The sequence below is a fragment of the Panthera uncia genome, assembly GCF_023721935.1.
Source record: "Panthera uncia isolate 11264 chromosome B2 unlocalized genomic scaffold, Puncia_PCG_1.0 HiC_scaffold_24, whole genome shotgun sequence".
Taxonomy (NCBI): domain Eukaryota; kingdom Metazoa; phylum Chordata; class Mammalia; order Carnivora; family Felidae; genus Panthera; species Panthera uncia.
The window spans coordinates 11,652,315-11,722,942 of NW_026057580.1; the positions used below are offsets into that span (position 1 = coordinate 11,652,315).

General features: G+C 42.5%; 4 protein-coding genes and 1 long non-coding RNA gene across 8 annotated transcripts; 1 reads left to right on the forward strand and 4 right to left on the reverse strand.

Moving 5' to 3' along the window:
* Window positions 1-15,193: 15,193 nt before the first annotated feature.
* RPP21 (ribonuclease P/MRP subunit p21) lies at window positions 15,194-18,061 on the reverse strand. 2 transcript variants are annotated; one of them, XM_049653710.1, is made up of 5 exons: window positions 17,299-18,061; window positions 17,126-17,226; window positions 16,953-17,035; window positions 16,009-16,141; window positions 15,194-15,869 (listed from the first exon to the last, which is right to left on the reverse strand). In XM_049653710.1, exons 1-5 carry the CDS (start codon window positions 17,353-17,355, stop codon window positions 15,809-15,811), a joined length of 435 nt encoding a protein of 144 aa, XP_049509667.1. In that variant the 5' UTR covers window positions 17,356-18,061; the 3' UTR covers window positions 15,194-15,808. The 2 variants fall into 2 exon arrangements, with proteins under 2 accessions (XP_049509667.1, XP_049509666.1); XM_049653709.1 differs by having other exon boundaries at window positions 15,462-15,869; window positions 16,016-16,141.
* A 93-nt stretch (window positions 18,062-18,154) lies between these two features.
* TRIM39 (tripartite motif containing 39) lies at window positions 18,155-31,850 on the reverse strand. 3 transcript variants are annotated; one of them, XM_049653708.1, is made up of 8 exons: window positions 31,774-31,850; window positions 29,302-29,761; window positions 28,027-28,122; window positions 23,162-23,392; window positions 21,956-21,978; window positions 21,254-21,369; window positions 20,353-20,537; window positions 18,155-20,054 (listed from the first exon to the last, which is right to left on the reverse strand). In XM_049653708.1, the coding sequence occupies exons 2-8, from the start codon at window positions 29,752-29,754 to the stop codon at window positions 19,983-19,985; spliced, it is 1,176 nt and encodes a 391-aa protein (XP_049509665.1). In that variant the 5' UTR covers window positions 29,755-29,761; window positions 31,774-31,850; the 3' UTR covers window positions 18,155-19,982. The 3 variants fall into 3 exon arrangements, with proteins under 3 accessions (XP_049509665.1, XP_049509663.1, XP_049509664.1); XM_049653706.1 differs by having other exon boundaries at window positions 18,155-20,537; XM_049653707.1 differs by lacking the exon at window positions 31,774-31,850 and adding an exon at window positions 31,317-31,714 and having other exon boundaries at window positions 18,155-20,537.
* A 68-nt stretch (window positions 31,851-31,918) lies between these two features.
* LOC125938502 (uncharacterized) lies at window positions 31,919-35,405 on the forward strand. Its single transcript, XR_007462724.1, has 2 exons — window positions 31,919-31,993; window positions 32,708-35,405. It is a non-coding gene; the product is annotated as an uncharacterized LOC125938502 (long non-coding RNA).
* A 30,945-nt stretch (window positions 35,406-66,350) lies between these two features.
* On the reverse strand, window positions 66,351-66,934 carry LOC125938501 (DLA class I histocompatibility antigen, A9/A9 alpha chain-like). Its single transcript, XM_049653711.1, has one exon. It carries the CDS (start codon window positions 66,868-66,870, stop codon window positions 66,604-66,606), a length of 267 nt encoding a protein of 88 aa, XP_049509668.1. The 5' UTR covers window positions 66,871-66,934; the 3' UTR covers window positions 66,351-66,603.
* Window positions 66,935-67,183: 249 nt separating this feature from the next.
* Window positions 67,184-68,200, reverse strand: LOC125938201 (WASH complex subunit 1-like). Its single transcript, XM_049653210.1, has one exon. The coding sequence runs from the start codon at window positions 67,688-67,690 to the stop codon at window positions 67,184-67,186; it is 507 nt and encodes a 168-aa protein (XP_049509167.1). The 5' UTR covers window positions 67,691-68,200.
* Window positions 68,201-70,628: the final 2,428 nt, after the last annotated feature.

Sequence of the window (70,628 nt, forward strand, 5' to 3'; positions counted from 1 at the left end):
CAGCTTTAGCTGCATCCCAAGGGTTCAAACGATTGTGTTTTCATTTTCATTTGTTTTCATGTTCTTTTCTACTTCTTTTACTTCCTGGTTGACCCACTCATTGTTTAGTAACATGTTATTTACCCTCTATGTATTTGTGGTCTTTCTAGGGTTTATCTTATGGTTGACTTCCAGTTTCATAGCGTTGTGGTTTGAAAGAATGCATGGCATAACTTCAATCTTCTTGGGTTTGTTGAGGCTTGTTTGTGGCCTAATATGTGATTTATTCTGGAAAATGTCCCATGTGCACTTGAAAAGAATGTGTATTGTGCAGTTGTAGGATGGAATGGTTTAAGTATATCAGTAAATCCATCTGTTCCAGTATGTCATTCAAAGCTACTGTTTCTGTGTTGATTTTGTTTAGATGATCTGTTCATTGATGTAAGTGAGGTGTTCAAGTCCCCTACTATTATTGTATAATTATCAATGAGTTCCTTTATATTTGTTTTAACTGTTTAATGTACTTGGGTGCTTCTATGCTGGGTGTACAAATATTTACAATTGTTAAAACTTCTTGTTGTATCGTCCCCTTTATTATGATATAATGTCCTTCTTTGTCTCTTGTTACTGTCTTTGTTTAAAGTCTAATTTGTCCAAAAGAAGTATTGCTATTCTGGCTTTCTTTTGACATACATTTACATGACTGATGTTTCTCCATCCCCTCACTTTCAATCTGCAGGTGTCTTTCTTTTTTTTGTATTTTATTTATTTTTATATTTTAGTCAACATACAGTGCAATATTGGTTTCTGAAGTAGCATTCAATGATTCATCACTTACATACAATACCCAGTGCTCATCACAACAGGTGCCCTCCTTAATACCCATCACCCATCTAGCCCATCTCCCGCCCACCTCCCTCCATCAACCCTTAGTTTGTTCTCTGTCATTAAGAGTCTCTTGTGGTTTGTTTTCCTTTCTTCTCTTCCTCCTTATTTCCCATTTGTTCATCTGTTCCACATATGAGTGAAATCATATATTTGTTTTTCTCTGATTGACTTATTTCTCTGCAGTTGTCTTTGGGTCTAAAATGAATCTCTTTGTAAGCAGCATATGGGTAGGACTTTTTTTTTTATTCATGCTGTCACTCTATGTCTTTTGATTGGAGAGTTTAGTGCATTTATGTTCAAAGTAATTATTGATAGATATGTATTTCTTGTCATTTTATTATTTGCTTTGTAGTTGTTTCTGAAGATTTTGTCTGATCCTTTATTTTTCTCATGGTTTGCTGATTTTCTTAGTGATATATTTGGATTTGTTTCTTTTTATTCTTTGCATATTTATTAATGGCTTTTGATATGTGGTTACTGCTAGGTTTTATATAATCTCTTCTGCATATAACAGTCTGTATTAGGTTGATGGTCATTTAAATTTGAGCCCATTCTTTACTCCTTCCCATGTTTTAGATATATGTCATTATATTTTACATTCCTTTATTTTATGAGTTCCTTCACTGATTTTTTACAGAAATATTTATTTTCACTGACTTCGTGTTTACTTTCCTTTATACTCTCAGTTTTGGTCTCTTTTTCCCAAAGAGTCCTCTTTAATATTTCTTGCAGGGCTGGTTTAATGGTCATGAGCTCCTTTAGGTTTTGTTTGTCTGAGAAACAATTGCTCCTTCTATTCTGAATTATAGCCTTCCTTGCTGGACAGAGTATTATTGGCTGCAGATTTTTCCTAATCAGCATTTTGAATATATCATGCCACTCCCTTCTGGCCTGAAATGTTTCTGCTGAAAAATCTCCTGATACACTTAAGGGATTTCCATTGTAACTTCCTACCTTCTTTTGTCTTGCTGCTTTTAGAACTTTTTTTTTTGGTCACTATATTTTGACAGTTTTTTTGTTAAAAAATTTTTAAAATGTTGTATTTATTTTTGAGAGAGTGCAAGTGGGGTAGGGGCACAGAGAGAGGGAGACAGAGGATCTAAAGCAGGCTCTGTGCTGACAGCAGTGAGCCCAATACAGGGCTAACTCACAAACCATGAGATCACGACCTGAGCCAAAGTCGGACACTCAACTGACTGAACCACCCAGGTGCCCCTATATTTTGCCAATTTAGTTACAATATGTTTGGTGTAGCTCTGCTTTGTTGATTTTGATGAGGGTTCTCTGTGCCTCCTGGGTTTGGATGTCTGTTTTCTTTCCTAGATTAGGAAAGTTTTTAGCTATTATTTCTTCAAATAGTTTTTCTGCCCTCTTTTCCCTCTCTTCTTCTTTTGGGACTCCTATAATGTGAATGTTGTTATGTATGATTGAGTCACTCATTTCATTAAATCTATTCTCATTTTTCATAATCTTGTTTTCTTTTGTTCAGCTTGATTACTTTCCATTTCTAGGTCATGAATTAATTCCTCGGTTTCTTTCAGCCTGCTGTTCATTCCATCAAGTGTTCTTCTCATTTAATTTAATGAGTCTTATACCTCTACGTTATTCCTTATCTCTATGTTAAGGGTCTGATTCATGTCTTTCACTCTTAAGTCCAATGAGTATCCTCATGATCATGGCTTTAAATTCTCCATTATGCATGTTACTTATATCTCTTTTGCTTAGATCTCTGGCCATGGTCTTGTCCTGTTATTTCATTTGGGATACATTTCTCTGTCCTGTCATTTTGTCTAAGTTTCTGTGCCCGTTTCTCTGTTAGGAAAGTCAGCTGTGTCTCTTGTTCTTGGGGGTAATGGCCTTATGAAGAAGAGTTCTGTAGTGCTGTATAGTGTAGTGTCCCCTCTTCCCCAGAGCTTGGCACTTCCAGGAGTGTCTCCAATGTTGTTGTGTGTGCTCTGCTGTTTTGTCCTGGCTGCTTTATCCTCCAGGCCAGTCATCTGCAGAGCCTTTCTTTGCCTATTGTGGGCAGTTTTTTGCCCCTGGCCTGAATATGGCACATTTAACTAAGTATGATCTGGCCTCTTTGTGAAATGAGATCTGTCACCACTGCCACAGGAACCAAGGCTCCAGAAAATTCCCATGTGGGGAGATGTGGTCTGAGCAGGGCCAGTGTTCTGAGGCAGGGGGTGGGGGGGGTGGGGTGTCACTGCGCTGGGACTGATGCAAGTGTGACTGGGAAGGGTAGTTCCATTGGAGCTAGGGGACAAGGCTAGATGTAAGCAAGTTAGATAGCAAGTGTTGGTGCTGCACTGGTTCCCGCAGGTGGCCCTTGCTTATGCTAGGGTGTGTGAGGGGGGGGGGGGGGGGGGGGGGGGGGGGGGGGGGAGGATGGCATTGGCAGTTCCTTTGTTCCCAGAGGGATCTCCCTGTGAATGCTCTCTGGGATGTGCTCGATGAGCAAATACCTCCCCACTGTGTATTCCAGACACCTTTCAGATCACTGTTTCCACACTGTATGTCTGAGGGCTGTTTGCCCTGCCTTTTCTCCAAGGGCAGCACAATGTGTTCTGGGCTCTATCCCAGCAAGCCTGCTGACCTTTAAAACTCCAGGCTTTAAGCTCCTTTCATTGCAAAAACTCATGAAATTCAGCCTCTCTCAGTTTCCAAACCACCTGCTTGGGTATTTGTTTTCCCTGTGTGCTGGTCTGTTTCTCACCCTTCTCCATGACTGTGGCCACAGGCATTTCTCTCCAAAACTGCATCTCTGCACTTCCTACCTTCTTCAATGTAGCCTCTTCTCTACCTTTAGTTGTAGAGTTTGTGCTGCCAGTCTTGAGGTCAATTTCTGGGGTATTTAGGATGATTTGTTAGTTATCTAGTTGTATTCATGGGATGAGATGAGCCTAAGGTCCTCCTACTCTGCAGCCATCTTTAATAGCTATGTTTTAAATGAGAGATACACAGCTATTTATTTATGGTTGAATTTGGATTTGCATAACAAATACTGTGGTAGTGAGATGCCTCCTAAGGTCCCTGCCTCCTGAGATTCATGCCCTTTTGTAATCCTTTCCTCTAGAGTATGGGCCAGACTTATTCATGCAATTCTGGTGAACAGAATACGACAAAAGTGACGGCATATTGCAAAAGACTATGAACCCATGGTGAGCATCCTCTGTTGACCCTCCCTCTATCTCTAATGAAAGCCAATTGCCATGTTGTAAATTGTCATATGGGGAGGCCCACATGCCAAGGAACTAATGTGACCTGTCAATAGCCAGGAGGGACCTGAGGCTTCCTAACAGCCATGTGGATGATCTTGAAACCATATCCTCCCCTAGTGAAGCCCTTAGATGGCTGTAGCCCCAGCTGATATCTTGATTGCAGACTTCTGAGGGACTCTGAGCCAGAAGATCCAGCTGAGCTATGCCCAGATTCCTGTTCCTTAGAAATTGTTATAAAACTGACTTCAGAAGATGGCAGCATAGGAGGACGCTGGGTTCACTTCGTCCTGCTGATCACTTAGATTCCACCTACACCTGCCTAAATAACCCAGAAAACCACCAGAAGACTAGCAGAACAGATTCTCCGGAGCCAAGTGCAGATGAGAGGCCCACGGAAGAGGGTAGGAAGGGCAGAGAGGCGGTGCACGCTACAGGGACTGGTGGGAGGGAGCCGGGGCGGAGGGGCGGCCGGCGGGCCAAGCAGAGCCCCCAAGTCTGGCTTGCAAAAGCAGAGGGGCTGGACGGAGTGTGTTCGGACAGCCAGGGGGACTTAACATCTGGAAGGTTATAAGTTAGCAGCTCTGCTCGGAGAGCGGGAAGGCTGGAGGACAACGGGAGGGAGAGTTGCTAAGCCCCAGGACGACAGAGCTCAGTTAGCGGGGAACAAAGGTGCTCACCAGCGCCATCTCCCTTGCCCATCCCCCAGCCAAAATCCCAAAGGGAACCACTTCCTGCCAGGGAACTTACTTGCACCGCGCAAACACCCAATGCTGTGCTTCTGCGGAGCCACCCCTCAGGAGGCAGGTCTGACTCCCTCCTGCTGCTGCAGGGCCCCTCCCGAAGCGGTTCACCAAAGGAGAAGCAGGAGAAGCGAGCTGAGCCTGCCCCTCCCGCCCCCGTGCACCTTGCCTATCCACCCCAGCTAATAGGCCAGATCCCCAGCACCACAAGCCTGGCAGTGTGCAAGTAGCCCAGATGGGCCATGCCACCCCACAGTGAATCCCACCCGTAGGAGAGGGAAAGAGAAGGCACACACCAGTCTGACTGTGGCCCCAGTGGTGGGCTGGGGGCAGACATCAGGTCTGACTGCCGCCCCACCCACAAACGCAAGTTATTCAAAACAGCACAGGGGAAGTGCCCTGCAGTTCCGCACCACTTCAGGAACTATCCAAAATGACGAAACGGAAGAATTCCCCTCAAAAGAATCTCCAGGAAATAACAACAGCTAATGAACTGATCAAAAAGGATTTAAACAATATAACAGAAAGTGAATTTAGAATAATAGTCATAAAATTAATCGCTGGGCTTGAGAACAGTATAGAGGACAGCAGAGAATCTATTGCTACAGAGATCAAGGGACTAAGGAACAGTCAGGAGGAGCTAAAAAATGTGATAAACGAGCTGCAAAATAAAATGGAAACGACCACGGCTTGGATTGAAGAGGCAGAGGTGAGAATAGGTGAACTAGAAGATAAAATTATGGAAAAAGAAGCTGAGAAAAAGAGAAATAAAAAAATCCAGGAGTATGAGGGGAAAATTAGAGAACTAAGTGATGCACTAAAGAGAAATAATATATGCATAATTGGTATTCCAGAGGAGGAAGAGATAGGGAAAGGTGTTGAAGGTGTACTTGAAGAAATAATAGCTGAAAACTTCCCGGATCTGGGGAAGGAAAAAGGCATTGAAATCCAAGAGGCACAGAGAACTCCCTTCAGACGTAACTTGAATCGATCTTCTGCATGACATATCATAGTGAAACTGGCAAAATACAAGGATAAAAAAAAAATTCTGAAAGCAGTGAGGGATAAACGTGCTCTAACTTATAAAGGGAGACCTATAAGACTTGTGACCGATCTCTCTTCTGAAGCTTGGCAGGCCAGAAAGGAATGGCAGGAGATCTTCAATGTGATGAACAGGAAAAATATGCAGCCGAGAATCCTTTATCCAGCAAGTCTTTCATTTAGAATAGAAGGAGAGATAAAGGTCCTCCCAAACAAAGAAAAAACTGAAAGAATTCGTCACCACAAACCAGCCCTACAAGAGATCCTGAGGGGGATCCTGTGAGACAAAGTACCAGAGACATCGCTACAAGCATAAAACATACAGACATCACAATGACTCTAAACCCATATCTTTCTATAACACTGAATATAAATGGACTAAATGCTCCAACCAAAAGACATAGGGTATCAGAATGGATAAAAAACAAGACTCATCTATTTGCTGTCTACGAGACTCATTTTAGACTTGAGGACACCTTCAGATTGAGAGTGACGGGATGGAGAACTATTTATCATGCTACTGGAAGTCAAAAGAAAGCTGGAGTAGCAATACTTCTATCAGACAAACTAGACTTTAAATTAAACGTTGTAACAAGAGATGAAGAAGGGCATTATATAATAATTACAGGGTCTATCCATCAGGAAGAGCTAACAATTATAAATGTCTATGCACTGAATACGGGAGCCCCCAAATATATAAAACAATTACTCACAAACATAAGCAACCTTATTGATAAGAATGTGGTAATTGCAGGGGACTTTAACACCCCACTTACAGAAATGGATAGATCATCTAGACACACAGTCAATAAAGAAACAAGGGCCCTGAATGATACATTGGATCAGATGGACTTGACAGATATATTTAGAACTCTGCATCCCAAAGCAACAGAATATACTTTCTTCTCGAGTGCACATGGAACATTCTCCAAGATAGATCATGTACTGGGTCACAAAACAGCCCTTCATAAATATACAAGAATTGAGATCATACCATGCATGCTTTCAGACCACAATGCTATGAAGCTTGAAATCAAGCACAGGAAAAAGTCTGGAAAATCTCCAAAAGCATGGAGGTTAAAGAACACCCTACTAAAGAATGAGTGGGTCAACCAGGCAATTAGAGAAGAAATTAAAAAATATATGGAAACAAACGAAAATGAAAATACAAATATCCAAACGCTTTGGGATGCAACGAAGGCAGTCCTGAGAGGAAAATACATTGCAATCCAGGCCTATCTCAAGAAACAAGAAAAATCCCAAATACAAAATCTCACAGCACACCTAAAGGAAATAGAAGCAGAACAGCAAAGACAGCCTAAACCCAGCAGAAGAAGAGAAATAATAAAAATCAGAGCAGAAATAAACAATATAGAATCTAAAAAAACTGTAGACCAGATCAACGAAACCAAGAGTTGGTTTTTTGAAAAAATAAACAAAATTGATAAACCTCTAGCCAGGTTTCTCAAAAAGAAAAGGGAGATGACCCAAATAGATAAAATCATGAATGAAAATGGAATTATTACAACCAGTCCCTCAGAGATACAAGCAATTATCAGCGAATACTATGAAAAATTATATGCCAACAAACTGGACAACCTGGAAGAAATGGACAAATTCCTAAACACCCACACGCTTCCAAAACTCAATCAGGAGGAAATAGAAAGCTTGAACAGACCCATAACCAGTGAAGAAATTGAATCAGTTATCAAAAATCTCCCAACAAATAAGAGTCCAGGACCAAATGGTTTCTCAGGCCAGTTCTACCAGACGTTTAAAGCAGAAATAATACCTATCCTTCTCAAGCTATTCCAAAAAATAGAAAGGGAAGGAAAACTTCCAGACTCATTCTATGAAGCCAGTATTACTTCGATTCCTAAACCAGACAGAGACCCAGTAAAAAAAGAGAACTACAGGCCAATATCCCTGATGAATATGGATGCAAAAATTCTCAAGAAGATGCTAGCAAATCGAATTCAACAGCATATAAAAAGAATTATTCACCATGGTCAAGTGGGATTCATTCTTGGGATGCAGGGCTGGTTCAACATTCACAAATCGATCAACGTGATACCTCACATTAATAAAAGAAAAGATAAGAACCATATGATCCGGTCAATCGATGCAGAAAAGGCATTTGACAAAATTCAGCAACGTTTCTTAATAAAAACCCTCCAGAAAGTCGGGATAGAAGGAACATACTTAAAGATCATAAAAGCCATTTATGAAAAGCCCACAGCTAACATCATCCTCAATGAGGAAAAACTGAGAGCGTTTTCCCTGAGATCAGGAACACGACAGGGATGTCCACTCTCACCGCTGTTGTTTAACATAGTGTTGGAAGTTCCAGCATCAGCAATCAGACAACAAAAGGAAATCAAAGGCATCAAAATTGGCAAAGATGAAGTCATGCTTTCACTTTTTGCAGATGACATATTATACATGGAAAATCCGATAGACTCCACCAAAAGTCTGCTAGAACTCATACATGAATTCAGCAAAGTTTCAGGATACAAAATCAATGTACAGAAATCAGTTGCATTCTTATACACTAACAATGAAGCCACAGAAAGACAAATAAAGAAACTGATCCCATTCACAATTGCACCAAGAAGCATAAAATACCTGGGGATAAATCTAACCAAAGATGTAAAAGAGCTGTATGCTGAAAACTATGGAAAGCTTATGAAGGAAATTGAAGAAGATATAAAGAAATGGAAAAACATTCCGTGCTCATGGATTGGAAGAATAAATATTGTCAAAATGTCAATACTACCCAAAGCTATCTACACATTCAATGCGATCCCAATCAAAACTGCACCAGCATTCTTCTTGAAACTGGAACAAGCAATCCTAAAATTCATATGGAACCACAAAAGGCCCTGAATAGCCAGAGTAATTTTGAAGAAGAAAACCAAAGCAGGAGGCATCACAATCCCAGACTTTAGCCTCTACTACAAAGCTGTCATCATCAAGACAGCATGGTATTGGCACAACAACAGACACATAGACCAATGGAATAGAATAGAAACCCCAGAACTAGACCCACAAACGTATGGCCAACTCATCTTTGACAAAGCAGGAAAGAACATCCAGTGGAAAAAAGACAGTCTCTTTAACAAATGGTGCTGGGAGAACTGGACAGCAACATGCAGAAGATTGAAACTAGACCACTTTCTTACACCATTCACAAAAATAAACTCAAAATGGATAAAGGACCTGAATGTGAGACAGGAAACCATCTAGAGGAGAAACGCTAGAGGAGAAAGCAGGAAAAGACCTCTCTGACCTCAGTCATAGCAATTTCTTACTTGACACATCCCCAAAGGCAAGGGAATTAAAAGCAAAAATGAACTACTGGGACCTCATGAAGATAAAAAGCTTCTGCACAGCAAAGGAAACAACCAACAAAACTAAAAGGCAACCAACAGAATGGGAAAAGATATTTGCAAATGACATATCGGATAAAGGGCTAGTATCCAAAATCTATAAAGAGCTCACCAAACTCCACACCTGAAAATCAAATAACCCAGTGAAGAAATGGGCAGAAAGCATGAATAGACACTTCTCTAAAGAAGACATCCAGATGGCCAACAGGCACATGAAATGATGCTCAACGTTGCTCCTCATCAGGGAAATACAAATCAAACCCACACTCAGATATCACCTCACGCCAGTCAGAGTGCCGAAAATGAACAAATCAGGAGACTATAGATGCTGGCGAGGATGTGGAGAAATGGGAACCCTCTTGCACTGTTGGTGGGAATGCAAATTGATGCAGCCGCCCTGGAAAACAGTGTGGAGGTTCCTCAGAAAATTAAAAATAGACCTACCCTATGACCCAGCAATAGCACTGCTAGGAATTTACCCAAAGGATACAGGAGTACTGATGCATAGGGGCACTTGTACCCCAATGTTTATAGCAGCACTCTCAACAATAGCCAAATTATGGAAAGAGCCTAAATGTCCATCAACTGATGAATGGATAAAGAAATTGTGGTTTATATACACAATGGAGTACTACGTGGCAATGAGAAAGAATGAAATATGGCCCTTTGTAGCAACGTGGATGGAACTGGAGCGTGTGATGCTAAGTGAAATAAGCCATACAGAGAAAGACAGATACCATATGGTTTCACTCTTATGTGGATCCTGAGAAACTTAACAGAAACCCATGGGGGAGGGGGAGGAAAAAAAAAAAAGAGGTTAGAGTGGGAGAGAGCCAAAGCATAAGAGACTCTTAAAAACTGAGAACAAACTGAGGGTTGATGGGGGGTGGGAGGGAGGGGAGGGTAGGTGATGGGTAGTGAGGAGGGCACCTTTTGGGATGAGCACTGCATGTTGTATGGAAACCAATTTGACAATAAATTTCATATATTGAAAAAAAAAACTGACTTCAGTGGGCAAAACAGCACCCCCAAGCGGGGGCCAGAGCCACTTACACCAACACCTGCCTCTGGGTCCACCCCCGCCCCCCCACCCACACCCTGCAGGTGCATCTCCACTAGGGCAAGTCCACCTGAGAATCAGTGCAGCCCGCCCACCTCCCAGCAAACCAGCACAATACCTTTAACTACAACAGAGTGCTACAAAGCTTCAGCTCTAGGGTGAATAGGATCTAGCTTCCCCCACCCAACCCCACCACCCCCAGGATACAGAACAAGCAATTTATATTTTTATTTATTTTAAAAGAAGTTTATTTATTTATTTTTGGATCTAGCTTCTTTTGACAAACAGACAAAACCACAAAACACAGCCTCCCCCCACAACCCTTTTTTGAATTTACAACATGAGAAGATGGAGAAATTCACCCCAAAAGAAAAAACAGGAAGAAGGAATGGTCAGAGGTTTAATCAATACAGATATAAGTAAAATGTCTGAACTAGAATTTAAAACAATTATAGGGGGCCTGGGTGGCTCAGTCAGTTAAGTGTCCAATTCAATTTCGGCTCAGGTCATAATCTTAAGGTTTATGGGTTCAAGCCCAGTGTTGGGCTTTACACTGTCAGTGTGAAGCCTGCTTGGGATTCTCCTGCTCTCCTTCCCTCTCTGCCCCTCCTCCACTTGTGTTTATGCATGCTCTCTCTCAAAAATAAATAAATAAAATGAAAAAAAATAAAACAACAATTATAAGGATACTAGCTGGGTTTGAAAAAAGCATAAAAGTCACAAAAGAATCCCTTACTGCAGGGATAAAATAACTAAAGCTGAAATAAAATGCTGTAACTGTGAGCAAACCAAAACCAAAAAGAAATAAAAGGTCCAAATCGTCAAGAAAGAAGTCACACTTTCACTATTTGCAGACAACATGATACTCTACGTAGAAAACCTGAAAGACTCCGCCAAAAAATTGCTAGAACTAATACATGAATTCACCAAAGTTGCAGGATAAAAAATCAATGTACACAAATCGGTTGCATTTCTATACACCAATAAGGAAGCAGCAGAAAGAGAAATCAAGGAATTGATCCCTTTTACAACTGCACCAAAAACCAGAAGATACCTAGGAATAAACCTAATCAAAGAGGTAAAAGATCTGGACCCTAAAAAGTACAGAAAACATATGAAGGAAATTGAAGAGGACACAAAGAAATGGAAAACATTCCATGCTCACGGACTGGAAGAACAAACATTATTAAAATGTCTGTAATACCCAGGGGTACCTGGGTGGCTCAGTTGGTTGAGCGTCTGACTCTTGATTTTGGCTTGGGTCATGATCCTAGGGTCGTAGGATCCCATGAGCTCAGCATGGAGCCTGCTTGGGATTCTCTCTCTCTCTCTCTCTCTCTCTCTCTCTCTCTGTCTCTCTGTCTCTTCCCCCCAACCCTGTCTGTAAAAAAAAAAAAAAAAAAAAAAAAGTCTCTACTACCCAAAGCAATCTACACATTTTTTTAAATTAATTTTTTGGGAGTCTATTTATTTTTGAAAGAAAGAGAGAGAGAGAGAGAGAGAGAGAGAGAGAGAGAGACAGAGCAAGCGAGGGAGGGGTAGAGAGAGAGGGAGGCACAGGATACAAAGCAGGCTCCAAGCTCTGAGCTGTCAGCACAGAGCCTGACGCAGGGCTTGAACTCACGAACCGCGAGATCATGACCTGAGCTGAAGTCAATGCTCAATCGACTGAGCCACCCAGGTGCCCCACAATCTACACATTTAATGCAATCACTATCAAAATGACACCAGCATTCTTCACAGAGCTAGAACAATCCTAAAATTTGCATGGAAACACAAAAGACCCCAAATAGCCAAAGCAATCCTGAAAAAGAAAAGCAATGCTGAAAGCACCATAATTCCAGACTTCAAACTATATTACAAAGCTGTAGTCATCAAGGCAGTATGGGTCAAAAACAGACACATGGATCAATGGAACAGAATAGAAAATCCAGAAATAGACCCACAACTATATGGTCGACTCATATTCAACTAAGCAGAAAAGAATATCCAATGGCATAAAGACTGTCTCTTCAAAATGGTGGTGGAAAAACTGGATTGCAAAATGCAGATGAAACTGAACCACTTTCTTACACCATACACAAAAATAAATTCAAAATGGATGAAAGACCTAATCATGAGATGGAAACCATCAAAATCCTAGAGGAGAACACAGGCAGCAACTTCTTCAAACTTGGCCATTGCAACTTCTTACTTGACACATTGCCAGAGGCAAGGGACACAAAAGCAAACATGAACTATTGGGACTTCATCAAGATAAAAAGCTGCACAGCAAAGGAAACAATCAACAAAACTAAAAGGCAACTTACAGAATGGAAGATCTTTGCAAAAGACATATCTCATAAAGGGTTAGCATCCAAAATCTATAAAGAACTTACTAAACTGAACACCCAAAAAACAAACAATCCAGTTAAGAAAAGGGCAGAAGACATGAATAGACATTTTTCCAAAGTAGACATCCATATGGCCAGTAGACACATGAAAAGATGCTCAACATCACTCATCACTAGAGAAATACAAATCAAAACCACGATGAGATACCACATCACACCTGTCAGAATGGCTAAAAGTAACAACACAAGAAACAACAGGTGTTGGTGAGGATGTAGAGAAAGGGGAACCCTCTTGCACTTGGAATCCCTCTTGGTGGGAATGCAAACTGGTGCAGCCACTCTGGAGAACAGTATGTAGGTTTCCCAAAAAGTTAAAAATAGAACTACCCTACAATCCAGCAATTGCACTACTCAGTATTTACCAAAAGGATACAAAAATCCTGATTTGAAGGAGTACATGTATGTTGTTTATGTTGAAGGAGTCCTGATGTTTATAGCAGCATTATCAACAATAGCCAAAAAAGAGCCCAAATGTCCATTTGATGAATGGATAAAGATGTGAGATACACACACACACTGCTGTCAAAAGAAATGAAATCTTGACATTTGCAATGATGTGGATGGAGCTACAGTGTATTATGATAAGTGAAATAAGTCAGTCAGAGAAAGATATCATTTGATTTCATTCATGTGGAATTTAAGAAACAAAACAGACAAACATATGGGAAGGGAATAAAAAAGAGAGGGACACAAACCATTAGAAACTCTGTAAAAAAATTTTTTTTAACGTTTATTTTTGAGAGACTGAGCACAAGTGGGGGAAGGACAGAGAGAGAGGGAGACACAGAATCTGAAGCAGGCTCCAGGCTCTGAACTGTCAGCACACAGCCTGATGCAGGGCTTGAACTCACAAACTGTGAGATCATGACCTGGGTTGAGGTTGGACACTTAATTGATTGAGCCACCCAAGTCACCCATAGAGACTTTTAATGATAGAGAACTGATGGTTGATGGAGGGAGTTGGGTTGGGGATGGGTAAATGTGTGATGGGTATTAAAGAGGGCACTTGTTATGATGAACCCTGGGTGTTGTATGTAAGTAATGAATCATTGAATTCTACTCCTGAAACCAATATTACACTATGTGTTAAGCAACTAGAATTTAAATTAAAAAAAATTAGTAAACATGAAAAAGGACACAGTTTTGGAAGGATGAATATGACTTCTAGTTAGAGGAATCTATTCTGATGAAAACACAAAACAGATGAACAAACCACAAACACCTAAGTGAACCATATTCCACATGGTTTCATCTATTTCCCAACTGGAACATGATTTCCACAGTCTCCCCACAAGAGGGATATCACTTAATGAACTCAGCCATGAAATCAAAACTCAAAGTTCCCTCATTATCCCACTATGGGCATGTTCAGTCATGTGCAATCAACAAAACACTCCAAACAAACTTAGCCAAAAATCACACCCAGTGTACAAGAATGAGTAAGATCAGAAATGAGACTCATGGATGGAGCCAAGGAACAAGAACTGAAGATGAAAAGGGTCCAGGTCTACAGGAGGTGCACTTTCAGGCTACATGTTTATGTTGGTTGTTGCAGTTGACCCAGGTAGACACTATCTCCAGAAATAAACTGTTACAAAGTAACTGAGAAACAGTTACTTGCACACTATTTACTATCTTTCATGCAATATAGTTACTTGCACATTATGTACTACTTTTCATGTAATTTAGTTACTTGCACACTATTTACTATTTTTCATGCAAGTAACCTATTGACATACGGAGTCAATGGGAAAACTGAGTCAAGGATGAAGGCAAAATAAAGATGTGGTAGATTGCTACACTGGTGGTCCCCAGGGAACAAATGAACCTTCTGGTATGCATGCTCCTTCCCTGTTGAATCTGGGCTTGGTTACTTGCTTTGTCAAGGGGACATCAATCAGCAAGTGTGATGAGAACAGAGGCTTGATAAGTTCTTGCACCTTGGAGCTTGACCTCTTAACTGCTTTCGGTGGAAGCCAGAGGGCATGTAAGAGGTCCAACCTCCTTGAGAGACCTATGCTGTAAGAACATCAAAACCAGCTATGTAGTAGGCCACACAGAAAAGCAAGGAGGTGGCAGACATGCATATGAACCTTCTGGGCTCTTCTAGACCAGGTACCACAGACAGCAGCTAAATGCAGCTGAGTCACTCCAGCTGATGCCATATGGAATAGAAGAAACTAGCCAGTTAGGCTCTCAGAAAGCATAGTCCACAAAATCATTGTTTGAAGCCACATCATGCAGTGATTTTTATGCAGCAATAAATAAGTACAACACAGGATTTATAAGAGCAAGAGAAGAAAGAAAATTGTATTCTGGGAATCGTGAATTTTGTTTGTATATGTTTGAGGGAAATTGATTAGCTGGCACCCAGCAAGAGGTCAGTCTGAAATTCTGTCTTTGAGTAAGTTCCCTAGGGACATCAAATAAAACAATTTTTGTTGTTTACTCATTCTCAAGAAAATCCTGAGGGTTTATCTATGCGGCACAGTTGTGTACTGTCCACCAAATGTCCTTTCGTTATCACCTTTGACCTTGTTCAGGTTTGTACCACTTCTCATATTAGAATTTTATAGAAGAAAACCAAGAGATTGGGAAAGATCAGCTTGGAGTGAGCCTGGAGGATCTGAAGCCATTCTGACCCCCTAAACTTTTTTTCCTTGTCTAAAAACGACATCAGTGGCATCAGCAGTCTGTTTAGCCCTTTAGTCAACAGTGAGGGCTACCTAAATAAAAAATATTCTATGAAGGCTCAAGCTCTTGCCAACAACCCTGGATCCTGAGTTCCAAATGTGGCATTACACTAAGGAAGCAGGGATGAAGGAGCACTGGGGTCAGTATCCTGGAAATGGAAGCTGCTCAGTGGGCAAGTGGTTTATAGAAATCAGGATCTCCCCAAATTGTAGGAATATGAACATGGTAAAGACAGAGAGGTTAGCCAGTGACAGAGAAATACAAACTGAAACAGAGGAAAATAGAATGAAGAGCTGAAATACTCACAGAATCACACAAAGTGAGACACCAATATACTTTATTTATTTCGAAGATAAGGTGAATCCATCACTGGTGGCTGGAGCTCTCATGCTGCACTTTCTCCTCACAGAGGTGGGCTAGAATGGGGTGGGCTGTGTTTGGCAGGGGTTGTGGAGATTTGGGATCTGTGTAGATGAGAATTTGGGTTTTATAAGACTGTGGCACCTCTCACAGCAATGTAGAATCCACCTGTGTAACCTCATCAGACCTATGCCCCCCATCACTCCTATCTTCCTGGAGTATCCTCAGTTTTCCCCTACAAACCTCTCACCTGCCTGGCTCCCCAGCTGGGCCTCAGGCCGGTCTCCCCAGAGCAGATGATCAGGATCATTGAGGAAACGTTGGCTGCGCTGGCATGTCAGGCAGGTCTGTACTGTCCAGCGCTGTCCCCTGCATCCTGGGGTTTAAGCAGGGGTGGGGTGGGGAAAGAGTGCCCAGATTTAGGAGAAGAAAAGCTCTCCTTCATCCAATTTTGCCTCCACTGTTTTTCGGTACAAATTCCAACCCTCCCCAACTTTGAATACAAATTTGAGATGTCTTACCCCTGCTTAAAGTCCATCAATTTTTTTGTATCCTTTAAGATAAAGTCCAAAGTCCTTAGAAGTCTCTTTAAGATCTGCCCTGTTTCCTTCTCCAGCCTCATGCTTTAACCTTGCCTACCTCAAACTCCAGGCTCCTAAACTCTGGTCTCCTTGACAGCACCACAAGCTCTCTTGTCTCAGAGTCCTCACACATGCCTAGAATTTCCATCTCTTCACTCCTTTTGCTTATCATGAACCTCATCACTACTGGTATAAGTAATGTTACCTCCCCAATTAAAGCATTTTTCTACACTATTTTAATTGTTTCTTAGTCTATTCTATCAGACTATAATTTCAATGAGAATAATGTATCTCATACAATACTTGATACACCTTAGAAAAATCAATATTTGTTGAATGAATGAATGAACAGTGATGTGAATCCTGTCCTCCACAATGCAAAATAACACCTATTATTATGTATGGGTGGGTTACCTCTTATAGCAACATCATTTCCCTATTGTCCAGATCTTAGTTTGTCCAAGAGGAGTTAACAATTTAACCCAAAGCTGGAAAATGTCGGCTGCTGCAAATCCCACGCTAGACGCCCATCTAAAGCGAGGAAGGGGATCCCCTCCGCAACCCACTACTGCTCCTCAGTCACCCCACGTTAGTAGGAGCACTCACGTCTCTGACGCTGGGTGCAGGTGAGACCAGGGATAAGAAGGGAAGAGCAGCCACGACAGAGGGTCCTCTTCACTGAGGGGTCCCTGTGGGCGGATGGTGATCCAAGCGCCTGCGCTCATTCTCCCCATTCTTCCCCACGTCCCGCCCGCCACCAGGCTCCCGGAGCGTCTCACCGCCGCAAGACCAGCCGCTTTGCGATGGTCCTCTCCGTGTGGCAGTAAAACCTCGCCAGCGCCTGGTTCTTGGGGTCCTGCGCAAGGACACAGTGGGCGGCCTAGGGGAGGGAAACCATCACTCGGTGGCCGGCCAAACCCAGTCGCCTCCCCAAACGCCCCGACGGACTTGCCTGGTACAGGAAGTTTAGCCTCTGGAAGGCCTCTCGGTCCTTTACTGGGCCAGCCATCGACGCTGCACTAGCTCCTCACAAACGAGCGTCCGCAGGTCCTGCCCCTCCGATAGCTCCGTCTCGGGCGCCTGCACAAGGCCTCCTGGGAAGTGTAGTTCCTGGGCCTCTCTCAGGGAGATCCTTACTCTGGCGCCACCCTGTGGCCTCACAGACCCAGCTGTTTGTAAACCCATACTCATCCATGCAATCCAAGCCCAGGGCACCTTTCTGAATTTTGGCTTTCTTCTAGTCTTCCTCAAGCCCATGATCAACTGTACTAGGTAGGAAAGGCTAGTGGAACAGGAGATTATCTTAAACTAGGAAATATTTTCAGGACAGAAGACTGGTCTCTTTATGTAGATAGGCTGGGGAGATGGTTATATGCAATGTATTCCTGCTAGAACTTCTTCCCTACTCTCCACAAGCCAAAGGTAGATAGATGCCTGGAAGATCTACAGACTGAAGAAACAGAAGTTATACATTCAAAAAAAGCACTGGTACTGGTGGGAGTGAAATTGGAAAGGATCATGAGGGTGGTGGAGGGAGGGAAGTACAGCTTATTCCCATTCCTTTCCACTTACCCAAAAAACACTTCCTGTTATGCAGTGCTAGACACATAGTAGGTGATCCTAGCTAACTCCTAGTCTTAGGTACTGGAGCACAGAAATTTTGACAGCATCTCCTGTCTCTGAAACTCTCCCCTACCCCAGACCCCTACCCAAGGCATATATTTAACATCCCTTACTCTGACCTCAGTCTCCTGTTTGTTCTGTTTGACATCCTGTGTTTACCTTTGTCTCATAGATAATGACCAGCATTTCCTGAAGTCAAGAGTAGAGGAATGTGGGGTGGAAGGGCATAACATGAATGAACCCTGAGACAGGGAGAGGGCAGAATTAAGTAAGGAGAGAATGAGGCCTCTCTCTCTTCTCAAACCCTATCAGGCCAGGCAGGGAACCAGCCCTTCAGCTCAGAAGAAATGGCCCAAACTTCCTCTGGGACTAATTTCCCAAAGTTCCCTAAACTCAAATGAGGAGTATGTTTAAAATGTAGAGGCCCAGGCCTACCCCAGACTTTGATCAATCACTGAGGATAGCCCCAAGAACATGCACTTTTAACATCAGTGATTCTTACATATCAACACAAGGCCATTGTCAAATTACCACACAACACAGAGATCACTTCAGTGGATCCTTTGTTCCATGTTATGTTTTACCAACCAAAGCATCTTGCCACAAAGAACCACAGTCAAGGCACAAAGGTAAGAGGAGAGTCTGGACAAAGTCCTGTTGAGGTGGTAGGAGGAAGTGAAACACTCAATAAACTGCAGTTTCTTGTCCCAATCTTCTGTGAATCCCTGATCACCCAAGTAGCAGATATTCCAAATCATTTTAGTTTGGTTTGGCATGCATCGCTTTAACCTTTTTTGACAACATATGTACCCTACAAGTTGTTTATTTTGGCCTAATGTTAAAATGATTTACATTCTCTGATAGGGGAAATGGCAAAAGGTGAAGGATGGCAACAAATAAGCAAGAGACTGGCTCTTGTGAACACTAGTTCCAGGCCATATGAACATAGGCTAAAGGAAGTTGCCTATGTGACACTTTACTCTACATACCCTGTCTTCTACCCTGTCCTCAGGGTGAGGAAGACTCCATTTTCCTTCTCCCTTTTTGGCTTGGACACCTTAGCCAAGTAACAAGGCTGACAACTTGGGAGCAGATACTTAGTAACATTCTTTAAGGCCAGGGCTTTGGATAGAAATACCTTTCTCTTTCCTCTAATACTTGACTGTCCTTTCCAGGTCCCCTTGGGAAAGCAGTGAAAGGGTAGACATGTCTTGAAGGGTCTCTGGCACCTCACCTCTGCAGGAGAAAGGTGACTGACCAATTCTTGGAGACAATCAACTCTAAGGAGACAGGCAATAAGCCAGCTTTGCTGAAGGCTGAGGCAGGGACTTGGGTTCTCCTCTCATTTCTTCTCACCCTCTCCTCCCCACATTCCTACCTCTGGCCAATCCTACTCATAATGGCAACTTACTCTGGGAATAGAAGACCAAAGAAACCCTGTTAGGAATCTGTTCCTTTAGCCCCTTTCCCAACTTCCTTTCTAATCTTCTTGATGCCCAATCTCTGCTCTCAAAAACAAAAAACAAACAAACAAAAAAACTCCTTAACTTCTAGACCCACAAGAGCAACTATCATTCATCTTTATTTTAGTCTAGAGGTACACAGACCCCTCTGATCTTTCTCAACAAATAAGAACCCCTTAAAAGAACGTACAGGGGTTTCTGTTTCCTCTTCTGGTTTTGAGCAAGTCAGACCCTCTCACAGACTTTTTGTTTCTGGAAAAGCCTCTCCTTCCTTCCTAACCTATCCATGTGCAATAGAAAACCTGATGGACTTCAGGGGAGATAACCCCTGGGAACTAATTCCCCACCCTGACGGTTAGGAGAGAGACAGCTGTGTGCTCATCCCAGACCAGTCCTACATACTCCTCCATATAAACCATTCTAGAAACCAAGGTGCTTCTCCTAAACAGTGCAGGACTGGAACCAGGCAGACACGAAGACGTTCCAGCAGGTCACAGGAAGGAAGGCCCATAGCTCTTGACCCTGACTCACCCCAATTATTCCCACATCCCTACCTGTCACTCCCAATCTGTTGGGGGCCTGATTGTAAGTGGTGCAGCATTCTTCCGACCAGCACGGATGCCTGGATAGAAGAGGGGCCAAAGTTTCTCAGTAAAAGTATCAGTAAAGGTGTAGATATGAGAGCGGTCTGTGACATTGTAAAAAGACAGTGTGCCGGCCTCATAGTCTAGGAATATGCCTACCCGTTTGGGTTTCACCTTGATGTGCAAAGGGGTAAAAGGCGTGGTGGTGGCTGCATATTTGTCCCCATTCCACAGCCGCACCCGCCAGTAGCCAGTCTCAGGGAGTGGAGTCAGCTCGCCCTTTCGGCTTACGGAGTCCCGGCACACGCCCACTGCCCAGTGGGTCTTATCACCCACCTCCACCTCCCAGTAGTGTCGGCCTGAGGTGAAGCCCTCAGTAGCCAGGACACAAGGATAGAAGGTGAATCGCCGTGGTGTGTCAGGGAGATCCCGGAGTCTTGTCTCCACAAACTTGACGCTCTTACGATCTTCGGACAGGACTAGGTTAGGGTGAGCAGTCTCTGGGTCCAGGGTCACATCCGCTGGCGGGAGAAGCCAGAGTGGGGAGCTAGATGAGGATGGGAATAGCTAAATGCCCCTGCCTCACTCTCCCAGCCTGCCTTTACAAACTTGTTTCCTTAAAGGTCCCCAGAACACCATGGTTTGATTAACTTTCTCAATCCATGCTGTCACCTAAGGGAGAGGAGGGAACAACGGCTTCCCTTCTTACCCTGGCCCTAAAGTAAACAGATAATAATCTCAATTCTGCAAGGGCTGATGGTTTAGGCTCCTGCCTTATCCCTTCTTCATCCCCCTGTGACATCATCTCACTGAGTGATGAAGCACAAGTCACAGTCCAAGGGCCAGAAAGGACAGAAAATGTTAAGAAAGATACACAGCAAGACAGCAGTATGGTCCAGGGATAGGGTGACCATGTATCTGGTTTCCTGGAACAGTCCTGGTTTGTGACTATTTTCTCTGAGTAAATATTAATGGCATTCCCTCTCGTTCTCAAAAAGGGACAAGTTTAGGCCTATTATTTAACTTCTATGGGTCCCTATTTAGAAAAGTGTGGGCCTAAGAGTAGATGACACCTAAGCTCTGTCACTCACAGTGAGATTGAAAGCCAGATAAAAGGGTGGGTGTGGCCATGGGCACAAAATGACAGATGGTACGACTGAAGCCCAGATAAAGTGGGACTTAAAGACTTTCTTCTCTGCTGATTTCCTCTGCTAGTTTATTTTTGGGAACAACTCACCAATTAGCTGTTTAAGGATTTTCCTTAGGGCAAAGTACTGTCGGGGGAAATTGCTGAAGTTCTTTTCCAGCTCTATGGACACTGAAGTCACCTCCATGGTCTTCACCTTCTCACATCTAGGAGGGATAGGGAGATAGGGGAAGAAAGGGCAGGGTCAGGGGAAGCTCCAGCTGAGTGAGTATGCAGATATTGTCATATTTAGGGAGAAACTAAAATTCTCCATCCTCCCATTTTCTCCCTCCTCCCTGAAGACAAGTACTCACTTACTGCTTTCTTTTGCCAATCTATGGAGAGCCATAGGGTCCCCTGGACAGAGTCTTATTTTAAGAATGAGTCTCAGAACTTTCTGGGGGTATTGCTATATTTCATGCAAATGGGTAATCACCCTCCCCACTTTCCCAACCCCTTCCTTTGTCTGTCTTGTTTGGACACATTTCCACCAATGGACAAAGGTAGCATCTGGTTCTACATTACCTTGGTTTCTTCCTTACCAAGTTAGTCCTGATGCTCAACGGGGAAATGGTAATGTACTCTTACTCCCAATGATTTGCTCTCTAACAGACTTCATGGACACAATGAACCTTCTCCCACATCCTATCCAGACACTGTGTGACTTTCCCATCATTCTCCCCTACTCCTTACTGTACCCTTGGCTTCTAAGCCAAGACCTAACTCACTCAAAGAGATGCAAGAATCACTTACTTTTCCAGGGTACTTTTGACATCCTAGAGGGAAGGAGAAAAGAAAGCAATATTGGTCCTGGTAGTCAAGGGTCCTGAAGGCAAAAGGTTCCCCCTCCTCCCCAAAATTCTAGATCTATAAAATAGGAATAGGGCAATCTGAGGGTCAAAATGCAAAGGGAAGAGCTCCAGAGGGATCAGAGTACATCTTTCCCAATCTGATCTCTGTTTTCAACTTTTGGATAACATCAAGCTTGGTAATTTATATCATTTCCAAATGGTTTCTTGTGTGTTTGTCTTGCTCCTCAAGGACACTGGGAGCTCAATGCAAGGGACAGGGATTGTGTCTGCTCTATACTCTGTCCCCCAAGTACCAACCACACACCTGTCTCCTTGAGGATCAGTACAGACTGGTGGCATTGGAATGAATCACTTTCCTGTTGTTGTTGTTATCCCCATCTGGTACTGGTTAATAAACATTGATAATTGTGTGCCAATCCTGATTTTTGAATACTTGGGGTCCAGAAGACAAAGAAGACAAATCTTTGCCCCCCAAGGATTTCCCAGTTTAATGTGGAAGGCAGAACACACATACATGAAAGGACACAAGAATAAGTACCAAGTAATACATAACATGCAGATAAATGTACAATGAAGCCTCACTGATTCAAATGCTGGTAATCTGATCTCTAAAAAGAGATATGTTTCCTACAACCTTGCTAACACCATTCATCTGCTTAAAAGAACAAATTATTTCAAACATTTTAGAGTCATTATTTACATAGCAAAAGTTAATATATTATTTATACATAATTTCAAGTGTCCTTCAAACTAGGTTTCTATTTTTTTTGTTGTTGTTTTTTTTAGCACTAGGTAAATCAAGTTCCAGGACCTAAAAGTAATGGCAACTGCATTCACATAATTTTTAATGTATAGTTTTTTCACTGATTCAGACTAGATTTTCCTCCTTTCAAAGGAGTGAATTTTTTCTTTGGTACAAATTAAGCACATATTGTTCACAAGACATAAGAACACAGAAATGATTAGAAGGGGATGGGAGAAATCAGAAGAAGACTTTCTGTAGAAAAAGATCCTTTGAGTATGTCTGGAAGAAAGAACTGGATTAGAAAAGCAGAGCAGGAGGGTGAGCATCCCAGGTTGACAGAATGGCCTGTGCAAAGCTATACTGCACTTGACCTGAGAGGCTATACAGGGGCAAAGGTCGAACCTTAAGCATCTCGAAGCCCGACTGTAAGCACTTGCCCTCCACCTCAGCAGCCAAGTGGGCCAGGTCCCGGCGCTTGTCTCCAAGGTGAGCAGCATTTTCTCGGAGGCGCTGTAGAATGTCCTGTTCCTCCTCCTCCAGGCGTGAAAGCAACATCTGCTGTTCTTCATCCAGCCGCCTATGAAGCTCTTCAAATTCCTTTAAGATCTGTTGTCGGCGACACTCCACTAGTCTCTAAGAAAATAGGGAAAGCATTATACTTAACAGGGCCAGTGGGGCATAAGGGAGCCTTTCCCTACCCACCATGTGTATGAATTAACAGATTTCCAGTGTCATTGCAAATAGTCTAACAGGACACTCATGTTTCTCTCCATTGAAATCTCCTTCTCTAAGTAATGGCTCCATCCCCATTATCACCCCCTACTGGTGACTTAGGAGTGAAGACTACTGGGGAGATTAAAAAAAAATCAGTGTTTAAAAAAATTTTAATTTTAGGGGTGCCTGAGTGGCTCAGTCAGTTAAGCGTCCAACTCTTGACTTCAGCTCAGGTCATGATCTCATGGTTCATGAGTTCAAGCCCCACATAGGGCTCTGTGGCGGCAACACAGAGCCTGCTTGGGATTCTGTCCCCTGCTTTCTGTCCCTCCCCTGCTTGCTCTCTGTCTTTCTCTCAAATAAAAATAAACTTTAAAAAAATTATTTGAAAAAATATTTAATTTTCTTTATTAAATTAACTTCTAAAAAAGCTATACTTCTATGGTTTGGTGAAAAAAATGCAAGATATAAGAACTCAATAATATAGAGACATCTATTTTATTATGGATACAAGATATTTTTGCTAGTTCCAATGCTAAAGTTATAGCTAATGAAATTTATCAAGAAAAGGAAAATAATAAATACTGGGAAGTTGGAGACCAGATGATCATCATTTGTATATTGCTAGACATCTACCCACTAAAAACCAGAGACCAACTGGAAAAGTATCAGAATCAGTAAAATTTTAGTTATGAGTTGTTACCAAATATATACAGTTGACTGTTGAACAACATGAGTTTGAACTGTGAGAGTCCACTTATACACAGAATTTTTTGGTTCAATATGGTATAGTACCATAAAGGTATTTTCTTTTCCTTACGATTTTCTCAGTAAGTTTCTTTTCTCTAGCTCACTTTATTGTGAGAATATAGTATACAATACAAACATATAAAATAGGTATTAATCACTTTTTATGTCATCACTAATGCTTCTGGTCAACAGTAGGCTTTTAAGAATTAAGTTTTTGGGGAGTTGAAAGTTATATGCCGATTTTTGACTGGACTGGGGTTGGCACCCCTAACTTTGTTGTTCAAGGGTCAACTGTATATAGATTTCAGGGAATAACATGTTAATAGTTTCAAGTCACTTCAGACAACTGACAGTTCCCATCCCAGGAATAGGTTCCAGAAATTTGTTAGTGAATTATATATTGAAATTTGACGTTTTTCTCTCAGCTACCACACAGACTTAAACCTTTAACATTCCTGAAATTTGATAATATGGGACTAAGACACCAGCCATAATACTTTTTGAGGGTTATTAGCAAGCACATCCTTCCTTCTCTACCTCCACTGCAACAAGTGATCTGCTCAGACATATTCTCCAAGTGTCATATGGCTGATGGGGAGAAATAAACCCAACAGGGAAGCAAGAGAGAAGCAGAGACTGGGACTCTGGAAGTAAAATGCAGATAGAAACTGAAAGGTAGGGCTGAGGGTGAATAGAGAGGGGCTGCAAAGCCTTACAAGCCTGGTGTTTCTGGATTTCAAGCTAATTCTCAGCAGAGGCTGGCTAGCTCCAGTTCTAGAGTTGCTGTTTCCCATTCTACTGCTGCCTTCTCAGGTACACACTGGAACAAAATATATTCTTAACACATTTACTCTGTGAAAATTAATAAAAGGAAACCTGGCTAAAATGGTCAGGTTGCCAGCAGGGGGAGCACTCACGCCCCACCACTGGTCAATTTTTATCCCAACAGGTAGAGATGTACCTTATAGGTCCATACTACCTTACTACACCAGCAGGAGGAAGAAAGGTTTTCTTTTTGCAGTCAACAAGCCCAGCCAATGATAGACTGTCACAACCTAGCCAATAAAAAGTCACTATACTCTGAACTCCGAGTTTACTCCAAGGATTTTCTTCCCAATTCCCCCCTTTCCTATATAAAAGAGTGGTCCTCTCCTTTGTTCTCTGGACTTGCCTATGGTTTTGCCTTAACTTGCTTATCCTGAATTGCAGTTCTCTGCTATTCCTGAATAAACTCAATTATGCTGATAAAATAACTGGATTTTATTTCTAAGGTTACCAACCCTTGAAATACAACCTTTTTTCCTGTGTGTGTGTGTGTGTGTGTGTGTGTGTGTGTGTCTACATGTGTGTCTATGTTGAGAGGTGATGTATGGGTAGAATTTAGGATTAATAACTATGTTTAATAGGAAGCCAAAGGGATCTCTCTTATATAATCCCATCATTCTTCTCTTTTTTTTTCCCCACTCTATAGTTGTATGGCAGTGGTTCTTAATGAAGGTGTTACTTCCCACTAGGGATATTTTAGAAACAAGGGGCATCTTTTTGTTTGCCATAATAGGGGGTACTCTGGTGGGCAGCTAGCACTCCAATGTGTGAGATGACCCTGCAACATGCACAGTCCTGCACCATTTTCTATGTTCTGCTGGATATTCAAAAACATAGGCTTAGACTTAAATGCCATTTTATACATAAACAGAGTAATTCTTACCCAATTTTAATATACCTGATTTTTTCAGAAACAGCTGAATAAAACTAAGACTGTATTTTGTTTTTCTTAGAACTTTATTAAAAGTTACTTATCATTTTGAAAAATTATGTCACTAAGAGCTAAGCTGCTTGTGGTGCTTGTCAACATGACTACGCAATTACCTGAGTCTGAATTTGTATTTGTTACATTGTTGATGGTGTCACAGAGAGATGCAAGGATAAAACTACATTGTTGTGTCTTTCAGGATAGTAATGCCCAAATATTTACATACCAGATTTTACTATAAATCACTTTCCTCTATGCTGTGTGTGTGTGTGTGTGTGCGCGTGTGTGTTTGGGCATAATAATCTCTTTTAAAATTATGCAGATAAGTTATTTTATCTATAATTTCCACTTCAGCATGGTTAATTACAAATTATTTATTTTTAAAAGGGGCATTGGGTCTGATTCTGGAAATAGGGATGAGGGAGAGGTTTCGGAGATTTCAAATGGTTACAAAAGGAATGTTGGTGGTAGTTTCAGAGACCACTGAATTTTTAAAAATACCACAGTTCTGTTCAAGCATTTAAAAGGTTTTTAAAAATTTTTATTCCCCTCTTTATCCTTTACCTTTAAGAAGGTGATCAACAGGAACAGGAAAGTTAATGACTGGGAATAAGCTTCGTTTTCACATATTTTAAGTTTCTCAGGAGCCCTCCAAAAGAACAAAGAACTTTTTTTTAAAGTTCACCTTTGCAATCAAAATTAATTAAAATTTTAAAAGTTCAAAATCTTGTTTTATTCAAATATATAAAGGACTAAGGTAATACTTAGTAACACTTAATAATACTTGCTTTCTGTCAAAATGTTGTCATTGTTAAAAAATTAGTGTTCCTACTATTTTCAAAGTTGTGTTTAATCTCTGGTGATCCCTAAATCTCAACTCCAAAAGCGAATTATTTCTTCTGGAAGCTTTTAATGAGGTCAAATTTCTATGTTGTCTTCTTATGAATTTGCAACTGTGCTTTTTGTGCCATGTCATTATCTGTTTTCTCTACTTGACTGTAAGCTTAAGCAGGACAGGGACTGTGTGTTTGCTCATCATTGTTCCCCAGTGTCAAACACAGAATTTGGCCTATACTGGAAACTTAATACATATTTATAGATTCATGCAGAGCTAATATCCCTGATTTTGTCCCATACTGGCTATGTGATCTTGGACTAGAACTTATCCAAGTTGTTTCCTCCTGTGATAACTAGGGGTAATAATACTCACTTTACAAGAGATCTAAGTTCACCCTTGCTAAAGATGACCTTCAGGACTTCCTTCCCTTTGTCTGACAGCTCATCTAGGTCCCACTAAAACTTAACACAACCCTGTACATTTGGAATGTCATGGACACCCAATGAATTAACACACAGGACTCAATAAACAGTTATTACTGCTACTATTAGGAATTGTTCACTGTCCAATAAAATAAGACAGTTACCAAAATATCATGCTACAACTATGGTAATACATGAAAGAAGTAAAATTATATGAAAATTAAGAAAATCAATTTCTGAAGGGTCAGGAAAGGCTACATAGGAAGTGGCTTTTATCCTGCCTGAAGGACAGATAGGATCCTACAGATGTAGGGTAGACAGGGGAACAGTTTAGGAATGAACCAACATCATCTAGCATACCTGAGCTTACTTAAGAGAATGTAGTCCTAAAAGTCACTGGGCATTTTTGTGAGCTCTTGGTCAGCTGCTTCTTTCTTCCACCCCAGTGAGCCTTCCAAATTCTCCTCTCCTCAATCCCTCTAAGAAACTCCTATCCCTGCTCTCTCCCTGCCTCTCTTCCTGTTTTACAAGAAAAAAGACATGGGCATGAACTCCCTCAACTTGTCAGATGTAAGATATTCTGTCCATCCTTCCTTCACCTCTTACATCCTTCTCTACAATACTTAATTCATGACAAATAATTTAATGCAATGTTTAATGACAAAGAAGCCTAACAAAATACCATTGTTTTTAAGAGAACAGCAGTTTTCCAATGAATCAGAACTGGCGGATTAAATAATGTATGGTTAATTGCCTGCAAAGCAGCCCAAATGGAATCACCTGCCTTTACCTTGAGCTCTCCAGGCTTCTTCTCCTCAGATGACTTGCAGCGGGTGATCTCCTGCAATTTCTGCTCCAGGGGCTCCAGGCACTTCTGCAGTTTTTCCTGAGGGTGGGAAGTGGGAGAGGTGGGATTTTGGGGTGGCTGGCATATCCTACATTCAGAGGTTAACCCATTAGTTTGAAACCATTTGTTTGCTTCCTGTCTATCTCACCACCTCTTGATCCCACTTCTTTCTGTTTGTCATTTGGGGTGTCAACTTTTGGTCCCTCCTCCTGCAACCAGTCTGTCCCCATCATCTTCCTTGCTCACCAAGAACTTTCCTCTCACTGAATCTCACAGTTGTCCAGCTGTCACCAACTCCGTGTCCTTCCCCAATCCTGTCATTTTGTTACTCAAGTGACTGCCCATTATGGTCAAAGTGACTTTCTGTATTCTGATAGCCTTCTTTAAACTTGTCCTCTCATCCAACTCTAACCACCTGCAAATAAATCCGTATTACTTACACTGTAGACTACTTTAAATCTTGCTTCCAAGATTTTATTTAACATAATTAAGCAAAATACTTGATACAGTGCTAACATATTAAAATCTTTAGTTCCTACTACTTGAACATTTACCCTGTGTCCCAGCAGTACTTAAATCAGATGCCACATTATCCATTATCTGGGAAGATGCAAACATCTTAGTCTGGTGGGGATCAGTGTAAACTGATGTTATCTATTCCCAATACCAATGGGAAAATAAGGAACATTTTGAGCAGGGGGATAGAATGAACCAGACTAGGGGCACCTGGGTGGCTCAGTTGGTTGAGTGTCCAACTTCGGCTCAGGTCATGCTCTCACGGTCTGTGGGTTTGAGTCCCGCATCGGGCTCTGTGCTGACAGCTCAGAGCCTAGAGCCTGTTTCCGATCCTGTGTCTCCCTCTCTCTCTGCCTCTCCCCAACTCTCACTTTGTCTCACTCTGTCTCTCCAAAATAAATAAATGTAAAAAAAAAAAAAAATGAAACCAGACTACTTTTCAGTTTTTCCTAAGTTTCATAATCTCCAAGTGGTTTCATTCATTTATATAATACATTACAACACCACACATATCCCCATGCTTGGGGATAACTGATAAGATGTACTCTGTGCCCTCTGTGTTTGTAGCTCTGAGGGGACTAGAGAGTAAAGACCAGTTATGGTCTTGCTGTTAGGAGCTTAGGATCCTTTACCCAGGGAGTCTCCCATCTTCTGCGCTCCTCCCTCATGCCCCATGTTGGCATCATGTGTGTGGTTCCCCACCTTGTACTCCTGTGTGGCATCATCCAGTGGCACGACGGTGTGGGCCCGGTGGGTGTGGGAAATTGCACATATCAAGCATACAGCCTCCTGGTCCTCATAGCAGAAAAGGCTGAGGGCCTCATGGTGCTGGGGGCAGAGGCTCTCATCTCGGATCTTCCGCTTGACAGCCTGGAGCTGCTTGGCAATTTCCACCATGCTGCCTAGCTGTCGATTAGGCCGGAGACTGCGGTAGCGAGATGTTTTTCGACAGACAGGACAAGGGAAGTCCCTCTCTAGGTCCTCCCACCAGCGGGTGATGCAAGCTTTGCAGAAGTTGTGCCCACACTCAATGATGACAGGCTCCTTCAGATACTCCAGGCAGACAGAGCAACTCGCCTCCACCTGTAAGTTCTCCAGAGCTGCAGCTGTGGAGGCTGCAGAGGCTCCAGCCTCTAACAGACTTGTTTCTGCCATTATTTAACTTAGGGATGAAAAGGGGGCAGAGAAAGAAAAATATTAGTTGGAGGTTTAATTTTTTTGTGTCCCTGGACTGGCATTTACTCCCATGATAAATCCTAACTCCAGTTAGCCCCATCTTGGTATTTTACATTTTCTCTTCCACTAGATACAACCTCTCTTTTGTTTCTCTATTTCCAAACCTTGTGACTCCCAACCATCAATCTAATTTTTTTTCCTGTTCAGCAAACTGACACCCAACCACCAATCTCTTTTGTCTTTTACCTCTGCTTTCTCTTATTAGAGGCTTCTTTCAACTCTAGCCCAGCACACTTCTTCTGATCCAGGCTCAGTACACATGTATCTTAAAAGGAGACCATTGTATCCCTACTAGATATAGTTTTCTAATAGTGAGAAAGGATCTTGGGAAAGTGAAACATGCCATAAAAGTCCAAGTATTAAGATTTCTTAAGTATATTTTAAAGTTTAATGTTACAGAAGAGTTTTATTACAATAGCCCCCTGGAGCATAGGCTTCTCTGCCATTGTCCTCTCTTTCAAGGGTAATAAAAGGAATATTAGGCAAGGGTAACAACCTCTTCTTTTCAGGAAAACTTGAAATTATTCTTCCCTTTATTAGAGTAGTCTAGGGGAAGTGTGTCTTCTTCTTGGAATGACATTATTCACCCAACATCTCATTTCTTTGAGTGCACTTAGACATTTAGAACTGCTGAAAAGTGATTAATACGTGGCAACTACACTAAAGAGTATATACTTCTTGAAAGTATATACTTCTTGAAAAGAAGGCTGACAAGTCTATTCTAAATATTCAGCAGTGACTGGAGTTTTGAAATAGCTACTGATAACTAATACCTTGGATGTACTGTGCCTCCAACTAGTAGGTTCTGGAGTGGCTGGGAATTAGAGAAAGAGGCAATTAAAGTCTCCCTCAAGTTAAGGCTCAAAATGTTGGAAATACATCAAAGAGATTTATAAAGCTGGTCCCCCACTCCTTCCTTGAAAATCACCACTTTTATCGATGAAACCATGGATTTCTCTATCCACCCTCCCTTCCCACAGAAGAAAGGAAATTTAGTAGGTCTAAGTGCTAAGAAAGAAGTGGCCATGTGGTGAGTAGGGTTAACAATGATTACTGTATATATTGTTGTTGGCACACATGAAAAGTGTTTAATTTGGAGTTGGAGCTGATAACTTATTTGGACCTGAATTCTTTCCTCAACTAGGAGAGAAGTTGAGTTAGATGATTTTTCTTTACCGAAGAGAATCCAACTAGTGAACCTGTCCCTTTTTTCTAGAAATTAGGTGGTCTCCTCACCTGGGGTAAGTTGAACTGTATGCAGAGTTAGGGACCAGGATGGATCTAGACTGGCAAAGAAGTGGTGTGAAAGAGAAATGGGGAAAAGGTTAGGGATGCATAGAGAGGACTTGGAGTTACAGCCATAGTGAGGCCTCGGGTGCCTCCAGGTTGGTAATTTCTTTCCCTCTATTCCTTGTGTCTCAGTAGAAGGGCAAACTTGAGGAACGTCCTCATTTTGTTTCTACCACTGTCCGGGGTCCCACCTTGCGACCCTCTCCTGAGCGTCGTCCACAACTCATGCCCACCCTCGTCTCCATCTTCTCTCGCCAGATCTGGCGTATGGGGATTGGAGAAGGGGAGAGGAAACGTCGTGGTTGACAGGGAGGGAGGAATGCGTGTCCAGGTGAGGAGAAGGTGTGACGTGAAGGTGGGATGCCCGCCGCTATGACGCAGCCGAGGCCCGCGGTGACGGCGTCAGAGTTTCACCCGGGGAGGCGAGCGGCAGCGGGACGGGGGAACGGCGGGGTAGCCAAGCAACGCCGGACGCGCTGACGTCGCCGGGGCGGCAAAACGTCCGCCCGGGCCCGAGGCGGGCGGAGGCAGCTGTGGTTACGTGCGGGGGGCCGGTGACGCAGTCGCGGGGCGCTGGGACGCGGCGTGCCGAGCCGGCCGGCGGGGGCAGGCCCCAGGGCCCGGGCGCGGCAGCGGGACAGCACCTACCTTCCCGGCTTCAGGTCCGGGAGTGCGGGGCGCGGAGCCGCCGGAGCGCTGCCTCCCTCCTTCCTCCTCCCCCCGCCCCCGCCCCGCAGCGCGACACACAATACTCGCCGGAAGCGGAAGCCGCGCCGAGAGGCTCGTGTCAGTGGAAGCCTTGGTGTCGGCTGGCGGCCGCCGCAAGGCCTAGCAGTGCCTGCGGAGAAGGAGAAGGAGGGGGTCAGAGGTGAGAAACAGCGGGAGGAATCAAGAGCGAGAAGGGACCCGGAGGGGCAGGTGGCCGAAATGCGGTCGTTCAGGTGACCCGAGGAATCCTCAGGAGAAAGAGGGCCGCGCATGCGCCTGGTTGAGCGCTGAAGCCCCATTGCCCGCAGGGCGCCGATGGGTGCCAGAGACCGCTGCAGTCCCACTCGGGCTGCGGGCCCCGGCTCTGGCCACGCTTGCTGGTCCCGGGTGGGACTGGAAGCCGCTGGGGGCAGGGCAAGGGCGGTTGCGGACTTTGAGCTACACTTATCCTCTCTTCAGGCCAGTCCAGGGAGAAGGTGGCTAGCTGAGGCGGCGGCCAGTTACGTGGCGGACCTGCAAGTTTCAGCTGTCACGTCACTTCCGACTGGTTGAGTTTTAGCCTTTTAACATTACAGGATTAGGTAAATTGTCCCTGCCGTGGGCTACAAATGCTCCTCGCATTCCTAGGCGGGCTTTAAAGACATTGTTTACCTCCCCCAGTGGAGTGGGAGCCCCGGGAGAGCTGCCATTCTGCTGCTCACCTTTCTATCCTAAGCTCTTCGCTCGCTGCCCGGCCTCTAGCAAGCGTGTGGTAAACACCTGTTAAGTGGGTGCGAGCCAAGTCCCATTTCTTTTCACTTTTCGGGCTATGACTTGAGATCTTCCCAAAGAGCAGATGATGCTTGTGTGGGAACTCCAGACTTTTGCATTATAGCCTTCCTGCTTTCCTCTTCTGTTACTGGAAGCTTTGCACGCCTGTGACTTTGGAGGAAGACTCTGCTGATAGAGGTATGATGAGACTGGGGAGGAGGTCCTGAATAGAGGTGATGGAGCTGGGGAGGACCTAGTGCAGGGTAGAGATGTGATGAGGCTGGGGAGGAGTCAGTGCTAGGAGTGTCTGACATTGTTCATAGAAAAGGCAGCTTGTCCCGCCTCTTCTCCCCCAACACTTGGTATGCAGAATGCTGACTGAAAGAGATGGGCAAATTTTGGTGTACCCTATAGGAGGAAATGGCCCAACGGCCTATCTTGTTCCTATGTAAGTTGTGATATTGTCTACAAACACAGTGCAAGATTTAACCTTTTACTTCAGGGGGCCAGAGACGATATACTTGCAGAAAATATCAAATGTAGGGATTTAGGATCATGCATACTACATATAATTGGTCTACTTCTCCCACCCCCTTTTTTTTTCTGGTAGCCAATGATTTGAAGAGGATTAAACTTGGGAAATTAACATTTACTTTTTTTTCTCCTTGCTGTTTGACCATTAGGAATTTTAGTGGCGGTAAAATTTAGTTTACACAACGCCTCAATTCTAAGATAGGGTAGTTTGAAAGCCACTAACTGAGGAGTTAGCCTCTTTAGCTTCACCTTGGAGGGTGGCTGGTGGTGGTGAAGTTTGGTTTTGGTTTTGATTTGTTCATTTGTAACTTTTAAGGTGTTGCTAGCACTCCATTCTGGTTTTCTGTTTGTAGGTGATCAGGGATGTGGTTAGACTAAGGACATTCCCAGGAGGAAGTGCATTTCAAAGGTCTATGAAGAATGTGTTTGCCTGGAGAGTAATAGATAATTAACAAGACTTTATGCTGAATATGGAAGGAAAGGCTGGAGAATGTTTAGGTAAAAGTATAAAATCATGTAGGGCATGTAATATGACATAGAACATAGGGGTTGGCAAATCTTTCCTGTAAAGAACCAGATAAGCTGTACTTTTGGCCTTGAGGCTCATACTTTCCTCTGTCTTTGTAGTGTGAAAACAGCATTAAACAATACCAAACAAATGACCATTGCTGTGTTCCAGTAAAACTTTTTGTATGGACACTGAAAATTTAATTTTATACGTCATAAAATACATGTATTTTTTGATGGGAGCGGGGGAGCACATGTGAGGAAAGGGAAGAGGGAGAGAGAGGGAGGGAGAGGGAGGGAGAGGGAGAGAGGGAGAGAGGGAGAGAGAGGGAGGGAGAGAGGGAGAGGGAGAGGGAGAGGGAGAGAGAGAGAGAGAGAGAGAGAAAGAGAATCTTAAGCAGGCTCCATGCCCATCGTGCAGCCTGACATGGGGCTCGATATCATGACTGGGAGGTCATGACCTGAGCTGAAATCAAGAATCAGACTCTTAACTGACTGATCCACCCAGGTGCCCCTACTTTTCTTTTGATTTTACCCGCAGTCATTTAAAAATGTGAAAACCATTCTTAGCTTTCAGGCCATATAGACAGGTAGCAGACCATAGTTTATTGACCCCTGACATAGAACAATAATGAAGCGTACCGAGTATTTTTCAAGGGAGATTTGGGAAAGAGGGTGAACACAATGCTATGATTTTATTTCCATCGGTCTATGTAATAATACACAAAATAATAATGAAGGAAGCCTCAATCTTCCCCCACATTTGTTATTATGAGTTGTGAAACTTGGTAGGCTGAGATTTATGAATGTAGTAGGATACAAACACATTCTTTAGTCAAAGAAGTGTCTATTCCTTGTTCAGAATTGAAAGGGATTGTAGTTCAGGAGATGTGGAATAACACTGATTTGTAATGTTGATTTATACCAAGGGATTTCTACCACAGGAGTATGAAAAAATTAATTATTGTAATAAGATAAAGGGTAATTAAAAATATATACATTTTAATACTGTTTTTATATCTGTAAAGGAGAAAAGATATCTTGAAGCCACTGAGTTTTATAGAGGAAATGAGTATAGTAGTAGCGCATGTAGAAAACTGGTTGAGGTCAGATATGGTAGGTTGGGGAGGGAGAGGGTTCACCTGTTCAGACATTTGAGATTCTTAGAAAAGGCAAAGCATCTAATTTTCCCTGACCACTTTTTTTTTCAATTTCTCAAATTATGGAAAAATCACAAACACATAGAGAGTGTTCTGTTTACATTTTATACTTCATAGTGGCTGTTTTTTCTTTCCAGTTCAGTGATACAGAGAGCTATCTCATTTTTTTTCCAAGTTTGTGTTGTTACTTAATTGTGTATATGTATCATTGTGTATATGTATCATATGTATCATTTATTCAACCATTTTATTAAGAGTAAAGATTTAGGGGGTTCCTGAGTGGCTCAGTCAATTGTGTCTGACTTCAGCTCAGGCCATGATGTCACAGTTTTGTGGGTTTGAGCCCTGTGTCGGGCTCTGTGCTGACAGGTCAGAGCCTGGAGCCTACTTTGGATTCTGTGTCTCCCTGTCTCTCTGCTCCTCTCCTGCTCGCACTCTGTCTCTCAAAAATAAACATTAAAAAATATTAAAAAAAAAAAAGAAAGAATCAAATATGGCCTTTTGTAGCAACGTGGATGGAACTGGAGAGTGTGATGCTAAGTGAAATAAGTCATACAGAGAAAGACAGATACCATATGTTTTCACTCTTATGTGGATCCTGAGAAACTTAACAGAAGTCCATGGGGGAGGGGAAGAAAAAAAAAAAGAGGTTACAGAGGGAGAGAGCCAAAGCATAAGAGACTCTTAAAAACTGAGAACAAACTGAGGGTTGATGGGGGGTGGGAGGGAGGGGAGGGTGGGTGATGGGTATTGAGGAGGGCACCTTTTGGGATGAGCACTGGGTGTTGTATGGAAACCAATTTGACAACAAATTTCATATTAAAAACAAACAAACAAAAAAAGAGTAGACATTTAGTTTCTTTCCAAGTCTTATTAAAGGCTGTAGTGAAAATCTTATCTTGTTTTCCTCTGTTTTATTTAGGTGTATAAATAGACATATAACATTGTATTAGTTTAAGGTGTACAATGTATAATGATTTGATATATTTGCACATACATCATGCCATGTTTTAGTAGGACACATTTCTGGAAGTTGGGCTGCTAGGTCCAAATGCATGGGAATATAGAATTTTAATAGAGTCCTCTAGTTTCCTTCCCATAAAGTTGCACCTGTGTATACCCACACCAGCATATTATGAAATAGTCTGTTTCTCTACAATGGAGCCAGTGCTGAAAGTTTCATATTTAAAAATTTTTGCTAATGTTTTTCATTTAAGATTTGAATGATTGTATAACAGATTTTATTCTGCAGGTGCCATACATTTTTCAACTTTTTATTGGCAGATGGGAATTTATTTAGTTTTCTTTTTTGCCTTAGTTTCCTTTTTTTTTTTTTATTTTTTTTTTTTGCTGTTACACTAACAGTGTTATAGTAAATATTTTCTGAAGATATGTCCTTATAGATTTATATGTGCTAATAGATTTATTACTGAGAGAAAAGTTTCTGGGGTTGTTTTAATTAAAAAAATTTTTTTTATGTTTATTTTTGAGAGAGAGAGAGAGAGCATGAGCCGGGGAGGGCAGAGAGAGAGGGAGACACAGAATCTGAAGTAGGCTCCACGCTCTGAGCTGTCAGCACAGAGCCTGACTTGGAGCTCGTGGAGCTCGAGATCAGAGATCAAGACCTGAGCCGAAGGCAAACACTTAACCAACTGAGCCACCCAAGTGCCCCTGGGGTTTTAATTTTAATGGATATTGGGGTATTGTTTTTTCACAAGGGTGTTGTTCCTTACATTTCCCTGGCAGCAATGTATGCGCTGGCCTCCTTTCCACATCCCCAGTAGACATAAGTATGATCTGTGTTTGTATGCTTTTCTAGTCAGTAAAGAAATGTCTTAGTTACTTGAATTGCATATTCTCTTCCTTAGTAATTTTGGGTATCTTTTTGTTATTGTTTGTTTGTCAGTGGGATTTTTCTTTGTATTTCCAATCTTTGCCCATTTTTCCTGTATGATTCTTTGTCTTTTTTATTCAATTGCTACATATATATAAAATATACGCATGACATGTTGTCTTTATTACAATATCCATCTTGACCTCCAAATTCTTATTTACTTTCCTAGATTTTAAAAAAGTTTTTATTGAAATACCAGTTAACATACAATATAATATTAGGTTCAGGTGTATAACATAGTGATTTGACACTTCCATACATCATCCAGTGCTTATTACAAGTGCACTCCTTAATCCCTATGACCTTTTTAACCCATTTCTCCCCAACTGCCTCCCCACTGGTAACCATCAGAGTCTGTTTCTTGATTTGTCTCTCTGTCTCTCCCCCCACTCTCCCCTGCCCTATGTTCGTTTGTTTTGTTTCTTAAGGTCCACATATGAGTGAATTCATACAGTATCTGTCTTTCTCTGACTGACTTACTTCACTTAGCATAATACTCTCTGGCTCTATCCATGTTCTTGCAGATGGCAGGATTTCATTCTTTTTTTATGGCTGAGTAATATTCCAGTGTGTGTGTGTGTGTGTGTGTGTGTGTGTGTGTGTATGTACACATCTTTATCCATTCATCGGTTGGTGGACATTTGGGTTCTTTCCATAATTTGGCTATTGTAGATAATGCTGCTATACACATTGGGGTACATATATCCCTTTGCTTAGTAATTTTAAATGGTTATTTTTAAATGTTTTTTTTTTTAATTTATTTTTTGTTTTTTAAATTTACATCCAAGTTAGCATATAGTGCAACAATGATTTCTGGAGTAGATTCCTTAATGCCCCTTACTCATTTAGCCCATCCCCCCTCCCATAATCCCTCCAGTAACCCTCTGTTTGTTCTCCATATTTAAGAGTCTTATGTTTTGTCCCCCTCCCTGTTATATTATTTTTGCTTCCCTTCCCTTGTGCTCATCTGTTATGTGTCTTAAAGTCCTCATATGAGTGAAGTCATATGATATTTGTCTTTCTCTGACTGACTAATTTTGCTTAGCGTAATACCCTCTAGTTCCATCCACGTAGTTGCAAATGGCAAGATTTCATTCTTTTTGATTGCTGAGTAATACTCCATTGTATATATATACCACATCTTCTTTATCCATTCATCCATCACTGGACATTTGGGCTCTTTCCATACTTTGGCTATTGTTGATGGTGCTGCTATAAACATTGGGGTGTATGTGCCCCTTTAAAACAGCATACCTGTACCCTTGGATAAATACCTAGTAGTGCAATTGCTGGGTTGTAGAGGTTTTTTTTTTTTAGGTTTTTATTTGTTTTGAGAGATTGAGAACGAGCAAGGGGAGAGGCAGAGAAAGAAGGGGACAGAGGATCTGAAGCAGGGTCTGTGCTGACCACAGAGAGTCCAGTGTGGGGCTCGAACTCATGAACCGTGAGATCATGACCTGAGCTGAAGTTGGATGCTTAACCAACTGAGCCACCCAGGTGCCCCAACTTCGATTAGTATTTTTGTGTTCTTTGGGTAAATACATACTAGTGCAGTTGCTGGATCATAGAATAGTTATATTTTTAACTTTTTGAGGAAACTCCACATTGTTTTCCAGAGTGACTGCATCAGTTTGCATTCTCACCAACAGTGCAAGAGAGTTCCCATTTCTCCACATCCTTGCCAATACCTGTTGTTTCTTGTGTTGTTGATTTTAACCATTTTGTAGTTATGATTTGTGTTTCCCTGGTGATGAGTGATGTTGAGCATCTTCTCATGTGTCTCATAGCCCTCTGGATGTCTCCCTTGGAAAAATGTCTATTCATGTCTTCTGCCCATTTTTTAATTGGATTATTCATTTTGGGGGGGGGGTTTGAGTTGAGTTTTATAAGTCTTCATATATTTTGGATACTAACCCTTCATCAGATATGTTGTTTGCAATGTCTTCTATTCCGTGGGTTGCCTTTTAGTTTTGTTGACTGTTTCCTTTGCTGTATGGTTTTTATCTTGATGAGGTCCTAATGGTTCATTTTTGCTTTTGCTTCTCTTGCCTCGGGAGATGTGTCTAGTAAGAAGTTGCTACAGCCAAGGTTAAGGAAGTTACTGCCTGTGTTCTCCTCTAGGATTTTAATGGTTTCATGTCTCACATTTAGGTCTTTAATCCATTTTGAATTTATTTTTGTGTATGGTGAAAGAGAGTGGTTCAGTTTCATTTTTTGCATGTTGCTGTCCAGTTTTCCCAGCACCATTTGTTGAAGAGACTTTATCCCAATGGACTTTCCAGCTTTGTTGAAGATTAATTGACCCTGTAGTTGTGGGTTCATTTCTGCAGTTCCTATTCTGTTGAGGTATATTTCCTATAACCCTACTTTGTTGAGGGTTTTTATCATGAATGGATGTTGTACTTTGTCTCATGCTTTTCCTGCATCTATTGAAATGATCATGTAGTTCTTATCCTTTCTTTTATTAATGTGGTGCATCATGTTGATTGATTTCAGAATATTGAACCCTTGCAGCCTAGGAATAATCCCACTTGATCGTGGTGAATGATTCTTTTAATGTATTGTTGGATTTGGTTTCCTAGTATTTAGTTGAGAATTTTTGAATCCATGTTTATCAGGGATAATGGCCTGTAGTTCTCTTTTTTAGTGGAGTCTTTGTTTTTGGTGTTAGGGTAATGCTGGCCTTATAGAACGAATTTGGAAGTTTTCCCTTTTTTCCCCTAATTTTTGGAATAGTTTGGAATAGTTGAGGTATTAACTGTTCTTTAAACGTTTGGTAGAATCCATCTGTGAAGCCATCTGGCCCTGGACTTTTATTTGTTGGGAGATTTTTTTATTACTAATTCAGTTTCTTTGCTGGCAGTCGTTCTGTTCAAGTTTTCTACTTCTTCCTGTTTCAGTTTTGGTAGTTCATATGTTCTTAGAAGGTTATCTGTTTCTTCCAGGTTATCCAGTTTGTTGGCATATAGTTTTTCATAATATTCTCTTAATAATTGTTTGTATTTCTTTGGTGTTTGAGCCTTAGTATTTTTGATCTGTAAATAGTATATAACATGAGAGTGTCATAAAGACGATTTTCTTCAAAGAAATTGTTTAAAGTTAGATTTATGATATGAAAGTTTTATTTGTAGTTTGGTATTCTTTCTAAGATACTTGTCACCTCATGTATTTACATATACTTTATTTCATTTCGAGTTAACTGTAGCATCCAAAATGCATGATGATGAAATTGCAATTTGTCTGTCTGCATTATTTCTGGAAAACAGGTTTGAATGCAAAGGCAGAACCAAAGAAGTCTAGAATGAGAGCCTCAACAAGTAGTTTATTTTATTTTATTATTTATTTATTTATTTATTTGGATGTATGTTTTCATTTTTTTTAATATGAAATTTATTGTCAAATTGATTTCCATACAACACCCAGTGCTCATCCCAACAGGTGCCCTCCTCAATGTCCATCACCCACTTTCCCCTCCCTCCCACCCCCACATCAACCCTCAGTTTATTCTCAGTTTTTAAGAGTCTCTTATGGTTTGGCTTGCTTCCTCTCTAACTTTTTTTTTTCCTTCCCCTCCCCCATGGTCTTCTGTTAAGTTTCTCAGGATCCACATAAGAGTGAAAACATGTGGTATCTGTCATTCTCTGTGTGACTTATTTCACTTAGCATAACACTCTTCAGTTCCAAGGGCTAGTATCCAAAATCTATAAAGAACTCACCAAACTCCACACCCGAAAAACAAATAATCCAGTGAAGAAATGGGCAGAAAACATGAACAGACACTTCTCTAAAGAAGACATCCAGATGGCCAACAGGCACATGAAAAGATGCTCAACGTCACTCCTCATCAGGGAAATACAAATCAAAACCACACTGAGATATCACCTCACACCAGTCAGAGTGGCTAAAATGAACAAATCAGGAGACTATAGATGCTGGAGAGGATGTGGAGAAACGGGAACCCTCTTGCACTGTTGGTGGGAATGCAAACTGGTGCAGCCACTCTGGAAAACAGTGTGGAGGTTCCTCAGAAAGTTAAAAGAATTACCCTACAAGGCCACAGTAGCACTACTGGGAATTTATCCCAAGGATACAGGAGTGCTTATTTGTAAGGGCACAATTACAAATTGTCTAATATGGGGTTCTTTATAGATTTTGGATACTAACCCTTTATCCATTATGTCATTTGCAAATATCTCCTCCCATTCTGTCAGTGGCTGTTTAGTTTCATTGATTGTTTTTTTTGCTGTGTGGAAGCTTTTTATCTTGATGAGGTCCCAATAGTTCATTTTTGCTTTTATTTCCCTTCCCTTGGAGACATTTCAAGTAAGAATTTGCTGCGGTCGAGGTCTAAGAGGTTGCTGCATATTTTCTCCCATAGGATTTTGATGGTTTCCTAGTTCACATTTATTCTTTAATCCATTTTGAATTTGTTTTTGTGTATGGTGTAAGAAAGTGGTCCAGTTTCATTCTTCTGCACGTCGCTGTCCAGTTCTCCCAGCACCATTTACTAAGGAGACTGTCTTTTTTCCATTGGATATTCTTTCCTGCTTTGTCAAAGATTAGTTGGCCATACATTTGTGCGTCCATTTCTGGGTTCTCCATTCTATTCCATTCATCTGTGTGTCTGTTTTTTGTGCCAGTACCATACTGTCTTGATGATTACAGCTTTGCAATAACAGCTTGAAGTCCAAGATTGTGATGCCTCCAGCTTTGGTTTTCTTGTTCAACATTACTTTGGCTATTCAGGGTCTTTTTTGGTTCCATACAAATTTTAGGATTGTTTGTTCTAGCTCTGTGAAGAATGTGGTGCTATTTTGATTGAGATGGTATCGAATGTGTAGTTTGCTTTGGGTAGTAGAGACATTTTGACAATATTTGTTCTTCTGATCCATGATCATGGAATTTTTTTTTCATTTCTTTGTGTCTTTGTTTCTTTACTAAGCTTTCTATAGTTTTCAGCGAACAGATCTTGGTATTTTACGATTTTGGTGCAATAGTAAATGGGATCAATTCCCTGATATCTCTTTCTATTGTTTCATTATTGGTGTATAGAAATGCAGTTGATTTCTATACATTGATTTTATATCGTGCGACTTTGCTGAATTCGTGTATCAGCTCTAGCAGTTTTTTGGTGGAGTCTTTTGGGTTTTCCACGTAGAGTATTGCGTTATCTGCGAAGAGTGAAAGTTTGACTTCTTCTTTGCCAATTCGGATGCCTTTTATTTCTTTTTGATATCTGACTGCTGCGGCTAGGACTTCCAACACTATGATAAAAAACAATGGTGAGAGTGAACATCCCTGTTGTGTTCCTGATCTCAGGGGGAAAGCTCTCAGTTTTACCCCATTAAGGATGATATTAGCTGTGAAACTTTTATGTATGGCTTTTATGATGTTAAGTTATGTTTCTTCTATCCCAATTTTCTTGAGGCTTTTTATTAATAAAGGATGGTGTATTTTGTCAAATGCTTTTTCTGCATCTATTGACAGGATCATATGGTTTTTATCCTTTTTTCTATTAATGTGATGTATCATGTTGATTGATTTGCCAATATTGAACCAGCTCTGCAGCCCAGGAATGAATCTCACCTGATCATGGTGAATAATTCTTTTAATGTACTGTTGAATTCGATCTGCTAGTATCTTGTTGAGAATTTTTGCCTCCAGGTTCATCAGGGATATTGGCCTGTAATTCTCCTTTTTAGTGGGGTCTTGGTCTGGTTTGGGAATCAAAGTAATGCTGGCTTCATAGAATGAGTCCATTTCTATTTTTTGGAACAGTTTGAGCAGAGTAGGAATTAACTCTGCTTTAAATGTCTCCAGAATTCCCCTGGGAAGCCATCTGACCCAGGACTCTTATTTGTTGGGAGATTTTTGATAACCAATTCAATTACTTCACTGGTTTGGGTCTGTTCAGATTTTCTATTTCTTTCTGTTTGAGTTTTGGTGGTGTGGGGGTGTCTAGGAATTTGCTCATTTCTTCCAGATTGTCCAGTTTGTTGGCATATAATTTTTCATAGTAATCTCTAATAATTGTTTGTGTTTCTGTTGGTTGTACTCTTTCCTCTGTCATTTGTGATTTTATCTATTTGGGTCCTCTCTCTTTTCCTTTTGAGAAGTTTGACTAGGGTTTTATTAATTTTGTTTATTTTTTTAAACACCGGCTCTTAGACTCATTGATCTGTTCTACTGGTTTTTTGGGTTCTATATTGCTTATTTCTGCTCTAATCTTTATTATTTCCCTTCTTCTGCTGGCTTTGGACTTTATTTGCTGCTCCTTTTCTAGCTCTTTTAGATCTAAGGTCAGGTTGTGTATTTGGGGCCTTTCTTGCTTCTTGAGTTAGGCCTGAAGTGCAGTGTATTTTCCTCTTAGGACTGCCTTTGCTGCATCCCAGAGGGTTTGGGCTGTCATGTTTTCATGTTCATTTGCTTCCATATATTTTAAAATGTCTTCTTTAATTTCCTGGTTGGCCCATTCATTCTTTAGTAGGATGTTCTTTCACCTCCATGTATTTGGGGGCTTTCCAGTTTTTTTCTTGTGGTTGATTTCAAGCTTTATAGTGTTGTGATCTGAAAATATGCATGGTATAATCTCAGTCCTTTTATATTTGTTGAGGGCTGTTTTGTGACCCAGTATGTGGTCTATTTTGGAGAATGTTCCATGTGCACTCGAGAAGAATGTGTATGCTGCTGCTTTAATATTAAAAGTTCTGAATATATCTGTTAAGTCCACCTGGTCCAATGCGTCAGTCAGAGCTGTTGTTTCCTTATTGATTTTTTGCCTAGATGATCTGTCTATTGTTGTAAGCGGAACATTAAAGTCACCTACAATTACAGTATTATTATCAATAAGTTTGCTTATGTTTGTGAATAATTGACTTACATATTTAGCTGCTCTCATGTTGGGGGCATAAACATTTACAACTGTTAGCTGTTCTTGATGGATAGACCCCTTAATTATGATGCCCTTCTTTATCTCTTGTTAGTGTCTGTTTTAAAATCCAGGTTGTTTGATACAAGTATGGCTACTCTGGCTTTCTTTTGACATCCAGTAGCATGATGGATGGTTCTCCATCCCCTCACTTTCAATCTGCAGGTTTCCTCAGGTCTAAAATGAGTCTCTTGTAGGGGCATATAGATGGATCTTGTTTTTTTATCCATTCTTATATCCTGTGTCTTTTGATTGTAGCATTTAGTCTGTTTACATTCAGTGTTTATTGAAAGATATGGATTCAGTGTCATTGTGTTATCTGTAGGTTTTGTGTTCATGGTGATGTCTCTTGTCCTTTGTAGTCTTTGTGGCTTTCCACTTAGAGTCCCCCTTAGGATCTTCTGCAGGGCTGGTTTAGTGGTGATAAACTCCTTTAGTTTTTGTTTATCTGGAAAAGCCTTTATCTCTCCTTCTATTCTGAACGTCAGCCTTGCTGGATAGAGGATTCTTGGCTGCATATTTTCCCTATTCAGCACACTGAAGATTTCCTGCCACTCCCTTCTGGCCTGCCAATTTTCAGTGGACAGGTCTGCTACTCCCCTTATGTGTCTACCCTTGTAGGTTAAGGCCCGTTTGTTCCTAGCTGCTTTCAGAATTCTCCCTTTATCTTTGTATTTTGCCAGTTTTACTATATGTCGTGGTGTTGACCTGTTTTTGTTGATTTTGAAGGGAGTTCGTTCTCTGTGCCTCTTGGGCTTGTATGCCTGTTTCCTGCCTCCCTCACCCCCCAGATTAGGAAGTTCTCATCTATAATTTGTTCAAATAAACCTTCTGCCCCTTTCTCTCTCTCTTCTTCTGGAACTCCTGTGATAGGATATTGTTTTGTTTCACTGAATCACTTAGCTCTCTAATTGTCCTCTCATGGTCTAGTAATTTCCTTTCCCTCTTTTTTCAGCTTCATCATTTTCCATAATTTTATCTTCGATTTCACCTATTCTGTCCTCTGCCTCTTCCATTCTCATTGTCACTGTATCTAGTTTATTTTGCATCTCATTTATAGCATTCCATAATTCATTGTGACTATTTCTTAGGTCTTTGATCTCTACAGCAGTAGATTCTCTGCTGTCTTCTACGCTCTTTTTGAGCCCAGCTTTTAGTCTATGACTATAATTCTAAATTCTTGTTCAGATAATTTGTTTATATCTGTTTTGTGCAAATCTCTGGCTGTGGTTTCTTCCTGAATATTCTTTTGGGGGGGAATTCTTCCGTTTCATCTTTTTGGCTAGGTTTCTTTCCTTTATGTGTTTTTATAGCTTGCTATGTGTCCTACACCTGCGAGTGCTACTATGTTAATAAGGGGCCACTTCAGGAAGTGTTTTTGGAGCATGTTGCATGCATGGTTGTTGCATATTTGGCTGCTCTATCCCACTGCCCGTAGTGGTGGATTGTTTGGACCTTCAACCAGGTGTGCTTTGATTTGTTCGTTGAAGTAACCATACAAAACCATACATATATTTGGGTTCTTCCACGTTTGGAGCATAAATGTTTACCCTTGTTATATCTTCTTGGTGCTAGACCCCTTAATTATGATATAATGCCCTTCATCTCTTATTACAGTCTTTATTTTAAAACCTAGATTGTTGATATAAGTATGGCTATTCCAGCTTTCTTTTGGCGACCGTTAGCATGATAGATGGTTCTCCATCCCCTTGCTTTCAATCTGAAGGTGCCTTTAGGTCTAAAGTGGGTCTCTTGTAAACAATATATAGATGGAATTTGTTTTCTTATCCATTCTGTTACCTTATCTCTTTTGATTGGAGCATTTAGTCCATTGACATTTAGAGTGAGTACTGAAATATATGAATTTATTGACATTATGTTGCCTGTAGAATTGGAGTTTCTGGTGGTGTTCTCTGGTCTTTTCTAGTCTTTGTTGCTTTTGGTCTTTTGTTTTCTGTGGGTTTTTTTTTTCCTCTTTTCTCTCTTCAGAGAGTCCCCCTTAAAATTTCTTGTAGGGCTGGTTTAGTGGTCATGAACTTCTTTAATTTTTGTTTGTCTGAGAAACTTTTAATCTCTCCTATTTTGAATGACAGCCTTGCTGGATAAAGAATTCTTGGCTGCATATTTTTCTGATTCAGCACATTGAATATATCCTGCCACTCCTTTCTGGCCTGCCAAATTTGTTGTGGATAGGTCTGCTGCAAACCTGATCTGTCTTCCCTTGTAGGTTAAGGACTTTTTTTTTTTTTTTTTCCCTTGCTGCTTTCATGATTCTTTCCTTGCCTGAGTATTTTGTGAATTTGACTATGATATGCCTTGTTGATGGTCAGTTTTTGTTGAATCTTAGGGGAGTCCTCTGTGCTTCCTGGGTTTTGATGTCTGTGTCTTTCCCCAGATTAGGAAAGTTTTCCACTATGATTTGCTCACATAAACCTTCTACCCCTTTTTTTCTCTCTTCCTCTTCTGGGACCCCTATGATTCTGATGTTGTTCCTTTTTAATGAGTCACTGATTTCTCTAATTCTTAAATCATGCTCCCTTTGCCTTAGTTTCCCTTTTTTTGTGCTTCAATGTTCTCCATAAGTTTGTCCACTATATCACTGATTCTCTGTTCTGCTTCATCCATCCTTGCCACCATGGCATCTGTTCGAGAATGCAGCTCAGTTATAGCATTTTTTATTTTATCCTGAATAGCTTTTACTTTTTTTTTTATCTCCACAGAAAGGGATTCTAATCTATTTTCTACCCCAGCTACTATTCATATTATTGTGGTTCTAAATTCTGGTTTAGACATCTTGCTTGTATCTGTGTTAAGTCCCTGGCTGTCATTTCTTCCTGTTCTTTCTTTTGGGCTTAATTCCTTTGTTTTGTCATTTTGAAGGAAGAAAAGGAATTAATAAGGTAAAATGTTAAAATTAAAAAATGTAGGGGCGCCTGGGTGGCTCAGTCGGTTAAGCGTCTGACTTCGGCTCAGGTCATGATCTCCCGGTCCGTGGGTTCGAGCCCTGCGTCGGGCTCTGTGCTGACAGCTCAGAGCCTGGAGCCTGTTTCAGATTCCGTCTCTCTCTCTTTCTCTGACCTTCCCCTGTTCACGCTCTGTCTCTCTCTGTCTCAAAAAATAAATAAATGTTAACAAAAATTAAAAAAAAATTTAAAAATTTAAAACAACACAAAAAATCAAAGGCTGCTAGATCTTAGGTGTCTTTTGGTCTGGTTGTTGAAAGTAGCTTGATAGGTTAGAGAAAAAAGGGAAAATAAGAAAAAAAAGAAAGAAAACATTTGAAAATTTGAAAAAATGAATACACCCACATAGAATAAAATTAAATTATGGAAGTAAAATCGTATTTAAGAAATTTACAAAAAAGTAATAAAATAGGAAAAAATTAAAAATCTTTTTAATAAAAATGGAAAATGAAAGTAAATTTTTTCTCCTTCTGTATTCAAGAATAAGAAAAAGAAAAAAAAATTGAATAGATGGACCAGAAAACAGACTGAAATATGATTGAAATTACATCAGTTTCCCCTAGATGTCAAACTATGAAGTACTTTATAGTCCTTAAACTAAGCAGGTGGAGAGACTTGCGGTATTTCTGAAGAGTGAGGTTGGCCCAGTTGGGCAGGGTTGAGTGTAATGGCTCCATTCTCCTCTAGATGGTGCTGCTTAGCTTACTGGGGTGGATTGTTGTAGAGGGTGTAGGCATGTATGTGCATGTGCAGGAGGGGTGAAAATGGTGTCACCCAGCTACCCAGTCTCTCCTATCAGAATTCTGTGCTCTCTCGACTGACAGTCTAGCACCCCTCTTTGTCTCTGGTTTCTCTCCGCTCCCCACTTTTACACTATCCGGCTGCCAGGTAGCACCTCCCTCCTGAGTTTTATCCTAGATGCAGCTGTGTTTCCCAACCCCTCACTTTGTGGCTCAGAATGGATCAAAGGGGGAGGGTCTCACTGAGTAATGGCCAGGTGCCCACCTGCCCCCAGGAACGTTCACAGGACCATGCTGCTGCTGCTGCTCAGAGACCACAGTTGGGTGCCCCGCCCCAGAAAAAGTTCACATGATCGTGTAGCAGCAGCATTTCAGGAATTATGGTAAATCCCACACACATCTGGCACCAGGCTTCTCCCTTAATGTCCTTGTTCCAGCACCAGTGAATATGGTTGTTCTCCAGGGTTTGCTGGGACCTTTGGCTGGGACCTCCACAGCCTCTACCAAATATCCTCCCAGCAGGGGAACTGCCTCTCCCCGTGTGGCCCGAGGACCCCTTGGACCTTGCTGTCTGCTCCTGGGGATTTGCCCTTTCCACCAGAGCACCGCTAGGTATTGAGCTGCAGAGTTTCAGACTCTGCACTGCCCCTGTTTATAGAGTCTTAATGGAATTTAAACCCTCTCCTTTCTCCCTTTTTTGTCCAGTCCCTTGTGTGCTCTTTCTTTTCTCTCCAGCTGCTTTGCAGAGGGAGGCAGGGGGATGCTTTCCCGTGTTCCCCCTGTCTCTGTTCTCTCTCCACAAGCAAAAAACCTCCTTGCCGTCCCTGGCTTCTCTCTCCCCCCAGTTCACCTCTCCACACCATGTTTCTGCCAAGTTCTGTGGTTTAGGTTGTGCAGATTGTTGTGCTAATCCTCAAAACAGTTTTCTAGGGGTGCAAGATGGTTTAGTGTTGATATGGCTGCATTTCAGGATTGAGAGATGCAAAAAAAACTTACATGCTGTTCTGCCATCTTCACCCCACCCCCTGCCTTTTAATGTTTTTTGTTTTTTGTTTTTTTTAATTTCCGAGAGAGAGACAGAGCCTGAGTGGGGGAGGGGTTGTGAGAGGGAGACACAGAACTTGAAGCAGACTCGTCTTCGCACTGTCAGCACAGAGCCTGATGCGGGTTTTGAACCCACCTACTGTGATGAGATCATGACCTGAGTTGAAGTCAGATGCTTAACCACCGAGTCACTCAGGTGCCTCCCAGCTAGTATTATTTAATCATGGTTCTAAATTTTAGTTTAGACATCATACTTCTATTTGTATTGATTAAATCCCTGGCTGTCATTTCTCCGTGTTCTTTCTTGTAGGGTGAATTCCTCCTTTTCATTTTGGAGGAAGAAAAAAATTAATAAAGAGTTGAAATTAAAATATTAAAACAAAACCAAATCAAGTAAAGGAATCTAGATTCTAGATGTGTTTCAGTCTGCTTGTTGAGAGAAGCTTGATAGAAAAGAGGAAAAGAAGAAAAAAGTTTAAAAAAATTTAAAAAATTAAAAAAAATTTAAATAATAAAATAGGACAAAATAAAATAAATATAAAAATTTGTTTCTCTGTAACCAAGAACAAAAAAGAAGAGAAAGAAAAAATTAACATAAAAACAGAAGCAATGAAATGTAACCAATGAACAAGCAAACAAAATGAAACCCAAATGAAGCTAGCTCCAGTTTCCCTAGAACTGAAATTTTGTAGCACACAAAAGTCTGTATTTGTGTTGGTCTCCTAAGGAATGTGCCTGGATGGCACAGATGGGTGGGGTTTGGTTTAACAGTTCTGTTTTCCACTTGGTGCTGCTTAGCTCCCTGGGGTCAATTAGTATGGGTGTGCTAGAGGTGAAAATGTCTTTGCCCTACTCTCTAGTCACCAGTTCAGGAATTTCGAGCTTTCACAGATGCACAATCAAGCACCCCTTCTTTGTCTCAGGTTTCCATCTGCTCCTTGTCTTTACCCTGTAATTGCCTAAGCTGTCTGCCTGCCAGGCGGTGCCTCCCTCCTGAGTTTTATCTTGAATGGGCCTGTGTTTCAAAACTACGCACTTCAGAGATGAACCCCCCCACCCCCCACCACATTTGGCTGGGACCTACACTGATTCTTTGGGAGAAGGTCTGACTGAGCAATGGCCAGGTACCAACTCGTCCCAGAAAATGTTCTCATGATCCTGCAGCAACAGAGGCTGACAGTTCATAGTAAATCACAACCCACAGATGGCACACAACAGGTTTTGCTGCACTTAGCTGGCATCTTTGTCCCAATATCTGGTAATGTGGCAGCCCTCCGAGGTCTGTTTGGACCTTTGCCTGCTTGGAGGCCGTATTGCTTTTACCAAATGCACTCAACCAGGGGAACCTCTTCTCCCTGTATGGCACAGGGAATTCTCAGACCTCACTGCCTGCTCCCAGGGATTTCACTCTGCTTCCTTGCTGGAGTACCGCCAGGCACTGAGCTCTGAAACTTCAGACTCTGTGCTCCACTGTTTATAGAAACTGGAGGTGTTGAAACTCTCTCCTTTCTCCCCATCAATGATTTTGAGGAACAGGTTTCTTGTCCAGTCCCCTGTTAGTGTTTTCACTCTCTTTCTCTCCAGCTACTTTCAGGGGCAGTATTTTTATTGTGTAATCCTGATGTACTGCACTCTGTACTCTTTTCTCTTTCTGGACCCTCTCTCTGGGTCCTCCCTACCCTCTGGAGCACCACGGCTTTTCTCCCAGTTCACCTCTCCACACCATGTACCTGCCAAGTTCTCTTGCTCAAATTATGCAGATTGTTGCATTAGTCCTCAGGTCAATTTCCTAGATGTTCAAAATGGTTTGATGTTGATCTAGCTGTGTTTCAGAGATGAGACAAGCTCAGGGTCCCCATTCTACTCTGTCCTGTGCTAACTTCATTATTATTGTGTGGAAATGTAACATTTTCTGTATGTTGATTTTATATCCTACAACTTTACTGAACTCATGTACTCTGATAGTTAGGTTTTTCTATATATGGTATCATGTCATCTGCAAATAGTGACAGTTTTACTTCTTCCTTACCAATTTGTATACCTCTTATTTCTTTTTCTTGTCTAAATGCTGTGGCTAGGTCTTCCAGTAGTTGTTGAATAAAGATGCCTTGTTCCTGATCTTAGGTGAAAAGCTCTCAGTTTTTCACAATTCAGTATGTTAGATGTGGGTTTGTCACATATGGCATTTATTATATTGAGGTATGTTCCCTCTGTACCCGCTTTGTTGACATTGGGGTGAATTCCTCCATCTTGTCATATTGTCAAGGTAAAAAAAAAAAAAAAAAAAAGAACCTAGATTCTAGGTGTGTTTTAGTCTGCTTGTTAAAAAAAAGCCAAGTCTAAAAAAAAAAACCACAATTTTAAAATATTTAAAAATGGCCTTTTCTGATTCCCAAAGGAAAAAACAAACAAAACAAAAAAAGAAGAGAAGCTAGATCTATTTCCCCTAGAGCTGAAGCTTTGCAGCACTCTATGATCTGTTTGGTGTGTGGGAATGGTTTGTGCTGGTCGTCTGGTTGTGGGCCTGCTATGCTGATTCTCAGGCAGTCTTGCTCTAGTGGAGATGGCCCCTGTAGGGTGCAGATGGCCTCAGTGTCCACTTGGTGGTGGTCTTTTGCTCATTGAAGTAGGTCAGTGCTGTTGGGCTGGGTGAAAATGTCCTTGCCCTGTTCTCATGACCCAGAAGCAGAAAGCTGGTGCCCACCACTCTTCAGAAAGCCCTCACAGAAGAGCAAACAATCACCTCTCTTATTTCCCCAGCTTCTGCCAAATCCTGCCTTCACCCTGCGTTGGTCAGAGCTGTCTGCCTGCAAGACTGCACACCACTCCTGTGTTTCACCCCACTCCTGTCTTTTAGCTCAGATTCACAGCAGGGTTTCACTCCATATTTTAGAAATCTGTGCAGCATGGACCCACACTAATTCTGTGGAGGAGTGCCTTGCTGAGCTATGGCTGGCACTGGCTTCTCCCAGAAATCGGTTATGTTACCATGCAGCAGCTCAGAATTTATGGTAAAGCCCAGCAGAAAGTCAGCACCAAGGCTTGTTGCCCTCAGCCAGCATTCCTGTTCCTATGTTAATGAATGGGGCAGCTCATTGGTGCCTGCTAGGTCTTTTTCCTCTGGAAATGCCTCTCCCAAATGCACTCCACACAGGGGAACTGCTTCCCCGTGCAACCCAGGGGACCTTCAGAACACGCTGTCTGCTCCCAGGTCTCCCCTCTCCTTCCCCATGGGAGTATGGGAGCACCACCAAGCCTGCCAGGCATGATCTTGGTGATGGCATGGATCTCCAAAACTTCAGACGGCATTCAGCTGTTTATAAAAACTTGTGGCTGTCTGCCCGTCTCATTTCCCCATTTAGTGGTTTTGGGGAAGAGTTTTTCTTATGCAATTACATGCTCACACTTTCTCTCTCTCTGTCTCTCTCTCTCTCCTGTCTTCATGATCAGGGCTCCCTTTATCCCAGTACCTGCAGCTTTTCTCTCCCCTAAATAAAATTTCTGTAGCTCCTATCTTCCATGATGTGGCAGTTTTTTCGCCTCTGATTGTGCATTTTTGCTATCTTAATCCTTATCGACTTCTTGGGTGTTCAGAATCATTTGGTATTTATCTAGCTGTGTTTGAGAGATGAGGCAAACTTATGGTCTCCCTACTTTGCCATCTTAACTCCTCTCATTGATAATGATTTATTGCTTAGATATGTAAGTTTCCAAATATTTCTCTTACTATGGTAGATATATGGTTTGCAACTGTCAGAACCATTAATAGAGACTGCAGTGATATAAACTACTTACAATCGTGTTAAAGCCTTTGTTTCCATGTAAAATGCTTTGCTTAATTGCACAGTAGATAATAACTATCTTTTTTTCTTGAGAGAGAATGCATGCGTGTGCACGCAGTTTGGGGAGGGGCAGAAGATGAGGGAGAAAGAATTTTTTTAAGTTTATTCCTTTTTGAGTGGGGTTAGGGACCAAATGAGAGGGAGAGAGAGGATCCCAAGCAGGCTCCATGCTGATCGCATGGAGCCTGATGTGCGGCTCTATCCCATGAATTGTGAGATCATAACCTGAGCTGAAATCAAGAGTTGGATGCTCAACCAAGTGAGCCACTCAGGCTCCCCGGAGAGGGAGAATCTTCAGTAGGCTCCATGCCCAACGCAGAGCCTGATGTGGGACTTGGTTGATTTCAGGACTGTGAGATCATGACCTATAACAAAATCAAGAGCTGGATGCCTGATTGAGTCACCCAGGCACCCAGATAATACTAACATCTGATTGTTCTTTTTGATTGTTTGTTCCTTTTATCAACACTGTAAGTATTATTATAGGGATTTTACTATTTCGAAGACTTTACTGTGTGAAGCTAATTTATAATATTCTTCAAACATGTATTTATTTATTTGTTTGTTTATTTATGATGCTTATTTTTTGAGAGGGAGAGAGACACAGAGTGTGAGTGGGGGAAGGACAGAGGCAGAAGGAGACACAGAATCTGAAGCAGGCTCCAGGCTCTGAGCTGTCAGCACAGAGCCTGATGTGGGGTTTGAACCCACAAACCATGAGATCATAACCTGAGCCAAAGTCGGATGCTTAACCGACTGAGCCACCCAGGTGCCCCCAAACCTTTTTTTAGTATTGCTAATGATTTTCGTTGAATTTTGAGCACTGACAGAATGTGCTTAGCACTTTAAACTTTCATACAGCTTTTGAACATGATTTGCATCTAATATCGTTGACGCAGAATGAACAAACATTTTAGAATGTCTCCAGACCAGTGGCGGGAGGGGGGGTGGTGCCTGAGAAGTAATCAAATACAGGGACATAAGATATACAGTCTGGGAAGAATGGGGCCCATGTGCTGAGGACAGCCACCCCACCCTGAGTCCCCTGGGCAGTGCTGTGTCACACACTCTTCTTAGGCCCACCCTGGGTGAAAGTACTCTCAGGAGACCACAGGGCTCTGGGTTTGTGGATTAGTACCTATAAATATTTATCTAGAAATATTTAGTTATAGGCTTCATTAGAGGGTAGAGAGTCTTTGAAAAAGGCTCTTAACTTTGGGGGAAAATGTCAGAATGGGTTCCCACCCCCTTGTTGTGGGCCCTGGTCTCACCAGTGTTGGCTCCTATAGGGAACACTCCCTGTCTGACCCTGGTAGGAAGCCAAACCATGAGGAGTTATGGCATCTTGGTCTTTGGAGTACATGCTTTTTAAGAAGACCTTGCCTTAGCCCTCCCTGTTTTGTCTTCTCTACCCTCCCAGAATACATGTGATCCACCCCCTCCCCCAAACTGCAACATCACCCTGAGGTGCTCTGTGCCCTGGGCTTCTGCCCTGCAAATATCAGCCTGACCTGGAAGTGTGCCGGGGAGCACCAGACCCAAGACAGAGAGCTTGTGGAGACCAGGCCGAAGGGGATGGAACCATCCAGAAGTGGTGGCCATTGTGTTGCTTTCTTGAGATGAGCAGAGATACACATGCCATGTGCAGCATGAGGGGCTGCCTGAGCCCATCACCATGAGATAGGATAAGGAAGGAGATTAGGAGTGGAGCCACATATCAGGGTAACAGGAGCCCTTCTAGAGGCTTTCAGCAGAGGCAGGGCACAGAGACACCCCTCACTTTTCCTTTCCTCCTCAGATCCATTTTCCCAGCCCACCATGCTCATTAAGCAGCATCTGCTGACTGGGTTCTCCTTGGTGCTCTCATCGTTGGGATTGTTTGAACAGCAGTTTAGATTGTTGGAAGTATAGTTGCTAGAGGCATGCTCTAGAACAACAAGAACTCTTTGGGGAAGAGGTCTAGGTTTCTTCATTCTGATCTAGAACTCTCTAACCCCAGGATACATTGGAAACTCCTGTTCCTATTAATTCTGAAGGAAATATGGAGACATCCTTCTGTGCAGCAAAGCCTGGTGTGTGTGGGTGGGGAGGTGGGGGGGGGAGCTCATGGCTGGTGGGAGGGCAGCTAGAAGAAGGTGGGAGGCTGGAGACTGCTGGACCCCCAAAGCCCCAAAACCAGGTGGGTAATGCATGTGGTTGCCTCTGCATTCCAGGATCTCGATCTAACTTCATATCTCCTGCTCCTTCATTTAGGAGGGTTCCAGAGCAGACATGGATGAGATCCAGAAAGTACCTGAGTTCCTGGGAAGTAGGTCTCTTTCTGGTGGGATGAAAATTCCCACGTCCTTCTCACTCAAGATCCTAAATATTTTAAAAAGATGAAGTGGGAGTGAACCTGGCCCTAATTGAATTGGCAAATGTGAAGGGAGGGTGTTATGTGTGTGCGTGTGTCTGTTTGGGTGGGTTCACAATCCCATTGAAATGTGTATGGGTATTTGTGTGTGGAGGTTTGTATAGATGTGTGTGAGCATATACAAGCATGTATGTGTGTTTGTATGTATATGTGTACCTGTATGTGTTTGAGCATTGCTCTGATGTCGTAGACTCTAAGTCTAAAGTTCTCTTTAAGAGCAGACACAGAATTAAAAAGAGAGATGGCTAATGTCCGGGAAAAAGACAAGAGCCCCGAATAAGGGTCCTTGCCCCGTATTTATTCAGATCAGAAGGCTTGCAAACGTGATGGGCATGCACAAAGAGACAAAATAAACTAGGAACATTAACTTGTGGATGTGAGGGAGGGAAAGGGGATTTTGAAGATATACAGTGTTTGGGGTTTGGGTCAATATAAAACAAATTCCAGGCGCCGGGCAGATGGGTAGATGGTTGTTAAGAGCAGACAGGAGGTGCCGTTCCTATTTATCTTTGCCAGCCTAGGGGATGAGACAGACAGGGAGAATAACCTCAGGGTTGACAAGACTCCTATTCTTTTGTTAATCATCTCTGCTCTGGGCTGCTTTGCCTGCAGCTCTGTGGTCCAAAGTCCAGTTCACCAATTTACTTGTCCTGGGCCTATTCTCCTATGAAAGCAGCTTTCTGCTGAAGTACTAAACTTGGGGTGCTTTCACCCTGAATATCTAATCTTGTTATTCCTATGTATTGGGCACCTTTGTGCTGATTCTATTTCAGGCCTTGCCTCTATTTTGGGGGGTTCAGCATCCCCTCCCTATTTTGGGGTGCCTTTGCACCTCCCTGTTTTTGGCACCTTTGTGCCTCCCTATTCTTGGAGTGCCAATCTGGTTACCCAAACTTGGGTGTGAGCATTTTATGACTTTGTGTTTCTTTGTGCTTTGTTAACCCATTGGTGTAGGCCCGGGGGAGTCCTAAGCTTATCCCCCACACTCTGAGGATTCTTCACACTCTTGTGGCCACCCTGGCCATTTCATGGTTGCCTTACTCCCACCCTATAGGTTAGAAGTGGCAGAACAGCTTTCCATCTGCAGCACATGAGAGGGGCTCAGGGTGATGAGTGATGGGGAGAACTGGTACTTGTCATAGTAGGAAGAAGAAAACAGGAGCTAAATTGGTGGGACTCTTACTTCCTGGGTTGTACTTAATAAAAGTCTCACACACTGTTTTAAGGGATGTCATGAATTGAATAATTTAAAACCTCCTAATAGCCCTACAAGATGGGGAAAGTTATCAACCCCATTTTATAGGCAAGGAAAGCGAGGGCACTCAGGTTGAGTGACTCAGTTGGCTGAGCCATGATTCTACAAAATGGTCAGGCTACTGAGCCCAAGTGCTGTTTTTGTTTTTTTGTTTTTTGTTTTTGGCTTCTGCACACTGTTCATCTGACTCATTAAGGGTCACCTTAACAGCCTCATTCTGTGGTTCTGCTAGCTTCTTCTCTAGCACTGAGTCTTATCGGGAGTATGTGTTTTTCACTGTACCTACTGATAAGTCCATGGGGTTTGAAGTGACAGGAGAGTTGGTTCTACATTAGCTGATGGAGTGTGTTTGCTGGAGGTGGCAGGAATGGAGGGTTACATCTAGGCTGTAGGCAATCAATGGTGTCTGCATCTGAGCTGTGAAGTGTGCTGTCCACAATGCTGAGGGGGGAAGACCTTCGCCATGGGAGGGCAGAGTTTCTCCATCACTGTTTTATTCACAGATCGAAAGTACAGCCTGTTTGAAAGTACAGCCCTCTGAGAGACACTGGCATGATCACTCATGTCCTTCCAATCCCTGCTGCCCTTAACTTCTCTGTTTCTAAGTGACTCTCTGGTAATACCTGCTCTCCAAGGTGAGAGGTGAGGCAAAGTCTAGCCTCACCCCTGCTCATGGCACTTCCTCCCACCCTGCCTCCTGCTCCCTCCTGGGGCCTCCTCAATGGAGTGAGAGGAAAGAACTTGACGTTCATGTTGTAAAGAGAAAGGATGTCTGTCTTCAAGAAAGGGAAGAGCTACCTTAGGGGGAGAATGGAGTTACTCCTTGTGGGCTGGTGGGCTGGGGGCCTCAGTGTCTTGCTGGATGTAGGCAGGATGCTGACCTCAGTTTCTGTCTTTCCAACATAGCTGCTTGCCTCAGCAAAGTTTGCAAGTTGAGAAGACAGTAGAGAGTCAGCCGGCAAGCTGGAAGTCATGATCCAATTTTCAGATCCAGCATCACCACTGCCACATCTTATTGGTTAGAAGATAATTCCAGGTCTTGCCCACACAAATTGGGAGATTCCACAAGGCCATGTGGACCAGGAGGTGGAGACCATTGGGCCTTATTATAATCTGTATGGGGATGTTCCAGGTGACAGATGACAGAAATGGAGGGTAGCACAGTCTCTGAACTGGATGTGTTCATACACGGATTGCACAACCTTTTTTTTTTTTTTAATGTTTATTTATTTTTGACAGAGAGAGACAGAGCATGAGTGGGGAAGGGGCAGAGAGAGAGGGAGACACAGAATCCGAAGCAGGCTCCAGGCTCTCAGCTGTCAGCACAGAGCCTGATGCGGGGCTCGAACTCACAGACTGCGAGATCATCACCTGAGCCGAAGTCGGACACTCAACTGACTCAGCCACCCAGGCGCCCCAGACTGCACAATCTTTGACCAAGATGATTATAACTCCAGGTTCCATGTTGGACGAGATGATCTGCCGAGCTGAGCTGTGTTATCAAAGCAAGGTCCTAGATACAAGATTCACACTGTGATTTGGAAAGGCCTATCTCAACTTTGTTGCACCTGGCAGGTCATCCTCTCTAATCATTTCCCCCTTCACTTTTCAGACCTTCTAAACTCTAGGAAAGCACCATCACTAAACTGAACCATTTTTTTTTTTTTTCTTTCCTGTGTTATGCTGCCAGAGAAATCCTGGTCTCCCACTATTTCTTCCACCCTACCTCATATGGGATCCCACAAAGTCACTTCTTGTGATTCTATTTTGTTCATTTCTTTCCCTTCAGGTTATTTCTTCGTGATTTTCTCTTGTATTGGTGAGTCAGTTACATTAGGAAATTAGTATTCTCTAACTAAACCTTTCCACTAATTTTTGGGTCAAATGGGCAAAGATTCTCTTTCCAAATGTCAGCTCTGTCCCACACAGGGATAAGCCATGGTAGGAGGGTTCCTAGAAAGTCAGGGATTGGCACAGAAGCTCATCAGCAGGAGACATTTAGGTCACAAAGGTATGTACCTACATCTTCTTTATGTCCCTAGCATGTGGCACAACACCTGGCCCTCAGTAGGCACTCAATAAGCTTCTGTCTGGATTCTGTTTCCCCAGAACTTGTTATACTAGTTGCATTTACTAGGTTATTCATCCCAGTGTGAATTCCTTCATGTTTCTCTCACTGAGGCCTACCAGACTGCTAGACAGCTACTGCCTAATATGCCTAATACATTTCTGAAAAAAGTGGGACTATCTTTGGTAATTCAAAATTATTGCATTTGATACGTGCACAACGTTTGAAAACTTTATGTAACATAAAAGAGTATATAGAGTGAGCAATAAATTTCCTCCTCCATGCCATCCATAATTCTTCTAATTCTCTCCCTAGACATAACGGTTGTTACCAGTTTCCACAGTTACATAGAGAGAGATTCCATTTTAGCACGTGGCATTTTACCAAATATACCATCTGCATCTTTTCTCAATTACCAATATATTCTGAGACTGCCGCACTGTTAACATACAAATCTGGTTGAAGATTTGCTATTGATATTAAGATACTGATAATGACAATTCTGTCATTTGTGATTTAAAAAAAATTTTAAGTAAAGCAGAAATGATCCTTATTCCATAGGGATAGAATTTCAGAGGAGTACAGGGTCACTCAGATTAAAAATAGATTTCATTCACCTTCCTCCCATGAGGTGACTTTTGTCTGTGTGACTATTTTCTGGTCATTATGGTGAAGCAGAATGAGGTAGTACATGTTGCCTTTAAAGGAGAGAAACATCCTTTTTCTGCTTGCCCTGTTCATGGACCATGGACATGGTCTTAAGTACCCTGGCTCATGCTAATAAGGGCAGCTCACCACTATGAGGGAGGAGGACTTCCAGGAGTGGGTGGCCATGGTGGTCTGTTCTGCAGATTAGCAGAGAGTTTTATACAGGGTGCACCAGGGTGGGCTCCCTGGGACAGTGTACTGGGTTGGAGGAAGGGAGAGCTGGGCCCCAGGGACAGCACAGGGAGACTGGAGACTGTTCTCCTCATTTTGTAGCCATGGGGCTGCCCTGGGGGCATGTTTGGCTCACCAGGTATTACATTTGAGAGCCTTTGTTTCTTCTCTTCCCTTCCTGTACTGTTACGGAGTTCCCCTGTTCATTCCAGTCAGGATGGCAATCACTGCTGGTGACCTTTCCTCCTCCTCCTCCTGTCTGATGGCAGTAGTAGTGGAGGTTGAGACTGGAGAAGAAATCCCTCAGATGGAAAAGGAACACAAGGTCATTTGTCTTTGGGTTCTGTCAGAAATCCGTATTTACCCAGCCTGGCTTGGTTGGCCCACCCTGAGACAGTTGATTCCAGGTCCCTCATGTCTTGTGTCCTGGTGATCCCACATTTACATTGCATGATTTCACCCTATTCTGTTTGTTACCAGCAAGTCACTAGGTCCAGCTTAAGTTCTCAAAGTAGATATCACACAAGGGCATGAATACCAGAGGATGGGAACATTGGAGTCATCTTAGAGTCGCCTACAACAGGGGTGACTTTGGGAACCACCTGAATGCATGGCCTCTCACAGAGCTGTGGCTAGAAATGCAGAGACTAGCATAAATGAAGAGGTCATGTCAAAGATTGTTGGTGATCACTCCCCAGGAATCCAGATCAAAATCATGATGCCAAATGTTGCATTTGGAATGGCATGAGGCTCCACCATCAACTGTGACTCAGGATGTGGTGACAGAGAAGCTGGGACAGTGCTGCATGTATTTGGCACAGACGGTGTGAGTGGCAGTCATGTCATCCACCTGTCAGGAGCAGCAGTGATAGCAGTCCTGGCCTCAAGGTCGAGTTGTGTGAACAGTAGCATCACCAGGGGCCAGTGATTCTTATTTGGGCCTTGACCTAGGGTGGAATTGTGGATTCTGTTCCTGGTTGTGTGGCCTCAGGCCTGTTCTATGACTCTCTGGAATAAAATGAGGCCCAATACTCTATACACACACACACAATTTATATTTTATATTTCATATACTTATTTTAAAATGTTTTAATATTTATGTTCTATATAATTTATATTTTTATATTATATATTTATAGTTTATAAGATATGTATATGACTATATATAGATGTTTCCTTATATTGTTTTAATTAAAACAACTTGGAATCTGTTCAAAACAAGGAGTGAAAAATCCATGAGGGAATACTTCCAGAGAGCAGAGATTCAGAATTTTTTTCCACTTTTATTGAGAAATAATTGACATATATCATAAGTGTACAACCTGTTGATTTGATTAATTTATATACTGCAAAATGATTGCTACCATAGAGTTAATACTTGCATTATGTCACATACTTTTGTGTGTGTGTGTGTGTGTGTGTGTGTGTGTGTGTGTGTGGTGGTGGGAACATTTAAGGTCTACTCTTTTAACAATGAGAGTTTTTTTGTTGAGCGGATAACCACTTCCAAAATCTTCCACCTGGCTTTACCCCATGGGAGAAGAAAATGTGTGGATGTAAGACCTCTTCCCACAATGAGTGCTCTCATGAATGACTTTAGTGCTTCCCTATCTGGTAGAGCCCAGGATTGCTTGTGGATTTGTTACAAAATATTCAGGTCTCTCCCCAGACCTACCATCTTAGAATGCTAGGTGTGGGCCCAGGAATCACTTACTTAATAAGCCTTACAGGAGAGGCTGATGCACAGCCACGTGGGAATCCTGCTTTATGTGCTTGCTGCTCAGTGTGTGATCCGAAGACCAGCAGCAGCAGCACCAACCTTGTTATAAACCCAGAATTTCACACTGCACTCCAGACAGGAAATTCCTGTGCACACTAAAGTTTGGGCCTCCCTAGTCTATGTGTCCTAGATGCAGAACCAGAACTGTTCAGTATGTGTGTGTGCTCTGATTAGCTTGCTTAGTACTAAGGAGTCCATAGTTTGGTCCTGTTCCTTTCTTTTCTTTGGCCATCACTCCCTTGGTGACCTCATCTATGCTGAAGGCTCTAAACATCATTTATATGGTGTCACCTCCCACATCTATTTATCCAACCTAGATATTTCTCCTACCCTGCACTCTATATCCAACTGCCAACCTCACTTGCATTTCTAATAGACATCTCAGATTTGACATTCCTAAATTGGGTACTTGTGCTTTCCCAGATGTCCTACTTCCAGAGTCTTCCCTGTTTCCACAGAAGGCAATCCACATTTCTACTTGCATCTGGAATATTGGATGCCCTCGATTCTTCCTTCTCACAACCCAGAATTAATCCATTAGGAAATGATGCAAAGTCCATCTTTAAGTATATCCAGAAACCAGTCAATTCTATTATTTTCCCTCCTCACACCCTATACATACAGCCAACTTCTCCCTCCTGAAACACTGCACTAGTTATGTACAGTTTCCCCTACTGATTCCTTGCGCTTCACCTTTTGATTCTGCAGAGCAGCAAATAGATGCTTCTAATCTCCTTAGAAGGAGATTCAAAACTATCTGGTAACTCCACATCTCACTCAGAGAAAAGTCAAAACCCTTCTAATCCTAAGGCCTGGACATTGGACTTCATTTTAACTGTTCTCTGCTCCAGACACAGCAGCTGCCTCACCATTCCTTGAACACAAGACTTGCTCTTGCCCTAGTGTATGTGCACTGGAGGTTCCCCTGCCTGGAAGGAACTTCCCCCAGATGTTCTCTTTAACAATTCCTTCATGTCTTTAAATCTCTAAAAGGTCACCTCAGTGAGACTCACAGTTACCACCGTAGTAAAGTAGCCACCTTCCCTGTCCCTGCACAGGCGTTCTCTGGGTCACCTTCCTCAAAGCACTTCCCAACTTCTAACACACACCCTTTCCTTATTTATTAGCACATAGTCTGTCCCTTACTACCAGAACATATGCCCCACATTGTGGGAAAATTTTGCCTGTTTTTAGTTCTTAGGTGTCCTACGTGCTATAATATTGTTCCTGTATCTGACACTCAGTTATCAGTTGGATAAATGGTCAGCATAGAGCACCTGTCTCTTCCAGATGAGCCTCAGGCCACAGCTGTTCGTGGCAGCCACGACTTTTCTCACCAGTGCTGGTCTCCCTGCTACTCCCACCTCCTCCATCCCTACACCCACACCATCCCTCCTGCACAGCACAGGGAACAATTACAGTTCTCTCTTCAGAAAAGGTGTACCTAGGCTTATGGGTCATATATTGCAGACAAATGTGAATTCAGATTAGACACTGCTTTCTCCCTCTAGGAATTAAGGTTGGAGCCAGAACTAGGAGCTCTAGAGCCAAGGGCAGGGGAGCAGCAGGTGAGCGGAGAAGACACTAACAAATTTATTTATTTATTTATTTCAAAAAATTTTCAACAATATTTCAATTCAATTTTATTTTCACATTTAAAAAATTATGTTTGTCTTTTTAAAAATATAATTTATATTCAAATTAGCTAACATCCAATGTATACAGTGTGCTCTTGGCTTTTGGAGTAGATTCCCATGATTCATCCCAACACCCAGTGTTCATCCCAACAAGTTCCCTCCTCAATGCCCATCACTCATTTTACCCTCCCTCCTAGTCCCTATCAACCCTCAGTTTGTTCTCTGTTTAAGAGTCTCTTATGGTTTGCCTCCCTCTCTGTTTGAAGCTATTTTTTCCCTTCCCTTCCTTCATGGTCTTCTGTTAAGTTTCTCAAATTCCACATATGGGTGAAAACATGTGATCTCTTTCTCCGACGGACTTATTTCACTTAGCATAATATCCTCCAGTTCCATCCACGTTGTTGCAAATGGCAAGATTTCATTCTAATTGCTGAGTAGTATTCCATTGTATATGTATGTGTGTGTGCGTGTATGTGTATATGTGTGTGTGTGTGTGTGTGTGTGTGTATATATATATATATATATATATATATATATATATATATATTACATCTTTACCCATTCATCAGTTGATGGACATTTGGGGTCTTTACATAATTTGGCTTTTGTTGATAGCACTGCTATAAACACTGAGGTATATGTGCCCCTATGAAGTATCATTCCTCTATACTTTGGATAAATTCCTAGTAGTGCTATTGCTGGGCCGTAGGGTAATTCTATTTTTAAATTTTTGAGGAACCTCCATACTGTTTCCAGAGTGGCTGCACCAGTTTGCATTCCCACCAACAGTACAAGAGGTTTCCCGTTTCTCCACATCCTCACCAACATTTGTTGTTTCCTGAGTTGTTAATTTTAGCCACTCTGATTGGTGGGAGGTGGTATCTCAGTGTCGTTTTGATTTGTATTTCCCTGATGATGAGCAATGTTGAGCATCTTTTCATGTGTCTGTTGGCCATCTGGATGTCTTCTTTGGGAAAGTGTCTATTCAATGCTTTCAACAATAGTCAAATTATGGAAAGAGCCTAAATGTCCATCAACTGATGAATGGATAAAGAAGATGTGGTTTATATGTACAATGGAATACTACTTGGCAATGAAGAAGAATGAAATCATGCCATTTGCAGCAACATGGATGGAACTGGAAGGTATTATGCTGAGTGAAATAAGTCGGTTAGAGAAAGGCACATAGCATTGTGGAACTTGAGAAACTTAACAGAAGACCATGGGGGAAGGGAATGGGAAAAAAAAGTTACAAACAGAGAGGGAGGGAGGCAAAACATAAGAGACTTTTAAATACAGAGAACAAACTGAGGGTAGATGGTGTGGGGAGAGGGGAAAATGGGTGATGGGCATTGAGGAGGGCACTTGTTGGGATGAGCACTGGATGTTGGATATAAGCGATGAACCACAGGAATCTACCCCCAAAACCAAGAGCACACTGTACACACTGTATGTTAGCCAATTTGACAATAAATTACATTTAAAAAAATTTTTTAAAAAGAAAAGTGTCTATTCATGTCTTCTGCCCATTTCTTCACTAGATTATTCTTGGATGTTGAGTTTGGTAAGTTCTTTATAGATTTTGGACTCCTTCCTGGAATTTAATAAGGATAAGAAATTATTGCACCCTTTCTCTGTCCCCAGAATCTGCTTTTTAAAAATGATGGGGGAAAAGACTGAAAGAATAATCCAGAAGAGCCCTCAAAGAAGAGATGGATGAATCTGAAAATTCATCTTTCAGTACCATAGACACTTCTGTGTGCAGGGGCTTACTGGGTCTTATGGGAACAATGAGAGGCCAAAGGACCCCAGCAATGGCCACCGACTGGGGGACATCAAGGGAAAATTAGACCAGAATTCATACAGAAGAGGAAGAATAGGCCTCATTTTCTATATAAGTAAAGGAAAAACCCCAAAAGTTGGGGGCTGAGGGCCTGATCCAGGCCAGAGCCTAGGCTGACCTGGTCAGAGGAAGCTCTTGCTGCCTTTGGTCCAATAGACAGGTGATGTCTGAGTCCTGTGATTACAGGTCCTGGTGGGACAAGGTTCCACTGAAGGGACAAGGACAAGGGAGTAGCAAGATGACTCAACTGAGGAGTGATCATGTCAAAGCCCACAAAGCACTGACCACTGACCAGGCCAGTTCCATCCACACTTGGCTTCTCACAGCCTTATATTTGAACTACAACAGACTCAGCACAGCAATCATGCAGATTCTGGAAGATTCTCAGTGCTTCCATTTATTTCCTGTCTCAACTTCAGGAGTTGAGACAAGAATAGGAAATCGGTCCCATATGACAAGAATAGGGGGGAAAAATTAAAGACGGGTGGAGATGACCCAGTCCCACCTCTGCTGGAACAGAAAAGCAGATCAGTTTTGGGGAGAGGTCCCCCACTGATGGATAGCAGTGGGACAATTTTCCCACCTCTTCACATTATGCTAATAGGAACACAGACACATTCAGACATTTTTAGCAGATAGAAATGTCCAGGGCTCTTGATGTCAAAAAGGTGGAAGTGTGAGCAAATCTTGCATCACTCAGTCCCCTACAAGGCAGCTGGCTCACACTGTGAAAGAAAATAATGAACAAATTCAGGTCAATCATGTAAGTGTTTATATCCCAACAGCCCATCACTTGCTTATAATGTCCCACTCAAAGAATCCTCGTAACCCACTCATGTCCTCTCTGCCCCAACCCCTCCCCACTTCAGGCCCTCCGGGGTCTCACCTTTAGGAGTTCTGAGAGACACACCAGAACTCTGGGCACTGTCACTATTTGGCGTAGAACAAACACGATGTGGTCAGAACCCATAGGAGATTAAAGGAGGAGCTATGAGGTGGATTAGCTATCCCATGGGGTCCCATCTACACTACCCAAGGTCTCAAAGATCACTCCCTCCATACTCTTTGCCTGTGACTAGCACCCTCCTTTTCCACCTGTGGGAAGAAAACATGTCAGAGACCAGGGAGAGGACTGGGCCATGGTATCCAGAGGAATACCCTAGTCCTGTACCAAATCAAAGTTTCCAAAATTCTTACTGAAGAGTCACAGCTGTATTGGTAAGCATGAAAAAAGGATATATAGGAGCACTGGACCAACTGTCTTCCTGGAGGTCTGTCTACATCAGGGAATTTCCCTTGACCTTCAGCTGCTGGGGATCAGGTCCCCAACATCAGAATATAAAGGTGAAAAATGTCTTCATTTGCACAAGTCTACTAAAGAGTTAGTAATTGGCTACACAGTGAGGAAACACATCTCATTAACAAAGCAGGACAAACTTTAGTCTGGGGTTTGAAACCTCCCAGTGGGATAAGAAAACTCAGATTCCTCCCAACTCCTTTCTCTACCTGAATGCTTCTTTCTCCACATCACAGCTCCAACTGCCACAGCTACAGTGACCACAAGGAGAACCTGGCCAGCAACGATGCCCATGATGGGGATGGTGGGCTGAGGAGGCAGTTCATGGGAAGGGAAAGGAAGGTGAAGGGCCCAGACTTCAGGCTTGGATCATGACCTCGCTGATGTTCTACAGAAGAGCTACTTTCTGTGAGAAGAGGCTCCACCCCAAACCCTCCTTATTCCATCTCAAGGTGGTGGGCTTGGGCAGGCCCTTGTGCTGCACATGGCATGTGTACCTCTGCTCTTCTCTAGAAGGTACCACCACAACTGCCCACTTCTGAAGGTCCCATCTTCTGTAGGTCTTGTCTCCACAAGCTCTGTGTCCTGGGTGTGGGCCTCCCCATCACGCTGCCAGGTCAGGGTGATCTCCACAGGATAGAAGCCCAGGGCCCAGCACCTCAGGGAGACCTCATGGGATGGTAGGTCATATGTCTTTTGGGGGTTATGAGGAAGAAGAATCAGAAAATCACACTTTGGGTTGCTTTCATATGACCATCCCGACAATGGAAAGGATAATTGGTTTGGAAGGAAAAAGCACAAGAGCCAGACCAGCCTAGACTTCAGGATGTGGAATTATGTGGAATCAGGGAGAGCGCCCAGGGTAGGAGTGTGCAGGTCTAAAATGGCGAACACTCTAATGGTCTTGTGACTGCAGTGGAGGGTCAGTGACTCAGAAAACACGGAGTCAGACTCCCAAAGATGTTCTCAGATGGAGAACAAGGCCTTGAGAGAAAAATCATGGTTCACAAGGTGGCTGCCCAGGTCAAAGGAACTGCTGATGGGTTATTTCAGGGATGATCTCAATCTGCAACCCAGGAGACTGGGTTCCTCATCGCCCTCTAAGGGAGTCACTCCCTAGTAGGAATATGAATACACTGAGGCGGATCTCCCTCTTCCCACCAGTGGGAGGGGCGCTGTTCTGACACTGAGTCCATTTTCCCTTCCTCTGGAAAGCCAGCCGCAGTGGATGGGAGATCAGGGAGTCCTCGTGGTCCCTGTATCTGCTTCCAGCAGTGTCTTCTTCCCCATCTCCAGATACTTGAGGAACCACTCCATGCACGTGCCCTCCAGGTAGTACCTGTAGCGCTCCGCCTCACCGGCTGCCTCCCACTTGCAGCGGGTGATGTGCGGCGCGGTGTCCCGCCATGGCACCCGCAGGGTGATGTAATCCGCGCGGTCGTAGGTGTCACGAAGGTAACGGCAGAGGAAGTGCCCATCAGGCCCCACGTCGCAGCCTGTCATCCTTTGGAAGGTGTGAGACACTGGCCCCGCCCTGACCTGCAATCATTAAAGCCTAAACTGAAAACCAAACCGAGTACAGTCCCCAGGGGCTCTTACCTATTCGCAGGACGGGGGTGGGGCGCAGACTCCGCGTGGCACTAGGACCCAGACACTCGGGGCGACCTTGGCGCGTCCGTAGGGACGGGGGTCGTGACCTGGACCCGGGCCCAGGTCGCTCACCGGCCTTGCTCTGGCTGTAGTGGACACGCAATTCATTCAGCCTCACTTGAAGAGTTTGTGTGCGGGTCCTGAAGTTCTGCGTCTGCTGCTCCCACTACTCCGGCCCCTCCTGGTCCACCCACTGCAACCGCGGCTCCATCACCGAACTCGGGGTGTCTCTGTCGAACCGCACGAACTGCGTGTCGTCCACGTAGCCGACTTCCAAGTACCCGGGCTCCCCGCGGCCCGGCCGGGACACCGCGGTGTGGAAATACCTCAGGGAGTGGGAGCCTGTGGGCGCGGAGGGGTGAGACCCCTCCCGACCCTCCTCTCGGCGTGGGGCCCGGGTCCTAGGGGGAGGCGGCCGGGAGGGCACGGACGAGGGGGCTTGTGGGACGGAAGAGGGGTGGCAGGTTGGAGAAGAGTCGGGACCAAGGGGTGGGTGAGGCGGAGGTGAGAGCTCTGGGTCCGAGGCGGTGGAGCAGCCCTTCCGTCTAGCGGTCCCCTGCCTCCGCCCACGCTGGGGCGTTTTCTCTCCCGACCCCTCACTCATCCGTCCTGGTCTCAGGGCCAGGGTCCCCGACAGCAGCAGGAGGAGGGGTCTGGGACGCAAGACTGACATCTCATGTTTTGCGGAGAAGCTAAGTCGCCGCCCTTCCAGTGATTACACTATAACCCTGAACGATGGTGTCGCTGATTGGGTTCCCTAGAAACCCTACACACAACGGGAGAGCGAACTGGGGCCGAATCATGAGTATCCCGGTAGAAGGACCTGACATAGGTTGTGACAGGGAGAAGTGAAACCAGGGGAGATAGGGACTCCCCAACACTGGGCTTCCCCGCCCCCGACACCGCCCTGGGGCCTGAGACCCTGAGAGACAGGCCTAGGGATTTGGGACTTTGTCCTGACACCTTTTCCCCAGTATGGGAGTGCTCTTGTCACATTGTCTCCTTGCTGAGGCAGTGATTCTCAGACATTTTATTTTCAGGATATCTATACAGTCTTACAAATTGTCTTACAAATTAGTAAGTATAATTTTGTGTATGTGGGTTGTATCTATCAGTGTTTACCATAGTAGAAATAAAACAGGTTTTAAAAAAATTTTTATGAACTCATTTTGAATGATATTAATAAGCCATTGCATTTTAAGTAAATAATTATTTTTATGAAAAAAAACTACATCTCAAAATAAACAGGGTAGTGAAAAGATTGGATCTTTGTATTTTTGCATTTTTGCAACTATTTTTTTTGTCTATCACATTAGAAGACTGTTGGATGTTCGTATTTGCTTCTGCATTTAATGTTATTTTTGAAGTATACGAAGAAATATACAGCCTTGCACAAATATGTAGGAGTAGTATTTTAATACCTTTTCAGATAACTGTGGATATCCATCTTTGATAATAAGTTAAAAGTACACAAGTCATACTTTCTCAAAGGTTATTTGCAGAGTGGAATCTGAAACAGTATCAGTGAGTATTTCTTATTCTGTTACATTCAAATCTATAGGCTTGTCTTGCACATTGTCTGGATCTTGTAGTAATTCATGATTTTTATTTCTTTTATTATTTCAATGTAAATGTTTTTATTTTATTTACTTATTTTTTAAATGTTTGTTTTTGAGAGAGAGAGAGAGAGAGAGAGAAGCAGAGGAGCAGAGAGAGGGAGACAGGACCCGAAGTGGTCTCTGTGCTAACGGCAGACAGCCCAATGTGGGGTTCCAACTCTCGAGATCATGACCTGAGCCAGTCAGAGGCTTAACTGACTGAACCACCCAGGCTCTCCTAATTCATGATTTTTAAAGAAAGGCTTTGTTTCACTAAATTATATAGATCTTCCAGTATTGATTACACTGGAGTCAAATTATCGAAAAAATCACATTGGTCTTAATATTGCCATAGGTCCCAACAGAAAAGTTTGTCAGTACTGGGAAACTGTTAACCTTATTGGTGGTACAAAGTTTTCCAAAATTCTGGTTTTGTCTAGAGAGCTGACATTTTATCAAGGCAACAAGTAACTGTCAGTTGTCATCTGTCAGTTAATTTTCTTGAAGGGACAGGCTCATGTTCATTTTTAAGAAACTTCCACCTACACAAGTCTAAATAATCCAAGTTTCTGTGGCATTCATTACGTCAAGTAAAAATGGCATTCCATACAAAAAGAGGCTATTTTGGTTCATACACATGACATTCCTTGAGAAACAGTATTTAGGAATGTAACAGAAATGATTTATGGGTATATCCCATGTTTTCATATATTTTTAAAATGTGGATTTGAAGATAATTTAGTAAAGATAATTTTTAATGCTTCAGCTAGAATGCTTATTTATTTTAGAGAGAGAGTGCAAGTTGGAGTGAGGGACAGAGGGAGGGGGGTGAGAGAGAGAGAGAGAGAGAGAGAGAATCTTAAGCAGTCTCCATGCCCAGCGTGGAGCCTGTCACCGAGCTCAATACCACCACCTGGGTTTATGACCTGAGCTGAAATCAAGAGTCAGATGCTCAAATGACTGAGCCACCCAGGTGCCCTAGCTATAATGCTTCAAACTGAGTGTAGTTTAAAAAATTATTTTCCAAATATAAGGAAGTGGGGGCAAAGAATAAGCACTATTGTAATTTGGACTTATAACCTCCTTTCTTGCTAAATTTTGGCTCAGTGAAAATGTCAACATAGTGAAAAAGCAAATAATATAAGTAATGTTATGAGAATAGTTTTAACATAATGGATGCCATGAAAGGGTGTCACTGACTTCAAAGGTTCCATGGACCACACTTTTGAGAACTGCTGTTCTGAACCATCTAAGGAGAGTCTCCTAGCTGGTCCCTGTCTTTGCCTCCTCTTCACTTAACAGAATCCATTTACTTGAGCTAGACTCCATGCATACCAAAACTGAGCTTAAAGCTTAGCCCCTGGGCTTATCTAAAGGAGAACTCACCCCCCCCCCCCCGAAATGTGATATCAGTGTTCCCAGTCTGGGAAGGGATATAGAGGGACTGGTGGTTCTCCTTTGTAACTGGGAACAATTTGTGCCTGAAGGTGTCAAACTCATACATAACCTAACTTTGTTTTTGTTTTACATGACATTAATATGTATTCATATCCCAGAAAGAAATCTGATGTAGTCAATAAGAGTAAAAACAGTGGACTTTTCATTTCACATGGGTCTTATGTACCCGACTTGAGGCACACAAATCTTGAAGAAGAGTACTATAGAATAAAACGTTACATAATGAAGGAATTTTTTAATCTGTGCTGTCCAATATGGTTGCCACAAGCTATATGTGGCTATTGAGTTCTTGAAATGTGACTAGTGTGTTAAGCAGTTCAATTCTTTTCTTTCTAAAATTTTTAAATTTAAATTCAAGTTAATTAACGTACAGTGTAATATTAGTTTCAGGTGTACAATATAGTGATTCAGTACTTCCATACAACACGTGGTGCTCATAATAAGTGCACTCCTTAATTTCCATACTTGTAGTTTTCATTTGTATTTCCCTGATGATTAGTGATGATGAGAATCTTTTCTTTTTTTTTATTTATTATTATTTTTTTTAACGTTTAT

Bases quoted from the DNA above. Each gene is read 5' to 3' on its own strand.
- RPP21 (XM_049653709.1), bottom strand. From the start codon at position 17,355: ATGGCTGGCCCAGTAAAGGACCGAGAGGCCTTCCAGAGGCTAAACTTC. The intron at 17,227-17,298 runs GCAAGTCCGTCG...TCCCTCCCCTAG, and splicing joins GGCTAAACTTCCTGTACCAG to GCCGCCCACTGTGTCCTTGC. The intron at 16,142-16,952 runs GTGAGTGCTCCT...CTTAAACCCCAG, and splicing joins CTGCACCCAGCGTCAGAGAC to GATGCAGGGGACAGCGCTGG.
- TRIM39 (XM_049653706.1), bottom strand. From the start codon at position 29,754: ATGGCAGAAACAAGTCTGTTAGAGGCTGGAGCCTCTGCAGCCTCCACA. The intron at 28,123-29,301 runs GTGGGGAACCAC...TCCCACCCTCAG, and splicing joins ATGCCACACAGGAGTACAAG to GAAAAACTGCAGAAGTGCCT. The intron at 23,393-28,026 runs GTAAAGGCAGGT...CTATTTTCTTAG, and splicing joins AGAAGCCTGGAGAGCTCAAG to AGACTAGTGGAGTGTCGCCG.
- LOC125938501 (XM_049653711.1), bottom strand. From the start codon at position 66,870: ATGACAGGCTGCGACGTGGGGCCTGATGGGCACTTCCTCTGCCGTTAC.
- LOC125938201 (XM_049653210.1), bottom strand. From the start codon at position 67,690: ATGTCAGTCTTGCGTCCCAGACCCCTCCTCCTGCTGCTGTCGGGGACC.